The sequence below is a fragment of the Myodes glareolus genome, chromosome 6, assembly GCF_982192425.1.
Source record: "Myodes glareolus chromosome 6, mMyoGla1.1, whole genome shotgun sequence".
Taxonomy (NCBI): domain Eukaryota; kingdom Metazoa; phylum Chordata; class Mammalia; order Rodentia; family Cricetidae; genus Myodes; species Myodes glareolus.
Genome location: NC_142031.1, coordinates 30,267,823 through 30,339,911, shown reverse-complemented (window position 1 = coordinate 30,339,911; position 72,089 = coordinate 30,267,823).

The following is a 72,089-nucleotide window of genomic DNA, read 5'->3' as shown; positions in this document are numbered from 1 at the left end:
TTTATTCATTGTTTCTCTTATTGTCTGTGCTGCTGGGGTCCTACTTAGGAAGAGGGCTCCTGTGCCTATATCTTGTAGACTACTTCCCACTTTCTCTTCTATCAGGTTCAAAGTGGACGGATTAATGTTGATGTCTTTAATCCATTTGGACTTGATTTTTGTGCATGGTGATAGATATGGATCTACTTTCATTTTTTTACAGGTTGACATCCAGTTATGCCAGCACCATTTGTTAAAGATGCTTTCCTTCTTCCATTGTATACCTTTAGCTCCCTTGTCAAAAATTAGGTGCTCATAGGTTTGTGGGTTAATATCCGGGTCTTCTATTCGATTCCAAAGGTCGATTTCTCTGTTCTTATGCCAATACCAAGCTGTTTTCAATACTGTAGCTCTATAATAGAGTTTGAAGTCAGGGATGGTAATGCCTCCTGAAGTTCCTTTATTGTATAAGATTGTTTTGGCTATCCTGGGTTTTTTGTTTTGCCATATAAACTTGATTATTGTTCTCTCAAGGTCTGTGAAGAAGTTTGATGAGATTTTGATGGGGATTGCATTGAATCTATAGATTGCTTTTGGTAGAATTGCCATTTTTACTATGTTGATTCTCCCAATCCAAGAGCAGGGGAGGTCTTTCCATTTTCTGGTATCCTCCTCAATTTCTTTCTTCAAAGACTTAAAGTTTTTGTCAAATAGGTCTTTCACTTCCTTGGTTAGAGTAACCCCAAGATATTTTATGCTATTTGTGGCTATCATGAAAGGTGATGCTTCTCTGATTTCCCTCTCTGCTTCTTTATCCTTTGTGTATAGGAGGGCCACTGATTTTTTGGAGTTGATCTTGTATCCTGCCAAGTTACTAAAGGTGTTTATCAGCTGTAGGAGTTCTTTGGTAGAGTTTTTGGGGTCACTTATGTAAACTATCATATCGTCAGCAAATAACGAAAGTTTAACTTCATCCTTTCCAATTCGAATCCCCTTGATCTCCTTATGTTGTCTTATTGCTATTGCTAGAACTTCAAGCACTATATTGAAGAGGTATGGAGAGAGTGGACAGCCTTGTCGCGTTCCTGATTTTAGTGGAAAGGCTTTGAGTTTCTCTCCATTCAGTTTGATGTTAGCTGTCGGCTTGCTGTATATTGCTTTTATTATATTTAGGTATGATCCTTGTATCCCCAGTCTCTCCAACACCTTTATCATAAATGGGTGTTGAATTTTGTCAAATGCTTTTTCAGCATCTAGTGAGATGATCATATGGTTTTTTTCTTTCAGTTTATCTATATGATGGATTACATTGATAGATTTGCGTATGTTGAACCAGCCCTGCATCTCTGGAATGAAGCCGACTTGATCATAATGGATAATTTTTCTAATGTGCTCTTGGATTCGGTTTGCCAGTATTTTATTGAGAATTTTCACGTCGATGTTCATGAGTGAGATTGGCCTGTAATTCTCTTTCTTGGTTGTGTCTTTGTGTGGTTTTGGTATTAGGGTAACTGTAGCTTCATAAAAGGAGTTAGGCAATGACTCTTCTGTTTCTATATTGTGGAATACGTTAAGGAGTATAGGTATTAGCTCTTCCTGGAAGTTCTGGTAGAATTCTGCATTGAAACCATCTGGTCCTGGGCTTTTTTTGGTAGGGAGATTTTTGATAACAGCTTCTAATTCTTCGCGACTAACAGGTCTATTTAGATTGTTCACCTGTTCTTGGTTCAACTTTGGTATATGGTACTTATCTAAAAAAATGTCCATTTCTTTTACATTTTCCAACTTTGTGGCATATAAACTTTCATAGTAAGATCTAATGATTCTCTGAATTTCCTCTGTGTCTGTGGTTATGTCCCCCTTTTCATTTCTGATCCTATTAATTTGCACGTTCTCTCTCTGCCGTTTGATTAGTTTGGATAGGGGTTTGTCAATCTTGTTGATTTTCTCCAAGAACCAGCTTTTTGATTCATTGATTCTTTGGATTGTTTTCTCTGTTTCTATTTTGTTGATTTCAGCCCTCAGTTTGATTATTTCCAGTCTTCTAGACCTCCTGGGTGAATCAGCTTCTTTTTTTTCTAGAGCTTTCAAGTGTGCTGTTAGGTCTCCAATGTGTGCTTTCTCCGTTTTCTTTATTTGGGCACCTATTGCTATGAACTTTCCTCTTAGCACTGCTTTCATAGTGTCCCATAGGTTTGAGTATGTTGTGTCTTTGTTTTCATTAAATTCAAGGAAGTCTTTAATTTCTTTCTTAATTTCGTCCTTGACCCAGAGGTGATTTAGTAGTTGACTGTTCAACTTCCATGAGTTTGTTGACTTCCTGGGGTTAGCATTGTTGTTGAATTCTAATTTTAATCCATGGTGATCTGACAAGACACAGGTGGTTACTAATATTTTTTTGTATCTGTGGAAGTTTGCTTTGTTACCGAGTATGTGGTCAATCTTCGAGAAGGTTCCATGAACTGCAGAGAAGAAGGTATATTCTTTCCTATTTGGGTGGAGTGTTCTATAGATGTCTGTTAAGTCCATTTGATTCAATACCTCCAATAAATCTCTTAATTCTCTGTTTGGTTTCTGTCTGATTGACCTGTCCATTGGTGAGAGAGGAGTGTTGAAGTCTCCTACTATTAGCGTGTGTGGTTTGATGACTGCCTTGAGTTCTAGAAGAGTTTCTTTTACATAAGTGGGTGCCTTTATATTAGGGGCATAGATATTCAGGATTGAGACTTCTTCCTGATGAGTTGTTCCTGTTATGAGTATGAAATGTCCATCTCCATCTCTTCTGATTGATTTTAGTTTGAAGTCGATTTTGTTAGATATTAGAATGGCCACACCCGCTTGTTTCTTAGGTCCATTTGCTTGGAAAACCTTTTCCCAACCCTTTACTCTGAGTAGGTGTCTGTCTTTGTGGTTGAGGTGTGTTTCTTGTAAACAGCAGAATGTTGGATCCTGTTTTCGTATCCAATCTCTAAGTCTGTGCCTCTTTATAGGTGAATTGAGTCCATTGATATTAAGAGATATTAATGACCAGTGGTTGTTGACTCGAGTCATTTTTTTTTTTTTAGGTAGTAGAGTGTATGTGTTTTCCTTCTTTGAGTTGTGCTAGTGAAGGGTCGCTAGATGTCTGAGTTATTGTAGTCAGTGTTGGCAATGTTGGATTCCTTGGGATGTAATTTTCCTTCTAATACTCTCTGTAAGGCTGGATTAGTAGTTACGTATTGTTTAAATTTGTTTTTATCCTGGAATATTTTGTTTTCTCCGTTGATAGTGAATGAAAGCTTGGCTGGGTATATTAATCTGGGCTTGCATCCATGGTCCCTTAGTTTCTGCAGTACCTCTATCCAGGACCTTCTGGCTTTCATGGTTTCTATAGAGAAGTCTGGTGTAAGTCTGATAGGTTTACCTTTATAGGTTACTTGACCTTTTTCCTTTGCAGCTCTTAATATCCTTTCTTTAATCTGAATGCTTTTTGTTTTGATTATTATATGGCGAGGGGATGTTTTTTTCTGATCCAGTCTATTCGGTGTTCTGTATGCTTCTTGCACCTTCATAGGAATATCACTCTTTAGGATGGGAAAGTTTTCTTCTATAATTTTGTTGAATATATTTTCTGGACCTTTGGTCTGCAATTCTTCTCCTTCTTCTACTCCTATTATTCTTAGATTTGGTTTTTTTATTATGTCCCATATTTCCTGAATGTTTTGTGATGAGAATTTGTTGGATTTGCTGTTTTCTTTGGTCAGGGCATTTATTTTCTCTATGGTGTCTTCATAATCTGAGATTCGTTCTTCTATCTCTTGTATTCTATTGGTTATGCTTGTTCCTGAAGTCTCTGTTTGTTTACCTAGATTTTCCATATCCAGCCGGTCCTCGGTTTGTGTTTTCTTCACTGCCTCCATTTCAGTTTTCAATTCTTGAACTGATTCCATTACCTATTTGATTGTTTTTTCTTGGTTTCCCAGGGTATCATTTACGAATTTACTTATTTCTTCAAACTTTTTGTTATATTTGTCTTCTATTTCTTTACTCATTTCTTCCATCTTTTTGTTATATTTCTCTTCTATTTCTTTAAGTGAGTTATTCATACCCTGTTTAAGAGACTCTATTGCTTTTATAATGACACTGTTTTCCACTTCTTCTGGTATAGGGTGTTCAAGTCCTTCTGTCATAAGATCGCTGGGATCTGGTGTTTTCGTGTTGTTTTTCAGATTGTTGGAGGAATTCTTGCCTTGGCGCCTGCCCATCTCTTCCTTCAGATGCTCTCCAATGGCTCTTCCCTCCGCTGGGTCTTTTGCTACTGGATTAATGCCCCTTGCTATCCAGGAATCACTTTGCCTGCAGCCTTAGGTTGCTGCAGGCAGACTATTAGAACAAAGGGATTTCCGTCCCTTTGCACTCACCGCCTGTACATCCCGCGGTGCCCACCCCGGCTGAGATGGAGGAATTTAAGCCCCGAAAAAAGGAGAGGGGAGGGTATGGGTTCCAGGCAGAGAGCTGGGATGGCGTTGCAAGAGAGAGGGATTTGCTGGGGAAGCTGCCCCTTTGGAGTAGTCAGGGAGATAAGGGTGGCGGGAATATTGTGTGTTCCCTAACCGGCCTTGTGTGGCAGTCAGGAACAATACATTTACCCCTCCACAGGATTGGAGCCCCTCGCTGGTCAGAGGTGCCCCTGCCTGCAATCTTGGCTTGCTGCAGGCCGGCTATCGGAACAAAGGGACTCCAGTCCCTTTGCACTCACCGCCTAACCTGGCCCACGGTGCCCACCCTGGCTGAGATGGAGGAATTTAAGCCCCGAAAAAAGGAGAGGGGAGGGTATGGGTTCCAGGCAGAAAGCTGGGATGGCGTTGCAGGAGAGAGGGATTAGCTGGGGAAGCTGCCCCTTTGGAGTAGTCAGGGAGATAAGGGTGGCGGGAGTATTGTGTGTTCCCTAACCGGCCTTGTGTGGTGGTCAGGAACAATACACTTACCCCTCCACAGGATCAGAGCCCCTCGCTGGTCAGAGGTGCCCCTGCCTGCAGTCTTGGCTTGCTGCAGGCCGGCTTTGGAACAAAGGGACTCCAGTCCCTTTGCACTCACCGCCTAACCTGGCCCGCGGTGCCCACCCCGGCTGAGATGGAGGAATTTAAGCCCCGAAAAAAGGAGAGGGGAGGGTATGGGTTCCAGGCAGAAAGCTGGGATGGCGTTGCAGGAGAGAGGGATTAGCTGGGAAAGCTGCCCCTTTGGAGTAGTCAGGGAGATAAGGGTGGCGGGAGTATTGTGTGTTCCCTAACCGGCCTTGTGTGGCGGTCAGGAACAATACACTTACCCCTCCACAGGATCGGAGCCCCTCGCTGGTCAGAGGTGCCCCTGCCTGCAGTCTTGGCTTGCTGCAGGCCGGCTTTTGGACCAGTCATGATTTTCAAAAGCATATTTCTTCTCAGTTCTTTCCATCTGTAACAGAACTTTTCTGCTTGTTTTGTAATCCTTATGATTGTCATTTTCAGCCATCATTATGGATAATTACTTGAGCAATTTTAAACCCACTTTTTGTACTATTTCAGTGATTCCTATTCTGTCAATATATAACAACAGTATAAATCAGTACACCAATATTTCCAATTACACTTAAATAGTGACTCCTGCTTCATATTGGATTTTTTGAAATTTCACTTCTTATAAACATTGTGTAAATATTGCTATGATTTGGCTACCTAGGAAAATATTGTATGCAGTAATATAGTTAAAACCCAAGTATATATTGAGATTGGAGCTATGACTCATGGGTTAAGAGCATATCCTGCTTTGTGCCCAGCACCCAAGTCTGGTGTCTCATAACCCCTATAGCTAATTACAGGGATGCAGTTTCATCTTCTGGGCTCTGTGAGCACTACGTACACATGTGCACACGCACGCACGCACACACACACATGCAATTAAAATAAAATGAATCTTTAAAAATAATTAAAGTCAAAATATAGTGAAGTAAGAAAAGTATTAAAAGTTCAGAGGATGAAGCTGTAAGCAAGATTTTTAACTGTTTCAAGTTATCAAGTTAGCTTCCACGGGCTCTGTAGTCTTCTTTTCCAGCCATTTGTTTCTCTTTCCTGTCTTGTGCACCAGCATAATATGCATTGCCCCTAAATCTTCGCAAGATGTGAAAGAGAGCCTTTTCTTGAACTTTGGATCTTTGCAATTCCTACAATATTGAACAATTTTCAATTGTTAACCTCTTTTGAAAAATAGTATATTATATTCCTTGAGAATTTCATGCATGTATACAATGCATTTTGGTCATATCCACTACCTCATTTCTTAATAATTTTAAAAAGATTTTAATATTTTGCCATAATTTTTTACTCTTTTGAAGCAATATTTCCTGGGAGAAGTAATTTATTTCATTAAATGTTGAACTTTAAGAGAAACATAAGTATTTTGTATGAAATTAGTGAACATGTATTGTAGGACACCCTTTGCAGCAGGAGGATGACTGAAACAGTAGATTTTAAGACATATTTTGTCTTAATATTTTGCTTTACTTATTTATGATAGTGTTTAATTTATAGATGTAGTCATACAAAAAGATCAACAATAATAGTAATCAATAGTTATGGTAATACACTATGATAAAATGACCAAGTGATAACACCACAAGAGAGTCAGTGTTTTCCACCCAAACATGAATTAATGACATTCACAGTCCATATAAAAGTCAGGCAAGCATTGTACCCACCAGTATGTAATTCCAAGAGGTCCCCAGGAGCAAGCCAGTTAGTTATGAAAGCCAATTGTGACCTCTTGATTCATTGAGAGACCCTGCCTAAGTAAACAAGGTGTATGATGAGCAAGGAAGAAACCCAGCATCAATATTTGGGCCTAAATACACACACACACACACACACACACACCACCCTTACATAAGTACACTCATACACATAAGAATGAGCATAAACATGCATGTGCCAAAAATGGTGGGGTTGGAAAGATGTTTTAGTGGTTAAGAACACTTGCTGTCTTTACCAAGGATCAGAGTTTGGTTCCCAAAGTCCAAAACGGGCTGCTTTATATCTTTCTGTAAATCCAGTTCCAAGGGATCTGACTAGCCTTCCTGATCTTTATAGGCAACTGCACATGTGTGTACACACACATACAAAAATACAGAGGCACAAACATGCACACACATTCATGCACAAAATAAAAATAAAATACTTCCTTTACAAAATAGTTGTGGGACTGTGTTCTTTTCCCCTTTAAAAACACCTCATTACGTGACAATTATATTTTTTCTTGTGATGGTGTAGCTGGCACAACACGGCTGTGAACAGATGATACGAAGGGTATGGTTTAACTTCCCTGGCTTAGCATGAAATTAATCATATGTAAGGGTAACTTAGTTTCAAGCACCCCAGTACCTCAACAAGAGATCTGATGGCTGCAGAATACCTACCATACAGGTAGCACACACACAGCGTGGCTACACCAAAGAGATGAGCACACAGGGCAAGACAAAGCATAATATAGTGAGACTTCGTCAGGCTACTTAGAATTTAAGATGTATCATTTATTTAACATTTTCAGTGCAGAGTAAAAGATGATAGATGATAACTAAAACCAAAGGAGAAGCCCTAAATGCTGTAATACCAAAAGATGGTCGGGATGCAGAAGCTTCAACCTTGCAGATAAGTGCTCCTATATTTCCATTACAGAGAAATAATGTTCTTCAGAGAGTGAGTTGAGAAACTGGGATATAGGTCTGCCTGTAGCCTATATTCTCCATTCTATAGAAACATCAAAAAATTTTGTTTGTTTTGTTTTTTGTTTTTTAATTTTTTAAAAAGAAAACAAACTATCATTTTTCATTAGACATACCAATCCAAGTTCCCACATCCTCTCCTTCTCCCATTTCCTTCACTTATCCATCCCCCACTCCACCCCACATCCACTTCTCAGAAATGGTAAGGCACATTGCGTTAGGGAAGGTCCAAGGCCCTCCCTACTATATCTAGGCTGAACAAGGTTTCCATCCAAAGAGAATGGGTTCCCCAAAAGCCAATACAAGCAGTAGAGATAAACTCTGGTGCTGATGCCAGTGGCCTCTCAGTCTTCCCCAGCCATGCCATTGTAAACCACATTCAGAAGAACTAGTTTGGTCCTATGCTTACTCCTTCCCAGTCCGGTTGGCATTGGTGAGCACCCATTAGCTCAGGTAGACTGTTTCAGTGGGTATACCCATCATGGTCTTGACCTCTTTGCTCATCTTCTCTTTGCTCCCATTCTTCTACTGGACATTGGGAGCTCAGTCCAGTGCTCCAATGCAGGTCTCTGCCTCTGAGAAACACCAAAACTTTTAACACTACCATTTTTTTACATTTGCTTATTTTTGCATGGGTATGGGCCCATGCCATGGTGCACATGCACAAGGTCAAGGGACAACTTACTAGAGTTAGTTCTCACCTTCCACCTCAGTCATCGGGATTGACAACAAAAATCTTTATCTCCCTGGCCCCCATTGCTACAATCTTAGTTTCTAAATCAAATAAGAAGACACAGCTAATCCCTTGTTCTAATGCTTACTTTGTACTAGCCACCAAAATCAAATCAGAGCTTTAACAAAGTACCCTCAACTAGAGTCATGCCTCACTGGTCCTGACTCAACTCATCAGAGAAGAGTCTTGAGTACCAGTCTGTTGAGACTCGAGGGCAGTCAAAACTGAGAAGAGGCATTTCCTCTATTTCTGCGGTTATTGACGCAGCTGGATTTTGCTTTCTTCTCCACTGATTTCTAGTTCCCTTTTGTTACATTATGGTCTCTCTGGCATGGGTTCAGTAGTTATTCAGGCAGTGGTCTTGGAACAGTGCATCCAGGTTTATCTGAAAAAGTTTACAAGTGAATTGTTTTAGAGTCACCTCAAGCCTGCCAATTCAATCCCTTAGGTTAGGTCCTAGTCATTTGTGCAGACATGACCTTCCAGAGGTTCTGGTATGGACTGGAATTATCAGATTGCTACTCTACTCTGCATGGCAGGGAACCTGGTTGCTCCCATGATCTGTTTTCTTTGGGGTGTGTGTGTGTGTGTGTGTGTGTGTGTGTGTGTGTGTGCAGGTGCTACAAGCTAGGAGAGGGATCCCCCAGAGATAAAGTTACAGTGATTATGAGCCATCTGACATGTGTGCTAGGAACTAAAGATCTTCTACAACTGCAGCAAGAACTCTGAGCCACTGAGTCACCTCTTCAAGCTCCCTGTTCTGTTTTAAAAACAACAACAACTAATTCAGTCCAAGCAGATCTTGAGAATTTTAACTTTCCTCATCTAAATCCAAGGAACTCAAGTATTTTGCCTGTTTTCTGTATCATTATTTTATGCCTATTTTTCTTGATCCTTTAATTCTACTTTGTTGAGTCTTGAACTTTCTGAGTTGAGTGTTTATTAATTTCCCTTCTTACTACAGTAAATGCATATGTTTATGATTTTTTCCTGACCTGTGCTTCAATGATGCCCTATATATTTATTTATATGCTTCTTCTTGTTATTTTATAGATGAAAATTCAGGTTTGATTCCTCAAGAGGCATAGCCTGTTCAATCGACACATGCATTCTTTTACTTTAGTTTTCTTGAATGGTGTTCAAAGAACATAGTCTACATTATTTATGCTTTTGCAATTTGTTTGATCTTTCTCTGTAGTATAGAACAGAATCTATTTTCACTTTTGCAAATGTTTCCTCTGTACTTTAAAAAGCTATAATATCTGCTTTGGGAATATATGCATATATGCATGCTTTCATACCAATGTACATATGTTATACTTTATAAGCTATGAATTTGCATGCTATCTAGTTTGGTTCAAAAAGATTCTGAGTAGGCTTGTTATGAACTCTAAGCACATGAGGATCTTTATTGTTGAAAATTACTCTGCTTGAGTGTAATTTTCTAATTTTAGTTTTTGGCCCTTCTTTTTATCCCTTTGTATTAGTAGGTGTTCCTTGGCCCTTGTTTGTATGTATAAGGTGTCAAGACACTTTTATTTAGATAAATTTATTAGTCATTATTTTACTGACTTATTTTTATTTTACGTACATGGGTGTTTGCGTGCTTTAATGTTTGTGTACTGTGTGCATGCCTGATGTGGACAGAAGTCAGAATATAGAGTCAGATCCCCTGGAACTGGAGTTACAGATGTTGTGAGTCACCACATGGGTGCTGAGAACCAAACTTTGGTCCTCTGTATGGTAGCCAGCACTCTTAAGCACGGAGCCATCTTTGAAACTATAATGTTTTCTCTTGGTGACATAGGGGCTTTGCCATACTGTGCTCTTCAGGAGACTTTGATGACCTTGGATACTATATCCAAGTCATTATTTCTTGGTTTCCTGTCTTCACAATATCCCTTGGCTTTCTGCAATAAAATATAAGATTTTGCAATAAAATATAAGATATTGGTACACATACTTTCACCTCTTTCAAAAACTTCTGATTTTAGCTTAGTAGATTGTAATTTTTTCTTTCATCTTGATATTACTTATATATACACAAAACGGCCTTTCTGCTATTTGGAATTCATGGTTTATTTTTCCTAGAGGAAAATAGATTTGTACAAATGTTCTATGTGGTCTGAAAGAGAAAGTGTCATTTCTTTAGTATACAAAGTTTGGAATGCACTGAATTAATGAGCCTCTAAACTACATTATGAATATATTCCATATGTTCATTTTTGTCTATCTGATTTTTCAATTTAAATTTGAAAGTCATGCTTTGAAATGACCCTGCCACTATTATTTTTCATTCCTTCTTAATCTAATCATATAAAGTATAATAGAATTTTTATTTGTCTCTTGCGTTCTCCAGGGCTTTTCATGGCCCTTATTTCTTTTCTTTTGCCTACTAACAACCTGGTGCTCCCTTTTTCTAGAAGAATAATGTTTTCCCTTAAATGTTTAGTATTTACCTGCAGGTTTTAGAGTAAATTGGGACATTTGAGGATCAAGAATATTAATCTTTATTTTATAAGGGTGTAGAATAACAATTTCCTCTGGAGTTAAAACATTCTACCCTGAAAAGAAGTTCATTGAGGGGCAGGAAGTTATGAAAGGAGGCTCACTAGACCCAGGAAGTAAGCAACTGACAAGGCTCACAAAGTCCTCTAGGCTTAGCATGTTCACAAGCACTCCCAACCTCAAGTTTATATAAGTAATAAGGACTGCTAAGGAGAGGAAACGCTCTGCTCTGTTGATCTGCATGCTAGTCACGCAGAGAACAGCAGAGTTCCTGTACCCATGAGACTTCTTCCAACCTGGAGTGAACTTTTGGTGACACAGCTCTCTCTGCATTTTCCAGGCTTCTTTAAGTAACACCTAACCAGTACTCCTGTAAGAAAGCCCAGAAAAGTCATAGCTGCTCTAAGCTGGACTCTGGTGGTATTGTCACATTGATCTTTTGTTGGTTTTCTGTTTGGGTTTAGTAGATATGTGTTCGTGTGTTCCCAGGAGCAGTGTCACATAACAAATAATTGTGCATTTATTCACATTTCACGTATCATTTTGTGTGTTCCTTTCTCCTTCTCTTCCCATCCCACTTCATAAAATAAATGTTACTGTGAATTGACGAAGATCAGTAGAACAATAGCCTTTTGAATTGTTCCTTTAAGGATTCCTCCTTTATTCACTTCTGTTCCATGCAGCTTCTACATCTAGAACAGCCTATACTTGCATTCCACCAAGGAAGGAGCAGCTAATACACAGAATACATGCAATAAGCAGTGTGTGTGTGTGTGTGTGTGTGTGTGTGTGTGTGTGTCTGTGTAAGTGTGTTTTCCTATGTGCAGAAACTTTGGTGGTATTTTCACTTTGATCTTTTGTTGGTTTTCTATTTGAGTTAAGTAAATATGTGTTCACCAATTTGGTTAGTTTGGGCGGCTATCACATTATAGGGATCTACTGGTCTACTTCTTCTGGTCAGGCACACACTGCCACACTCAGCTTTTTGCAAGATGCTAGGGACCATAACTCAGTTCTTCATGTTTGCACAGCAAGCACACTAACCATTGAGCCATTCGCCCATTCTATGTTTTGTTTTACCTAAATATTTCATTTCATAAAATTTGATATGCAACTCACAATGGAGACGAGATGCAGAGTGGGGGATGGTTTGCTCCTGGTTCAGATTCCTCTGCAGCTTTGGCAAAGTTCTTTTATCAGTTTGAATTTCAGCTCAGGCACCATAAAAGGTTCCACTGAAATTCAGTCTACACCCTCATGAAGAATGACTTTTCCCTTTTAAGCTTCTATTATAGATCGACTATGGTTCTAGATAACTAAATAGAATGGCTGGAATGGCTCTTTGCCATCTCTTCTTGTATATCTAAACCCACAGGAAGGCATCATGGCAGAGGAGCATGGGAAGACAGAGGATTTCCTGAGTGTTATAGCAATTGCAACCAAAATCCATCACAAGTTTGCCTTAGCCTAAGTTAGACAACTGTCAAATTTCTTTGAATTTTACATCATTAGAGTCACTAATGATCACCAGAAACCATTTCACAAGAGGGACAGTATAAAAACTATACCATGGGCCAGTGAGATTGCTTAGCTGTAAAAGGAAAGGCGGCTGTGTCATGCCACCTGGCTCCCGGCTAGCTTTATCCGAAATAATTACAAGCAAACTGTATTCTTTTAAACACTCCTTGGCCCATTAGATTCAGCTTCTTATTGGCTAACTCTCACATCTTGATTAACCCATTTCTAATAATCTGTGTAGCACCACGAGGTGGTGACTTACCGGGAAGACTCTAACTGGCATCCGTCTCGGAGAGGAGAGTCATGGCGACTGACTGCCTCTGCTTTCTTTCTCCTGAAGGCGTAAGTCACAGACAATCCCACACCAGTTTGGAATTATGATTAATAGAATGGTTATTTATTCAAAGGGGAAAAAACTTACAGATTACCGTCCCAGACAACAGCCCCTCCGCGCGAACAGGAAAGGAGTCCAGGGGCCGGAAACGGAGCCGGAAGACAAAGACAGAATGGAGGACAGCCGTTGCTTTTTTTAAAGGGAGAGAGACCACGCCCCAATGGGCTGGTAACTCAGCGGCGATTGGCTGAAGGAGCTGAAGGAACTCCCACAATTCTGTTCTGTCTACTCCACCCACCTAAGGGCTGGCCTATCAAAAAGGCCAAGGCAGTTTCTTTATTAACCAATGAAAGTAACACATAGACAGTTAACCCTCCTCCACTTAGCTAAGAGAAGAGCTTGCTGCCAAGACTGATGACCTGAGTTATATGCCTGAGCCCATGTAATAGGGCATAAGAAATAACTGCATGTTGTCCTCTGATACCCACAAGCAATGTATAGCATGCAAACACACACACACACACACACACACACACACACCAGAAGAAATAAGAAAGGAAGGAAAGAAGGAAGGAAGGAAGAAAGAAAGGAGGAAGGAAAGAGAGAGAGAGAAAGAGAGAGAGAGAGAGAAAGAGAGAGAGAGAGAGAGAAAAGGAAAGATAAAGCTATAGTGGAGAGTTGAGAAAATTAGAAGATAAAATTTAAAAGAATATAAAGAACTCTCAAGATGTGATGTAAACTTGATAATATATATTCATCTCATCTCAGGCTTGTAACTAAAAGAACCTCATTTAGAAATTTAATATTTTGTACCTTTGAATTATATAAATATGTTATTAAAATTCTAAACGTTTCATGAATAATTTAAACAGAAATATCAATGTTAGATAATTTCTTCAAATATCTAGAATTCTTTGAAAGATATCGGTGAGAAAAGACAATTATAGCTTTTTATTTTTTATTTATGTTTATATAAAACACTGGCTCTTTATTTTACAGAGATGCCAAATAATACTAACAAATGAGTGGGGTTATTAAAAGTTGCCCTTGATGGTAGGTTGGTGGCTCTCGGTAACCTTTATTTTTATATTACTTCTTCAGGTGACATCAAAAATATCATCCAAATAAAATTTTATTTAATTCAGTATCAACGCATTATGTTTACTTCCACTGTTTATAAACAGACACTGCCTGCTGAGCCCTAGCAGATATGCATAATATCCACACTGAAGTCAACAGTCCATTGCACAAGAAACACGAGCTGTCAAAATTCCCAGGTGACAGAAAGGCAGTGTTCACAAGAGATTTATTCTCCCTCAAAAACTGGCAGAGCTGAACTCACACACTGTTGTGTGAGAGCCTCTTCCTTAGGAGAAACATCACCCAGGCATCTCCTCTACTCATCCCAGAAAGGGGAAAAGCAACAGACCAAAATAACAACCACACCAGAGTCCAGCTTGGTGAACTAACGAGACCTTATTGATATTACTAGCAGATATCAGTGAGGACTGTTTCACAGGAACAGGAACGAAGCTGCATCACCAAAAATTCAGCCCAACACAGGTGACATTTATCAAAGCTTCAACCCCGCAGCTCTCTGCACATCCTTGTGGGCAGCTCAACTGGTCTAAGGAATCTCCTCTCTCTCCAGGCAGCTAGGCTGGTCTGCATCTCACCCAGAGATTGTTTCCTGATTCTGAAACTCTGCTGAGTGCTGAGGATGTGGGACTGAATCTTGTCAGTTCCAGTTTTCCCAGCCGTTTGAGTGAGTCCTGTGAAGTTTGTTTAATTCTTGAGTTTGTTTATTCCCCCTTCCCTTATGGAGGAAATGTTTCCGTTCTGAAAAAACTGCTGAACAACACAATAGTCCCAGCCCAGGAAACATCTCCAGTCTTGAGTGCAGAGTTTTCTCTTTACTCTTCCTCATTCCTCATTTTTGTTTTTTTTTAGGGGGGGGGGTCGTTTTTTTGTTTGTTTCTTTGTTTTTGAGACAGGGTTTCTCTGTAGCTTTGGAGCTTGTCCTGAAACTAGCTCTTGTAGGCCAGGCTGGCCTCGAACTCACAGAGATCTGCCTGCCTCTGCCTCTTGAGTGCTGGGACTAAAGGCGTGAGCAAACATCTCTTGTCCTCTTAATCTCTTTTCTGTAGCTGGTACATATATGGGTACATGTGTGGATATGTGTATGTGACCACGTACAGGCCTGTTCATGTGCATCCATGCAGTGTAATATCTTACTCTATTCTTCTGTCTTTATTGGGTCAGTTCTGCGTGGAAGAAAAGTATCTTCAACTGTCAACTTGAAATAATCAAAAACCACTATTAAGAGAATCTCCAAGAAGGATTGTCTAGAACAGATCGGCCCGTGGGCAAGTGTGTATGTGGGGGGGGGGGGGTGTCTGAATTGCACTAAGTGATAAGGAAAGGCCCAGACCACACTGCATGGCAGCATCCCCTGGTTTGTAAGAGCAGAGGAGGTGAACTAAGTGGAAGCCTGTGTGCAATGTCTTCATTCATTCCCACTCTGCTCCTGATTGTGCTTGTGGCTGCCCGCTTCAGGTTCATCTAGCTCTCTGACTTAGGTCATCTGTCTCCAAACGAAAACTCTGAAGGGGTGGAGTTTTTAATCTCTCGGCTTTTTTCTCTGCTTAATTAATTTATTGACATTTGAGTTAGCCCTGAGGGATGATATTGGCCTCAAGTCTATTTCATTTTCAAAAAAGTTTTATTAAAGTGTTCAACATAATATAAAGCTACACAAGTAAGAGGAACTTTTAAAAATATAAACATGCAGATCCCAGGTGGTAGGACGATTTCAACCAGTCTTAATAACAAAAATCTGGAGTCAGATATTAAGGGGTGAAGGCTGAAAGATCAGAGACGTAGAGCATCCAGCCACTAGAGTGCTTTGTACCTTTGCTGACCCTTTAGACCAATGGGCACAAGATCCTGTCTCCACAAATCCTCAGACTGAATACGCTGCGCTCCTATCTCCTCCTGTCTTAGTCCTCTGCCCAGTAATACTCCTTCCTGTCTCCACCTTTCTACTTTGGGGATTGAAGGTGTATGTGAAAGACCCTAATTTCTAGGGTTCAGGAAGGATCCCCCAGACTCAATAAGCCATGCCAATGGATGCAAACAGCAAGAGGATTCTTTATGGTTGAAGGAGCCAACGAGAGACTCAGTACTCCAGTGTGGTGTGGGAGAATTATCTGTATTCTGTCAATCATGTATTTTTAATAAAACACTGATTGGCCAGGCAGAAAGTATAGGCAGGAATAACAGACAGGAAGTAGAGGTGATGCAATGAGAATAGGAGAATTCTGGGAAACAGGAAGCTTCCTCTGCCATTCCTGCCCAGACCACCGAAGAGGCAACATGTGAGCTGTCACACTGAGAAAGGTACTGAGTCGTGTGGCTAACATAGATCATGATAATGGATTAATATAAGTTACAAGGGCTAATAAGAAGCCTGAGCTAATGGGCCAATCAGTTTATAATCTTATGGAGTCTTGTGTGTGATTTTCTTTGGGGTTTGCCGACTTGTTGGGGTGCCGAGTGGGACAGAAACCCCAACAGGCCGGCCCCTCATGTTATACCAGAGACTGAGCCCCCCTTGTATTTTTCCAGCCAGTATTTATAGGGTCTAAGGATTACATAATGGGGAAGCATAGCAACAGCAACAGCAACATCATTGGTCAACTCAAATTAAATTAACACATGGGGTGGATGGGGTGGATCAATATCAGGACAAAAATAAGTCTACAAAAACAAGTCTAAATTAAGCTAGTTTCAACCAGTTTCTGCCCCCTTGGGTTTTAATACACAAAGGACTGGGTGTTTTTCTTAAGACTGCTTCTGCTGCCCACAGATATCCTGTTTCGCCCTGGCCAGTTTGATCAAAACATCTTAAGATGGAGACTAGGGCTGGGGTCTTTCATCTTAAGATGGAGACTAAGGTTGGGGTCTTTCATATGACTCCCAAGTACTGGAATTAAAGGTCTGAGCTATGAACACATGGCTTTGCTGTTCTTTTAGACTGGATCAATTTCATGTAATCCAGGGTGGCCTTGAAATCACAGAGACTCATCTGCCTCTGCTTCCCAAGGTTTGGGATTGATTACAGTGTGGGCCACCACTGACTGGCCTCTATGGCTAACTAGTAGCTTAGCTCTGCACTCTGATCTTCAGGCAAGCTCTGTTTGTTACAGCACAAACAAAATATCACCATACCAGGTAAATACTTCTATTGTCTTAGTAAATATAGTCTAAAAGTTCTCAATTTCTCCTTTTTTTTAAATTTCCCCCCTTGGGTTTCTCCACTCTTTTCCCCATCTCTTAAGTTATTAAACATGTGTATAAATTAATAAATATGGCATAATCATAGATTATAAATCTGACATACAAGGCTGAAAAGATGGCTCAGTGGAGAAAGGCACTTGCCACCAAGACTGCTGCTCTGAATTTGTTCCCCATAACCCACGTGGTGGAAGGAGAGAATCCACTCTTGGAAGTTGTCATCTGCCCTGCCTATGTGAGTTACACACACACACACACACACACACACACACACACACACACACACACGAATGTAATTTAAAAGAACTGTTATAAAAAGCATTGGACATTTGGGGAGTAGAAAAGGGTTTGCAGTGCCATTCTAGAGATGTAAGATGTGTCACCTCTAATACACAATAGCTAAGCTGAAAGTACAGCAGCAAAGAGCAAAGAGACAGCAGCATCAACAGTATTTATAACTGAACACATTGGCATATATTGTCAAAATGTCCTCCAAAAAGACATGCAATGTAAGTCTCTCCAGAGAACTCTTGAGAGGGTTGAACCACAGTACCAATAATACTAAGACATGTTCTAAGTAACAGGGGAAGGAAGAAAAGAGAATCTAACTTTCTATAATCTGAATTCCTTTGACTTTTAAGTGAGATGGAACTGTTTCTAAATTCTCCAATTAATTGTGTATATTGTGCTCCAAAGCCCTAAAGACTTCTAGACTGAAATTATCTTCTTCCCCATCATCTTGGTGCTCCTCAAAGATAATTGTTTCTTTGAAAATCCCCTCAAGTAAGTATTTCTCCTCTACCAAGCTCACATACGGCAGGTTGTGATGCTAGGGTGTGCTTTCTTCTGCCCTATTCACCTGCTCTTGGGCTCTTGTTCTTCCCCGCTTACCAAAGTCCTCTCTTCCTGAGGCGTGTTCTACTCAGTCATCACCTCTGAACTGATCCGATGCACAGGCAGTTGCACCACCCTCACCGCTGTGGCTTCCACCCCACATCCTTCCAGTCACACCTGGCCCTGCTATTACATCCAGTAACTCCAACGTTCTGCGGGCTATAGGAGTAGCCAAGCAGCAACCTTCTTATCTCATCTTCCTTCCCCATTTTTGCTTCCAATGCAGGGCCAGTCTTGCAATCTCACATTTCATAGATGGTTCATCTCAAAGACATGTGGAGTAGATGAGTCCTTAGACAGACCCTTTGCGAGTGCATGTGGCCTCTCCACAATCTTTTTCATAATAGTGGGCTAGTTGACCTTCGCATCAGCTGGGCAGAGGGGTTTGTATTTGTTTACATTTTCACTGTCAGTTTTTGTTATGTTTTCTTGATGGCTGTCATTCTGATTGGAATGGTATGGAATCTCAACGCTAATGAGGCAAATATCCTATTCTGGAGTATTCTGTGGATTCTAGACATTAAAGGCACATAGAATTACGAAAGTGCAGACAGCATGAAAGTAGAGGTGAGACTGTGTGGTAGAATAAACAGAACTAATGAAAGGGGGAGAAGGGAGAAAGTAAGGGGATGAGCAGGTAATATGCATTAAATACAGTTTATGTAGCACAGTATAAATAATATTAATAATAGTAATAATAATAATGACAAGTGGCTCTGTTCTAGTTTCCTTTATGTTCCTGGGATCAAACACTAACCAAAAGCTACTTAAAGGAAAAAAAAGATTTCTTTTTGGCTTGCATTTCCATGCTATAGTCTATCACTGAGGGAAGTCAGAACAGGAACTGAAGCAGAGGAATATTTCTTGCTGAATTATCAAGGACCATTAAAATCTAGCTTTAGCCATACAGTCCAGGATCATTTGCCAAGGGAACGGTGACACCCAGAGTAGACTTACATCAGTTGACACTCTGGACAATCCTCCACAGACAAGTCCACTGGCAAGTCTGACCTGCACAATCCCTCAATTGAGATTGTCTTCTCAAATGACTATAGGCTGTCAAGCTGACAGTTGAACTAACCAGAACATGATCTAAAACCAATATAGTGTTCTCCTATAAAAGCTCTGTTAGGAGTATTTTCTTTTGTTTTGTTGAGACAGGGTTCCACCATGTAGTTCCGGCTATCCTGGAACTCACTATGTAGACCAGGCTGGCCTCAAACTCACAGAGAGTCCCCCTACCTCTGCCCCCAACCCTGAGTGTTAGGATTAAAGGCATTCACGACTATGCCTATTTCAAAGCTTCCTTTGAATATCGTATTCCCAAGTCAAACCCTGAAGTCTCCAGTCCACAATACAATATCATTCCAAGAACATCAGCCACTGAATCTCTATTTTCCCTAATCTCCCCATCCCTGAATTTATCTCCTCACATACCACTTTCTGTCCTCGACCCTCTTAGCTTATTGGTCCATGTGCTTCTGTGAATATATATTGAATTATTAAATTACTAGTGGAGTTTTCCCATTGAAATGCTTTAAGTATTCCTGTGCCTACTGACATTCAGCTTTGGTGCTGCAAAACTGAGACATTTTATGCTTTGAGAGAAACAGCCTTTTCTCCCTTAAATTCCTTTTATTTTTAAAATCTAAATGTCTTTGTAATGAAATACCCATGCCTGGTTTCTCTCCATCCTGTCTGCCTAGAATAGATTTTCCTTTCTCAATCTTCATGTGCAAGTTTGCGCAATGGTTTTCATTTAAATTCATTTATTTTTTTCGGTTCTGTCTTTCTGGCATCGCTATTATTTATAGGCTGTTCTTCCCGTGTATGTTGTATTCTCCTCTCAGCTGTTTTATCTTTGTCTTTTCCCCCATTTCCTTGCCGGTTTTATTCTCCCCCACATGCCAGCCTTTTCTGCAGCCTCATAACAGAGTTTAATTCTGACATTGGTTATTTTCTCTGTGCCATTGAGCCAGGGTCGGTCATCAAGTTTTCTTCTGCTTCTGCTCCTTCTGTCCCCCCTTCACAATTTGCTGATAGATTCCTGGTTCTTTTTGAAAAGGCAGGATATACTTGAACTTTCCTAAAACACAACTTCTAGAAGGTTCAGTGTCTAGTTTACCAAAGGAAATCTTCTCAGTGTGATTCTCTTTGCTGTGGTTGGAGGACATTTTCTCCCTCTTGTCTGCTGCTATCTAGCTAATCTCCTTGAGTGAATCTATCCAGTAAACTCCCCACCCCTCTTCCACTTCCCACCCCAACTGCACTTGGCTTGGCTTATTTTTTTAGTATATTCCTTGGGTTTACACATGGCTGTTGAGATTAAGTTTGTTCCTCTCAATTCAGTCCATAATTTCTTTTTTTTTTTCTTATAGTAATTTTATTAAATTCTAAGTTTCCATTTACGCCCCTCCTCCCAACGCCCTCCCACTCCCCCCTCCCTCTCCTCCTCCCTTTTTGTCCCCAAGGGAAGTCAGGGTCTCCTGCCCTGTGGGAAGTCCAAGTTCCTCCCCCCTCACTCCAGGTCCAGGAAGGTGAGCATCCAAACAGACTGGATCCCAAAAATCCAGTATATGCAGAGGAAACCAGTCCCAGTGTCATTGTCAATGGCTTCTCGGAAAGACTGCAGGCCAGCCACATTCAGAAAATCCGGCCACATTCAGAGAATCTGGTTGGATCACATGCTCGTTCAGTCACGGTCCATCTGGCCTTGGTAAACTCTCATTAGATCCGACCCCTTGTATCAGTGGGTGATAGTATCCCTCGCAGTCCTTCGTCATTTTCTTCCTCCTTTTGCTCCTCGTTTGGATCTTGGGGGGCTCAGTTCGGTGCACCAACGCGGGCCTCCATCTGTATCGTCATCCAACGCCAGATGAGGGATCTATGATGATAAGCAAAACATTCATCAGTATGGTCACGGGCCAAGGCCGGTTCAGGCACCCCCTCCTCTGTCCAGAGAACAATCTGGGGATCTCTCCCTGGACCTGGGATCCCATATATAATCAAGTTTCCTGTAAACCCTAAAATGACTCCCTTAGTTGAAATATATTCTTCCCTGATCCCATACTCATCCTTCCTCCCTTCCCCCCATCCCGGTCAACCGAGCATTCCCCATTCCTCCCCTACTCCCTTCTCTCTAACCCTCTCCCCTTCCAACAACCCTCCCACCCCCCCCCCATGCACCCAAGGTTACCTGGGACTCTTGACTATTTCCTACCTCCTGGCGGATAGCTAAATAATCTTCATCAGGTTCGTCTTCTTATTTAGCTTCTGTAGGATCACGAATAATAGGCTCAAAGACCTTTAATTATGGTTAGAATCCACTTATGAGTGAATACATACCGTGTTCCTCTTTTTGGGTCTGGCTTACCTCACTCAGTAAAGCGTTTTCTATGTCCATCCATTTGCATGCAAAATTCAAGATGTCATTATTTTTTACCGCTGAGTAAAACTCTAATGTGTATATGTTCCCCACCTTTTTTAACCATTCTTCTATTGAGGGGCACCTAGGCTGTTTCCAGGTTCTGGCTATTACAAATAGTGCTGCTATGAACATAGTTGAACAAACGCTTTTGTAGTACGTTTGGGCATCTCTAGGGTATATTCCCAAGAGAGGAATTGCTGGGTCCTGAGGGAGGTTGACTCCCAGTTTCCTGAGAAACCGCCACACTGATTTCCAAAGTGGCTGCACAAGTTTGCATTCCCACCAACAATGGATGAGTGTTCCCCTCATTCCACATCCCCTCCAGCATAGGCTATCATTGGTGTTTTTAACTTTAGCTATTCTGACAGGTGTAAGATGGTATCTCAAAGTGGTTTTGATTTGCATTTCCCTGATCGCTAAGGAGGTTGAGCATGACCTTAAGTGTCTTCTGGCCATTCGAAGTTCATCTGTTGTGAATTCTCTGTTCAGATCAGTACCCCCATTTTTTAATTGGGTTAATTAGAGTTTTAGTGCCTAGTTTCTTGAGTTCTTTGTATATTCTGGAGATCAGACCTTTGTCTGATGAGGGGTTGGTGAAGATCTTCTCCCAGTCAGAAGGCAGCCTTTTTGTCTTACTGACAGTGTCCTTTGCTTTACAGAAGCTTCTCAGTTTCAGTAGATCCCATTTATTCATTGTTTCTCTTATTGTCTGTGCTGCTGGGGTCCTACTTAGGAAGAGGGCTCCTGTGCCTATATCTTGTAGACTACTTCCCACTTTCTCTTCTATCAGGTTCAAAGTGGACGGATTAATGTTGATGTCTTTAATCCATTTGGACTTGATTTTTGTGCATGGTGATAGATATGGATCTACTTTCATTTTTTTACAGGTTGACATCCAGTTATGCCAGCACCATTTGTTAAAGATGCTTTCCTTCTTCCATTGTATACCTTTAGCTCCCTTGTCAAAAATTAGGTGCTCATAGGTTTGTGGGTTAATATCCGGGTCTTCTATTCGATTCCAAAGGTCGATTTCTCTGTTCTTATGCCAATACCAAGCTGTTTTCAATACTGTAGCTCTATAATAGAGTTTGAAGTCAGGGATGGTAATGCCTCCTGAAGTTCCTTTATTGTATAAGATTGTTTTGGCTATCCTGGGTTTTTTGTTTTGCCATATAAACTTGATTATTGTTCTCTCAAGGTCTGTGAAGAAGTTTGATGGGATTTTGATGGGGATTGCATTGAATCTATAGATTGCTTCTGGTAGAATTGCCATTTTTACTATGTTGATTCTCCCAATCCAAGAGCAGGGGAGGTCTTTCCATTTTCTGGTATCCTCCTCAATTTCTTTCTTCAAAGACTTAAAGTTTTTGTCAAATAGGTCTTTCACTTCTTTGGTTAGAGTAACCCCAAGATATTTTATGCTATTTGTGGCTATCATGAAAGGTGATGTTTCTCTGATTTCCCTCTCTGCTTCTTTATCCTTTGTGTATAGGAAGGCCACTGATTTTTTGGAGTTGATCTTGTATCCTGCCACGTTACTAAAGGTGTTTATCAGCTGTAGGAGTTCTTTGGTAGAGTTTTTGGGGTCACTTATGTAAACTATCATATCGTCAGCAAATAACGAAAGTTTGACTTCATCCTTTCCAATACGAATCCCCTTGATCTCCTTATGTTGTCTTATTGCTATTGCTAGAACTTCAAGCACTATATTGAAGAGGTATGGAGAGAGTGGACAGCCTTGTCGCGTTCCTGACTTTAGTGGAAAGGCTTTGAGTTTCTCTCCATTCAGTTTGATGTTAGCTGTCGGCTTGCTGTATATTGCTTTTATTATATTTAGGTATGATCCTTGTATCCCCAGTCTCTCCAACACCTTTATCATAAATGGGTGTTGAATTTTGTCAAATGCTTTTTCAGCATCTAGTGAGATGATCATATGGTTTTTTTCTTTCAGTTTATTTATATGATGGATTACATTGATAGATTTGCGAATGTTGAACCAGCCCTGCATCTCTGGAATGAAGCCGACTTGATCATAATGGATAATTTTTCTAATGTGCTCTTGGATACGGTTTGCCAGTATTTTATTGAGAATTTTCGCGTCAATGTTCATGAGTGAGATTGGCCTGTAATTCTCTTTCTTGGTTGTGTCTTTGTGTGGTTTTGGTATTAGAGTAACTGTAGCTTCATAAAAGGAGTTAGGCAATGACTCTTCTGTTTCTATATTGTGGAATACGTCAAGGAGTATAGGTATTAGCTCTTCCTGGAAGTTCTGGTAGAATTCTGCATTGAAACCATCTGGTCCTGGGCTTTTTTTGGTAGGGAGATTTTTGATAACAGCTTCTAATTCTTCGCGACTAACAGGTCTATTTAGATTGTTCACCTGTTCTTGGTTCAACTTTGGTATATGGTACTTATCTAAAAAAATGTCCATTTCTTTTACATTTTCCAACTTTGTGGCATATAAACTTTCGTAGTAAGATCTAATGATTCTCTGAATTTCCTCTGTGTCTGTGGTTATGTCCCCCTTTATGTCGTTTCTGATCCTATTAATTTGCACGTTCTCTCTCTGCCGTTTGATTAGTTTGGATAGGGGTTTGTCAATCTTGTTGATTTTCTCCAAGAACCAGCTTTTTGATTCATTGATTCTTTGGATTGTTTTCTCTGTTTCTATTTTGTTGATTTCAGCCCTCAGTTTGATTATTTCCAGTCTTCTACTCCTCCTGGGTGAATCAGCTTCTTTTTTTTCTAGAGCTTTCAAGTGTGCTGTTAGGTCTCCAATGTGTGCTTTCTCCGTTTTCTTTATTTGGGCACCTATTGCTATGAACTTTCCTCTTAGCACTGCTTTCATAGTGTCCCATAGGTTTGAGTATGTTGTGTCTTTGTTTTCATTAAATTCAAGGAAGTCTTTAATTTCTTTCTTAATTTCGTCCTTGACCCAGGGGTGATTTAGTAGTTGACTGTTCAACTTCCATGAGTTTGTTGACTTCCTGGGGTTAGCATTGTTGTTGAATTCTAATTTTAATCCATGGTGATCTGACAAGACACATGTGGTTACTAATATTTTTTTGTATCTGTGGAAGTTTGCTTTGTTACCGAGTATGTGGTCAATCTTCGAGAAGGTTCCATGAACTGCAGAGAAGAAGGTATATTCTTTCCTATTTGGGTGGAGTGTTCTATAGATGTCTGTTAAGTCCATTTGATTCAATACCTCCAATAAATCTCTTAATTCTCTGTTTGGTTTCTGTCTGATTGACCTGTCCATTGGTGAGAGAGGAGTGTTGAAGTCTCCTACTATTAGCGTGTGTGGTTTGATGACTGCCTTGAGTTCTAGAAGAGTTTGTTTTACATAAGTGGGTGCCTTTATATTAGGGGCATAGATATTCAGGATTGAGACTTCTTCCTGATGAGTTGTTCCTGTTATGAGTATGAAATGTCCATCTCCATCTCTTCTGATTGATTTTAGTTTGAAGTCGATTTTGTTAGATATTAGAATGGCCACACCCGCTTGTTTCTTAGGTCCATTTGCTTGGGAAACCCTTTCCCAACCCTTTACTCTGAGTAGGTGTCTGTCTTTGTGGTTGAGGTGTGTTTCTTGTAAACAGCAGAATGTTGGATCCTGTTTTCGTATCCAATCTCTAAGTCTGTGCCTCTTTATAGGTGAATTGAGTCCATTGATATTAAGAGATATTAATGACCAGTGGTTGTTGACTCGAGTCATTTTTTTTTTTTAGGTAGTAGAGTGTATGTGTTTTCCTTCTTTGGGTTGTGCTAGAGAAGGGTCGCTAGATGTCTGAGTTATTGTAGTCAGTGTTGGCAATGTTGGATTCCTTGGGATGTAATTTTCCTTCTAATACTCTCTGTAAGGCTGGATTAGTAGTTACGTATTGTTTAAATTTGTTTTTATCCTGGAATATTTTGTTTTCTCCGTTGATAGTGAATGAAAGCTTGGCTGGGTATATTAATCTGGGCTTGCATCCATGGTCCCTTAGTTTCTGCAGTACCTCTATCCAGGACCTTCTGGCTTTCATGGTTTCTATAGAGAAGTCTGGTGTAAGTCTGATAGGTTTACCTTTATAGGTTACTTGACCTTTTTCCTTTGCAGCTCTTAATATCCTTTCTTTAATCTGAATGCTTTTTGTTTTGATTATTATATGGCGAGGGGATGTTTTTTTCTGATCCAGTCTATTCGGTGTTCTGTATGCTTCTTGCACCTTCATAGGAATATCACTCTTTAGGATGGGAAAGTTTTCTTCTATAATTTTGTTGAATATATTTTCTGGACCTTTGGTCTGCAATTCTTCTCCTTCTTCTACTCCTATTATTCTTAGATTTGGTTTTTTTATTATGTCCCATATTTCCTGAATGTTTTGTGATGAGAATTTGTTGGATTTGCTGTTTTCTTTGGTCAGGGCATTTATTTTCTCTATGGTGTCTTCATAATCTGAGATTCGTTCTTCTATCTCTTGTATTCTATTGGTTATGCTTGTTCCTGAAGTCTCTGTTTGTTTACCTAGATTTTCCATATCCAGCCGGTCCTCGGTTTGTGTTTTCTTCATTGCCTCCATTTCAGTTTTCAATTCTTGAACTGATTCCATTACCTGTTTGATTGTTTTTTCTTGGTTTCCCAGGGTATCATTTACGAATTTACTTATTTCTTCAAACTTTTTGTTATATTTGTCTTCCATTTCTTTACTCATTTCTTCCATCTTTTTGTTATATTTCTCTTCTATTTCTTTAAGTGAGTTATTCATACCCTGTTTAAGAGACTCTATTGCTTTTATAATGACACTGTTTTCCACTTCTTCCGGTATAGGGTGTTCAAGTCCTTCTGTCATAAGATCGCTGGGATCTGGTGTTTTCGTGTTGTTTTTCAGATTGTTGGAGGAATTCTTGCCTTGGCGCCTGCCCATCTCTTCCTTCAGATGCTCTCCAATGGCTCTTCCCTCCGCTGGGTCTTTTGCTACTGGATTAATGCCCCTTGCTATCCAGGAATCACTTTGCCTGCAGCCTTAGGTTGCTGCAGGCAGGCTTTAGAACAAAGGGATTTCCGTCCCTTTGCACTCACCGCCTGTACGTCCCGCGGTGCCCACCCCGGCTGAGATGGAGGAATTTAAGCCCCGAAAAAAGGAGAGGGGAGGGTATGGGTTCCAGGCAGAAAGCTGGGATGGCATTGCAGGAGAGAGGGATTAGCTGGGGAAGCTGCCCCTTTGGAGTAGTCAGGGAGATAAGGGTGGCGGGAGTATTGTGTGTTCCCTAACCGGCCTTGTGTGGCGGTCAGGAACAATACACTTACCCCTCCACAGGAACAGAGCCCCTCGCTGGTCAGAGGTGCCCCTGCCTGCAGTCTTGGCTTGCTGCCGGCCGGCTTTTGGAACAAAGGGACTCCAGTCCCCTTGCACTCACCGCCTAACCTGGCCCGTGGTGCCCACCCCGGCTGAGATGGAGGAATTTAAGCCCCGAAAAAAGGAGAGGGGAGGGTATGGGTTCCAGGCAGAAAGCTGGGATGGCGTTGCAGGAGAGAGGGATTAGCTGGGGAAGCTGCCCCTTTGGAGTAGTCAGGGAGATAAGGGTGGCGGGAGTATTGTGTGTTCCCTAACCGGCCTTGTGTGGTGGTCAGGAACAATACACTTACCCCTCCACAGGAACAGAGCCCCTCGCTGGTCAGAGGTGCCCCTGCCTGCAGTCTTGGCTTGCTGCAGGCCGGCTTTTGGAACAAAGGGACTCCAGTCCCTTTGCACTCACCGCCTAACCTGGCCCGTGGTGCCCACCCCGGCTGAGATGGAGGAATTTAAGCCCCGAAAAAAGGAGAGGGGAGGGGATGGGTTCCAGGCAGAAAGCTGGGATGGCGTTGCAGGAGAGAGGGATCCAGTCCATAATTTCTAGCTGACTTTGGTTCAATGAACAGTGAGAAGCCATAGAGCTCTGAAAAGGAGATCACAGTCACAGCATGAACTGTGAGCAAATCCTCCCCGTCTCCAGTTCTCAACTGTGCACAGAATGTTTCTCATTTGGGGACAGAGAGAAGAAGAGTTTCCATCTCCTAGGACAGAGTCCCCAACTCTCTCGCCTGTATTTCCACAGCAGTCACCACCTCTTTTTTAAATGATTATTTTACTAATTATTACAATTATCACGCATTCAGATGTGTGAAGGTCAGGGGCGACTCCCAGGAACCAACTCTCTCCTGTCTCTGTGGGTCCTGGGGATGGAATTCGGGTGATCAGACTGGCAAGGAAAGCATTTTTACCAACTGGAACTGTCTTACCAACCCAGTGGTTGCTATGAGTTAAAGAACCTCAGAAACGAGACTCCTTTAAATATGTGCGATTCCATCGATCTTCACACGTTGCATGAACATGGACGTTGCTTCCCTAGACTCTGGGCTCTCCAGCTTTTATTGCTTCCTCAAATATGTTAAAAGCCATCCGTTTTCTGTCTAGAAAGAAACAGGCACACTTCCTTTTTTCTCTTGAAAATAATGTGTTGCATGCCTCAGAGGAAGGAAAAGCTGTAGTATCCATGTCCTCACAGAAACACTTCCTTATTGTATAAACAACGATATTAAAGATGAGCTCACCGTCCTCTTTCCATAACTTCCTGACAGCTAAGTTTGTGGAAAGTTCTTGTCTTTAAGATTCAAAGAAGCCTGTTTCTAGCTGCTCTGCACTAATTCTGCAAATGAGGAAACAGATACCAAAAATAAAAATTAAATTAAACCTTAAGTTTCTAAACTGCCTTCAAAATCCGCCCAAACGCACACTTTTTTTGTTTTAGAACACCAGTACAAGCTCCATCCTGTGAAGCCATCATAAGTCTGACAGGCCTGTTACTAAGTGGGTAGAGCTTCCCTTACCTGGAAGAAGAGACCACGAGTGTCTCCAAAGACAAAGCCCACACAAGTGATGCCTGGAAGTGCTCTGTAACGTCATCTCGCCCTTCAGCTCCTTGCTCTGTAGACTGCTGCCTGCAGCTTTGAAACACAAAAGCCTCTGTGCTGCCCACCTCCGCAGCGAGCCAGCTTTCCTCACATACACAGAGCAGGAAAAGTTAAGTGTTCATGGAATTTGTCCCAAGAAATTGGTCAGCGTTTCTTCCCCTTCTTTTGTCTCTAACACTATACTGACCAATACTTGAAACATATGCTTTCTATCTAGGAATTATTCATTCTTCATTTGAGGCTGAGGAGTAAAAACAGCAGCTAAAATTATTTATGAAGGGGTGGAGAGATGACTTGGTAATTAAGAGCACATACTGCTCTTCCAGAGGACCTGAGTTCAGTTCCCAGCACCCACACTGTGACTCACAATCACCCTTAATGCCCGCTCCAGGGGATATGATGCCCTCTTCTGACCTCTTCAGACACCTGCACACATGTCACACCTTCACACAGACTTACATGCACAGACACACAATTAAAATTCTAAAAAAGAAAATGAAATAAACAAATAATAAAATATGTATGAGTTGATGGATATTATATGCAAATACCAATATTATTAAATGAATTAAAATTGTAAGTTTGAAACAACAGACATAATTAATGATCTCAAATAATAGTGGAGAACTTAATATACAGAAACGAAGACTTGGAGAATACAGGTGAGCCTTAACGCTTTTCTGGGTTCCTAGAGTGATGTGGGAGTCCCCTCTGCATGCTGTGATTACCATTAATGAATAAAAAATGGCTTTGGACCTATAGCAGGGCAGAAGTTAGCTGGGCGGGGAAAACTAAACTGAATGCTAGGAGAAAGAAGAGCAGAGTCAGAGAGAAGCCATGTAGCCCAGCCGGAGACAGACATGAGATGGAACTTTACCCGGTAAGCCACAGCCATGTGGCAATACACAGATTAATGGAGATAGGTTAATTTGGGATATTAGTTAGCCAGAAATATCCTAGAGTCATTGGACAAGCAGTGTTTTAAATAATAAAGTTTCTGTGTGATTATTTTGAGGCTGAGCAGTCAGGAACCAACAAGCGGCCTCCTTCAACGTTAGGGATAAAGTAGACCCTTGTGAGCTTTTTGTCTAAAAGCTGAGTGTTTCTGTGAGGACTTGTCATACCTCACTCCTCTTCTACCTCCGCTTTCCTCCATAATTGAGTGGAAAGAGGTACACCTGCAGTCAACAGACATGAACATAAACCTATTGCTCACAGCCGCAGCCCTCTGTAGGAGCCACCTGAACCTTTGGCTGCGACTCCCATCTATGAATGGGAGCAAACAGTGGACCCTAAAGGCTCCATGATTTCTGATATCTTCCTGCATCCATGGTTCAGCTCTCAGTATAAGAGATGGAGCCAAATGAGAGGTGCTTAGCACATTGGGGCAGTGCACTCACAAATAGTTGATGTTGCTCTTATGGTACCTTGGTTAATTCCTTTAAGGGGGTTGTTATAACAGAATGAACCCTAATCCCCAAATGTTTTCGAGCTTCCATTCTCACTAAATGACCACTCTTACACATTTTCTCACTGTGATGTCCTCTTCCGTGAAGCCAGCACATACTGATGCTACCATGCCCCTGACCCTCCAGAATAGTGATTTTATTTGCTTCATAAAGAAATCTCTTTTATTTTTTAAACATCCACCCTCAGGTGCTTCATTATAGGAACAATGAACTAATACAATCGCTGTGCTTATGAAATCAAACTAGGTGTTATAAATCAAACTAGGCAAAGCTCCTAGGCCCATCCAATACTCTGAGCATGTAACAAGTATCCTGTGTTCCTGTCTGGAGGGGCCACAGAAGAACAATCACAGGCAGCAAACACTGAGTATGCCCTTTGCATCAGTTTTCTTGGAATTGAAAGCAGCCCCTCTGGGAAAGAGGGGAAAGCTCATGAGACTCAAGAAGGTTTTAAACAAGCCTCACATGTCTGAGAACGCTTAAAGTTGCAGGAGTCAGCAGCCCCACACAGAAGCACAAACGAGCTGCTGAAGGAGCAGACTCCAGTCAGCCAAGCTGCACAGAGGATGATTTTAGGGCACACTGAGATGCTGGAAAGCTGTGCAGAGAACTCCAGACATGCCTATGCAGAAGCAGGGGTGGGCTATATGGTGCATATTTTGGGTCATCCCTGCTCCTGCAATCAAGCCCTCACCTACTCTTGTTAGTAGCTCCAATAAAAACTCTTTGAGCCACCAAGTTGAACTTTGGTGCATTCATTGTGGAATATTGCTTGAAGAGGTGGTGTATTTGTGTACGCTGTGGAACATTTGTTTAATGATACCAAGATGTGTTGTATTCTTTTACATTGCATTTGTTTAACTGTATAGCTGTGTTACTGTGCCTGACTAAGACACCTGATGGTTCTAATGAAGAGCTGAATGGCCAATAGCTAGGCAGGAAAAAGGATAGGTGTAGAAAGATCGGTAGGCCGCTTCCTGCCGCCCGGCTAGCTTTACCGGAAATAATTACATGGAAACTATATTCTTTTAAACATTGCCTGGCCCATTAGCTGTAGCCTCTTATTGGCTAACTCTCTCATATTGATTCAACCCATTTCTAATAATCTGTGTCTCACCACGAGGTCGTGGTTTACCGGGAGAGATTCAGTAAGTCTGACCTGGCAGCTTCATGGCGGGTGGTTCTCTGACTCTGCTTTCTTCCTCCCAGAATTCAGTTCTGTCTTCCCTGCCTACCTATGTTCTGACCTATCAGGCCAGGCAGTTTTCTTTATTAATTAACCAATGAAAGCAGCAAATAGAAATAAGACCCACCTACATCAGATAGGCGGGACTGTCAAACAGAATAAATAGGAGGAGAAATCTAGAAGAGAGGATTGAGGAACAAGAAAAAGGAAAGAGGAAGACTCCAGGGGTCGACCGCCCAGCTACTCAGTAAGCCATGGAGTAAGAAGTAAGACTTGATTCTTAGCATCTTATGATGCAACCATTTATTCATTCAACAAGTTTTGAAATCTCTATTATATATTGGAACTGTTCTGGGCGGGCACATCCTCTCCTCAATGAAGAAAATAGACAGAAAAGATGCCTAAGCTGTCTGTATATATGCAGACAAAGTCTCTGAGAAAGTATTCTTTCAGTTAAGAGCAGACTTCAGATCAGGCCTCATTTGGAAGAGGAAAGGGAAGGATCCCTACAGACTTCTGAGGTGAGGTGTTCCCAATGTGGACACCCACAGTGACGGCATGAGGGAGTCACAGGAGAAGAAGGGCAGTGGGATAGCAAAGCTAGTGCTGAGATGAGATTATCTGTTCCTTGCTTATGGCATAGCAAGGGAAGGCTGAGATGTGGTAAGAAGACGAATCTATCGATTTAGCGTCTGGTTGTCTCATTTCCTCCTTAGGAGAGCTAGGCCAAATCACATTTCTCTCAGCTCCCTCCCACAAGGGTGCTAGATGAATGGATCAACAATTCTAAAACCACTCAGTCTGGGCAAGTCTAGAAAATTTAAAATCTCTAAAGAAGTGAACACGAAAAGGAGCGAATATTCTCAGTAGGTGGCAAAGAGTGTGAAGCCAGATTTTTCTTGCATTTTTCTGTCTTTTCTCCTTTATCAATCTTGCTTTGCCACCCAAAAGTGTGAATAAGAAATGCTCGAGCTTTATTGATTCCAATTTAAAGGCCGTGTCTTTTTTGGAAAAGGCAGTGTAATTGTCACTTTTGATGTTTTCTTTCTGTTTATCACAACTCAAAGGCTCTTGGAAAAGTTAAAAAAGCATGAAGAGCCCTGTGGTTTCAGTCATAATCTTTAGCATCATTTATGGGTGAAAAGTGAAGAGAAACACAGAAGGCCAATTTGTTATTTCCTGATATTTTTTTTAATCTCAAAAAATATTTTTTTAGGGGTGTGTTGTAGATAAAACACTCTGACCAAAAGCAAATTGAGGGGAGGGAGAGATTTATTGGCTTATGGATCCAAGTCATGATTTATCACTGAGAGGAAACAAGAACCATGGAGGAATGCTACTTGCTTGCCTGCACAATGGGTCATACTCCAAAAAATCCCCTGGATACATGACCCAAGACAATTGATTAAGGTAATCTTTCAATTGAAATTCCCTTTTCAGTTTGCCTGAGAAAGAAGGGTAAGATCTTTTATTCTGTACTTCTTCTGAAAACTCAACTCTCAGATACAATCTGGCATCTATTCCAAGTACAGTACAAGCTCTTCTGAACACATAACTCCAGAGGTTTAACAATAGCAAACAGGTACTACGGGCATAGCTCCATAGTAGAGTGCTCAACTTGTAAGGTCAAATACCTGGGTTTAGTCTCCAGAACTCACATAAAATGCTGTGCCTTATGGCTTGTAATTGTTGTCTCATCACTGGGCAGGGAGAGAAAAGGAGATTCCTGGGGCGTTCTGGCCAACCAGCCTAGCCTACTTGGCATTTCCAGGTCAGTGAGAGACCCTATTTCAAAATCAAATGAATAGCACTGGAGGAAGATCTGTGGTTGTCTTGTGACCTGCATACACACATGTGTACGCACGCACACACACACACACATACACACAGGTAACATTCCACGTCTGCCTTCTACTTAAAAGATAGATTATTTTGAGTATGCCTTTGTATTGTTTTAATAGCCCTTTTGAGAAAAATACTTTCTTTGGTTTGATGTGAGTAAGTACAAACAAGGTTACACTCCAGTACCCAATGTCCCAAACCTACATGGTTTAACTCAGATGTTAGCAAACACCCTGCATAGCTTCCAGGCCACTGGTACAGTAGCATAAATTTATTTTTATCCATACAAATGGGCAGTGAGGACCTTTCATAAAAATTAAGGGGTTCTTTGGTTTGTTTTTGTAATGAATGACCCTAAAGGTACCAAGGAAGAGAACGTGATGATAAATATTTCTGGTCAATGTGACAGAATCAAGAATTATCTAGATACAAGCCTCTGGGCATGCCTGTGAGGGATTGTATAATTTCAATTAACTGCAGTGGGAAAACCTACCTCAACTATGAACTGCAGCATTCCACAGGCTGGGGTCCTAGAATAAATAAAAAGGAGAACATGATAGAAAGTAAATTCCTATTCCTGAAGACATCTTATACGTCAGGCTCAGGGACCAGAGGCCCCTGAGCTGGATCTGACCTGAATGCCCCCTCCTTGAGAAGTAGCATCCTTGTTACCAGAAGGCACCACAAAACCTTCTGAAAGACAGAGATCCTACCCAGCTATGATGCCTATAAACCACAGTTAGCAATGACCAGCATGGCAGGATAACCTAAGGGTGCAGTACTAGCATGCCTATTATAGGGGCAACCACTAGCCCTCTAACTGGACTTACAGCTCTCTGATTAGACTGTCCAACAAGAGGGATAGAATGCATCATACTGGAAAAGCAGTTAACTACCCAGAGCTAGTGAGCTCACGATCGTGGAGGAGAACCTACGACTACCACTTAACTAATCCATTATCACCCATCACCACACTCTGTATTTGTGCTTACATGCCGGTAAGTGTTATCCTCACCCTTTGCCAAGGAATCTTCTCTTTGACAGAGACCTTTACAGGAAACCAAGATCCAATCAAAATGCAGGGTTGTAGAGCCCAGCTCCAGTAGATGAATGTACAAAGCGGTTTCCTCACCGATGGCTTAGGGTTCATTGTGTACGAGGGGATGAAAAGACTGTGAGAGCCAGAGGCTCTGTCATGGTCTATCATATTGTGTCTTCTAGGAATGTCATACACGACACCCATAAAATTTCACCGACATGAACAGGAACTGAACAAGGACATCAGGAATGAACTTGCTGAAGCAGACAGGTGAAAGCCCGAGAGGCTTCAGCCCTACCCAGAGGACTACAGAAAACTCAGGGATGCTAGCAGCAGGAGAAATAGTCTTCCCAAGGAAAAACATACTAACTGGTTACTCAATACCAAATGATCAGCCTTAAAAATGTACGTGCAAGTAACATATACAGGCTGAGAAATTGAACTCATAGGTTTAGAAGTGTGTGTGTGCGTGTAAAACAATTAATCAAAAAAAGATGCCATTAATTTAAAAGAGAATGAAGAAGGACATGGGAGACTTTCTCCCATTTTCAAGGGAGAATAAGAGGTAAATGATGTGATTACATTATAATCTCAAAAAAATAATACTTTTTGGAATGAGAGAGCATGATTTGAGCAAAGGCACTCATACCTTTGCTTTCTGATCAGGGATGCAGTGTGACCAGCTGCCTCAAGGTCCTTCTGCCATGACTACCCCATCATAGTAGACTATGCCCAGGAATTGGAACCCAAACTAAACCATTTATCAAATTGTTTTTTTTCAGGGTATTTTATCAAACCAATAGGACAGACTGTGGTCGTACTCTGACTGTCATAGCTCCCCTTGAAAGTAGCTCCTGTCTCTTCCCACGTTTCACTGACAAAGCTTAATGTACACACATGGCTGCACTTCACATTCCAGTCTCTAAAACCTTGTGAGGGACAGGCTTCCAGTCTTTCCCAGGACTATGGAGAGCATTACTTGAATGCCTTTCTGCCATCTTTACCCTAGTTATCCATTCCTATATTCTGGGTTACTTGGCTTTTTCTTGGATTACATGACTTCAGAATATAAAGTTCCATTCAGCTTTACTATGAATTGAATTCAACTAGTCAAAGGGGCAATGGAGTCCCTGAGTGGCCAGAAATCACTGAGTAGAAAGCTGCTACCCAAATTTTCTCAAAGACCTGAAATATTATGGCAGGAAGTGTCCATAATTCCTATATATTTCCCATCAGTCTCATTGTCTCCACCTGTCTCAGAGAAAGCTGTACTCAGACTTTAAATCTTAGGAGGAACTTTACTACCAATTTTCATTGGTCCCCAAGTTCCAGTTGGGAAGAATAATAGCACACAAACAAGAGTTTGCAAAAAGTTCTCTGAGAAATAAAGTAAGCCACAAAATATATCAGCATACACTAATTTATGAGAAATAGACATATTTATCCTTAGAATATTATGTTTCCTTCTGTTGCCTAATTCTGTTAAAAGTTATTCATGGATTCTTGGCCAGCATGCCCATGTATCTTCCAGCCACCTCCTCACCACAGGTCATTGTCATCAAAGTCACCTGTACTTTCTTCCGCCCTGACTCCAGCTCCGAGGAGGACCTGAGTTAAATTAAGCCAGTCGATGTGTTGTGCCTTTTTCTCTGGCCACAGGGACACTCGGGAGGATGTGAGTCAGAATTTTCATCAGTGATTCAGTTGGAAACTCCTGATGGAGGTTTCAGGACAAAGACTCCCCATGGTTCTGTAAGAGCCATCCTGACCAATTAGCCCCTCCAGACAGTCTGAAGAGAGTGTGGGAGTTCTGGGAATCTTCTACCTCCCTGCTGCTTCCATGAGTCATCTTGATGGCAGTCCTGAGAGGAGGACAGGACTGAAGGCCTGCAGAGAGCTCACCTACAGCAAAGCCCCATACATTATATAAACCATATATTTCCATTTTATTGATTGTTTCATTTGAGTTTTCTTTTGTTTTGATTTGTCCAGTTTTTGTTTATCATTTGGAACCATTCTTTTTTCAAATACCATTATCACACACAAAATGGGCTGTACATCTGAAGACAATAATTGAACTTGGTACCAGGGAGTGGTACCAAGAGGCACATGAAGCTTTCTTAGCTGAGAGCTTAGCTAGCTATGAAAAGGAAAGCCAGAAGTAGCATGGGACCCAGGAGACCTAGGTTAGATTTCAGCTCTGTCAGATCTCCCTGCACAGACAAATAAAACTTTAGGGAAATTTTAATCTACAAAACAAGGGCATTACATTTGGTTAGTTTCACAGGTCTTGTGCTGGTTTTTCACTACATGAGTCTATTAATGGTATAATAATTCAAAAGAACCATTCAGAGTAAGGGTAAATATTCACTGAATATTTGTAATCTGCCCACAGCACATGCAACAAAACAAGAATTGTACTTGCTGTCGTCACAAACAAAGTTGAAATAATTCACAACTTCTGTTGGTTGTCATAATGTATTTTAGAAAGTCTTTCACATATGTAATTTAAAATTAAATGCTGAAACTAGAAGTAGCAGACACCTGTGCTTCACGAGAGCCATGATTGCTGTGATCCCCAAGAAGAGGAAGAGAATGTAAAATGTAAGGAAAAGCAGTCGAATGAGCTTGACCCTTTCCAAACTGTGGAAACAGATAGCAAGGAACCTGTGGCTGGCAGGGACTTCCAGGAGATGAAGAGAAAAGGGAGACCTGATCAATTTTGATGGGGGAGGTATGGGCTCTTGACTTGTTCAGGAGACAATCCATTCTGGCCACTATAAAGATTAATAGTCACCTTAACCAAGCAGGAACTCACATTTGTGGGAACTCTGTGTGTATGGGGTATGTTGTGTGTGTGTGTGTGTGTGTGTGTGTGTGTGTGTGTGTGTGTGTGTGTGTGTGTGCAGACTGTACATTCATGTGTGAGCAGTTGGGTGTGGAGTCCAGCAACTGACATCATTTGTCATCAATCAAATCAAGCTCCAGGTATCTTTTGAGACAAGACCTAACAGCCTTGAACAAGCCAATTCTGCTAGACTGACCACTGAACCCAAGGAATCTTCCTGTCTCTCCTCCCCCAGAGTTGGGGTATAAGCATATGCCACCACACCTAGCCTGGATAAAACCCGAGTGCCCATGCCTTCTTGGCAAGCATGGCCAGAGGCCTGGCCTTGATAGCTGAAATATATTTTAGTAGAAATGCTAAAATATTTCCTTTTTAATGAAGAAAATAATCTGGAATATATGAAGAATCATGAGGCCTGATGTTCAGATGATTTCCTCTGAAGGCTAATATGCAATGTCGTCTTATCTACAGTGGTGGTGGCGGGGAAGTGATGAAGGCTACAGGCCCCTGTCAATGGCTTGCTTATTTTCTCCAAGATCTGCCAGGAGAAGATGCCACAGAGCACCACTGAGATTCTTCCTTATGTGTAGTTACAGCCATTCTGGATGACTCTACAGATGAAGCAGAAGCTTAAATAATCTCTTTATATGTTCTTTTCTTCTACAAGTCTAGTGCAGTCCATGTTACATGGCAAGAAAAGAATGAGGAACAAGGCGATGAAAAGCACTCAGAAAAAATCCCTTCCCCTGATTATCAGCACTATGGAGATCATTGCAAAACCGGAGAATGGACCCTGAAAATGAACACAGCTACAACTATCCTGCCTAGGCTGTTCATTAGAACCCAAGAGGACAGGTCCGTGTCCAAAAGTGACCAAATAAGAACCACTGGAGCAAAACCCTAGAATTTTGCTGTTATTGTTAAACTCTAAATTAAATGACCTTCTGTAAAGTTCAGTCTGCTGCTGGAGACTCTCACCCAGGAACTCTGCACCCCAACAGCAAGAGATGTTCAAAAGGAGTGACCTTAGACCTTATTCTGAACAACTGGGACTAGAACAAAGGGATCAATAGTGTAACACTATTAAATTGTACTATTTCTACATACTTACATTTTAGGGGTGTGTGTGTGTGTGTGTGTGTGTGTGTGTGTGTGTGTGTGTGTGTGTGTACAGGTGCCCATGGAGGCCAGCAGAGTTGCAGGCAACCATTAGCTGCCTGCTGAGGATGCTGAAAGCCAAACTCTGGTCCTCTGCAAGAGCAGCAAGTCTCTTAATCATGGAGCCAGCCCCACTACATGATTTTAAGATGAGTTGGTGCTCCCAGTGAAACCCCCATTCTTAACAGTCTAACATTCTTCCAGTAAAGTCATGCTTCTAACAAATAAACCTCAGCTGCATTCACTTAACCCGATACACAGACTTACATGCTGGACTGTATTTAGCAACCACTCCAGGAAAGATGTTGTTTTGTAGGTGTGTCATTCATCTCCTTCTGTTCCCAACAGCTAGGTCTCCTCTACTTCCAGGTCCACTTTAAATCCATCTGTTTATAGATGGACTTTCCCATGCTCCCATGATGCTGAGGACAGACATGGGGCAGAAACCATACTTGCTGATTGACCTACACCACTTCCAGCTACTGACACCTGACCTCCACTGAGGCGTAGATGCCTTTTGAGAAGGTCATATTTGTTTAAAGGACCATGGATTAATATTAGAAACATAAGACCATTTTTACAAACAACAAGTTTTACAAGGGAAAATGTTAATTTTATGGGAGGTAGAACTCATCTAAATTTAAAATTACTTATCATACAGAAAAATACACTGGAAGAAAGCAGAGCAAATGTAAATCATAGCTATCTCTTGGCTGGCATATTAGAAGTGAGTTTAATCTTCTAAATCACACTTTCTTTAAACATTTATTTCCCAAGACTTTAAATAAAAATAATAAATTGATGCTTTATACAAGAGAACTAATACAGAGCACTGCTGCCTTTAGGTCATTCTCTAATGTATGTGATTTACTTGAGATCAAACACTCTATGCTGTCATTCACATATGGAGACGAAAATGTTGATTTCAAAGAAGTAAAGAAGTAATAATAGTTACCGAAGCCTTGGAAGAAAAAACGGGTAGAGAGACATGGAGAGTGTGGCTAGTAGGCTCAGGAGTAAAGTTGGATCTAGAAGTATCTCCGTATGTTTTAAGGAATAATAGAATAAATATTGTTGATAACAACTACTTAAGTATTTCAACACAGATGGTAAAAAGGATTTTTCATGTTCCTAATGCAAAGAAATGATAAGTGTAGGAGGGAACTTATTCTGACCTGAGGTTGCACATTACATACAAACTTTGAAAGGGGTTTTGTGTGTATGAGGGTTTTGCCTGCACGTGTACATGCACAGCATGTGAGAGCCTGGTGTCTGCAGAAGCCAAGAGACATCACTAGATCTCCTGAGACTTGGATTATGGAAGTTTGTAAGCAACAATATGGTGGCTAGGAACTGAACTTAGAACCTCTGCAAGTGCTTTAAGTTCGCTTAAGTTCTGAGCCATCTCTCTGTCCCCTATATACATGCTTTAAATACCATATTACATCTCCCAAGTACAGGTAATTACCATGGGTCTATTAAAAACAAAATGTATTCTTTTAAATCCTAATTTTAAATCTTCCCTCAATAACTCTGGTCTTCATAGACCCTATGGCTTCTGACATATTTTACTCTCCAAAATATTGTTTGGACTAGAGAGATGGCTCCATGGGTAAGAGTGCTTCCTGAGCAAGCAAGAATATCTGAGTTTAGGTGTCCAGACTCCACATTAAAGCCCACACATGGCCAATGCACCTGTAACTCCAGCGCCATAGATGGGGAAGACAGGAGGAAAGGAGGATGACTGGGGCTTGCTGGAAGTCAAACTAGGTTCAGATTCAATGAGAGACTGTGTCTAGAGAGCATAATGTAGAGTAGAGAGTGATTGTGCTCTTCTGGCCTCTGTACCTGTACTCTACTGGTGCACATTTACACACACACACACACACACACACACACACACACACACACACACACCTCTTATTCACCTGTCTGAGGCAGCACTCTTTTTTCTATAGCAAAGTATCAATTAAACCTATCAAAACAATCACTTTCCAAGTCCTACGCATTCTAAATAGTATTGCTGATCTACACCCAGGACAGATTGAACTAAGTTTTCCTGTTCTTAATAAGTCTGCAGCTACCAAGTTTTCTTGGATAAATTGCATCACATTTACACATGCTTCTGTATACTTTAAACCTTCTCCAGGCTACGAATAACACCAGACACAAAGGAAAAGCTAAGTAAATGGTCCATAAATGCTATTACTTAAAGAACAATGACAACAGTTTAAAAATATCTGTTCAGTTCAGTATGTTTTCTGAAATTTTTCAGCCCCTATCAATTGAACCAACAAATACGGAAGACTGGTGGTAGATAATTAACTGATTGAGTGTTTGTCCACTGGTCATGACCCTTTATGCTCCCCAGATAATGTATAAGAGAGAAGGCTGAGGGCATGGTTCAAAGGCAAAGAGTTTCCCTAGCATGAGCAAGCTCTGGCTTTAATGCTCAGAACCAAAATATATATTAAGGAGTAATTATTAGTCTAACAATAAAAACAAAATGAATTTCTCTAGTCTTGTTATTTCTTCTAGAATTATAGGAGTAACTAGTCTTGTGATTGCACGAAATTTGTTCCATCAATATTTCATCATGAGGGCTCAGTTGAATCACTCTTAAAGGACAGGTGTCACTTTCTTCAGTGGTGTAGCCACAGATAAGTTGTTCTTGCTCAAGTGAATAATGTTGCACCCTTGCTAAGGTGACAAATGAGTTAAACTCAGTGAACCACACACAAAAAGAAGACATGGAAACAAGAGAGAGGGAGACTTGTTGAGAAGAAGGTGCCACTGAGAGTGGGAAGGGATGTGAGAGCGGAAGGGGTAAAAGTTAGTGAAATTCATGATATCGTTGTATGAAATTGTCAACATTTTTAAAATGAAAGAAAAAAGAATTTATACTATATCTTACTTTCGAAAGACAGCAGGCATGTGGAATTTCAAAATGACGTCTGATTTAAAGAATATTCAGGATCATTCTCCCAAAGTTATGAAATTCTGATGTCAGCTGTGTTGAGTGTATCTGTGTCTCAATAACAAATGATTATCACATCTGTCAACCTTTTTTCCAAATGACACCCATCAGAGCAGTGCCAGCCTGTTCTTGTCAAGGACGCACCCATTCATACAAGAGGGAACACCACAGGCAAACTACATCCCCATCTTATAACAATTTGTTTATTCTATTTTTGTGCATATGTGTGTGTGTGCCTGTGTGAGTTTCTGGATATGATGTGCATACATTTCCCATTTGGCTGTGAGCCAACAATGTGGGTACTGGGACCAGAACCCCAGGCACCTGGAAGAGCAGGATGTACTCTTAACTGCTGAGCCATCTATCTAGCTCCTTCACCCCCTACTTGAGAGAACCCATTAACTTCACCTGTGAGATATCTATTTGCTTGTACAAGTCTTTGTTTCAAGACACAAAAGTCCAGAGATCTCAGTAAATATCCTCTGAACTCTGATCCCTGCCTATAGCACTACCTTGTTCAAAGATTTGGTAATAATTCTGTCTTGGTTGCTATAAAGAGACACCACAGCCAAGTTAGCTCTTATAAATGAAAGCATTTAATTTGGGAGCTCACTTACAGTTTTAGAGGGTCGGTCAATGATCATCATGGCAGGAAGCAGACAGGCATAGTGCTGGAGCAGTAACTGAGAACTTTACATCATGATCCACAAGCAGCAGGCAAAAGAAGAGAGATTGGGCATGGACTGGGATTTGAAATCTCAAAATTCATTCCCAGGGACACATCTACTCCAACAAGGCCACACCTCCCAATCCTCAAACAGTTTGACCCCCCAAGTGACTACACATTCAAACATGTGAACCTATGGGAGCCACTCTTTTTCAGATCACCACAGCTGCTTAGTAAGAGCCTTATTCTTTACCTAATTGGAGTGTTAGCCCTGAGAGTTAGAGATAGATTCCCTTATCATCACTCCATGCCTCCATCCTACTGAACCCTATAGCTCAGTGCCCTGCAGATCACAATGCTTTTATTTTCTCCATCTTCCAGTTACCAAAGAAGACACTACTGTTAAAACATTGTTTCTTCCTAACACTCACTCTTGTGCCTCTAGACATAAAGTTTTCTTGTTTTATACCTTATTTCGGAACTTCACCGACTAGTGACCACTGCCAATTCCCTTCTAGATTCTTTCATTTTTTGAGATAGGGTCTCTCTATAGAGAACTGTAATGAGTCCTATAATTTACTATGTAGACAATGCTGGCTTGAACTCAAAGATATCCTCCTGCCTCTGTCTCCTGAGTGATAGGATTAAGGCATGTGCCACCTCACCTGGCTATCTAATGTTTCTGTCTCATTTAAATTAGTATTACAAGGTTTTACATGTGTAAATGTGAACAAGCATCTGCTCACTCCAGATAGGGCAGCACAACACACCCAAAATCTGAGTCCATTCAAAATAAGCTGAAGAACCAATGAATTGATTGGAGTTTCTTAGCAGAGCATGTATGAGTCCATAGCAACTGCATTACAGAGAAATCTAGCCAGTATAAGTCAACATGCTAGAAAGCTCCTAATCTAACTTTTAAGGTAGCTTCAGTGGAAAGCCTCCTACCCTATCACACACACTGAGGAGGGACCTTGTAAGCTTCCTTTGCTTCCTAAACCTTGTGTATTTCTTTATCATTATGAGTCTGATGAGCTTCTCTCCTCCCTCCCTCTTCTTTTCCTCCTCCCAAAAATAAGTACTATTTTGGTTCAGAAGCAACATACATACACACACATAAGCACAAACACATGAAAAAATACATTGTCTCAGATGAAAGAGTTACCCCCACTGGCTTGAGACAACTGCTATGTAAACAATACCAAATATAGAGATGCATTTGCAAATCTAGTCCATCTTGCCCCATTTTGTCCCTTCTATCTGGAGACTTGAAAACTATACCTCATGATCTATACTGCCACCAGAAAATTAGTTATTTCTTCACCAAATAAAGCTTTGTGTCTTTCTTCTTCTTCCTCTGACCAGCAAATTATATGTAACTCCTGAGTTACACAGACATTTATAAAATGAATAAATAAAAATGTTGTGCCCTCCCCTTGTCAAACACAATAGCTGCCACCAGCCATAAGCTGAACCTTGATCATGAAGACATCTTCTTGGTGATGAAGAAGGTTTATCAGTCACTGTTCTATTGCTGTGAGAAGATACCATGAACATGACAACTCTTATAAAAAGGAAGCATTTAATTGAGGACTTGCTTTCAGCTTGGTCCATTATCATTATGGTGGAAAATACGGCAGGAGACAAGGCAGGCAAGGTGCTGGAGAAGTAGTTGATAGCTAAATCCAGATCCACAGGCCGCAGGAAGAGAGTGACACTAGGCCTGATTAGGGCTTTCCAAACCTCGAAGGCCACACTCAGTGACACACTTTCTCCAACAAGGCCACATCTACTCCAACAGAACCTCACCTGCTGATCTCCTAATGCTTTCGAATAGACCACTGACTGCTGACTACACATTCAAATATATGCGCCTGCACAGGGAATTCTTAATCTAATTCACAGATGACTATAGGATGTGAAGAGATTTTTACCAACGGGTAAAGGCCTTGACTAGTGAAACTGGGAGAGGCATGATGCACCTCAGAGAACGGGCATCATTTTATACTAATTCCTGACTGAAACCCCAGAAATGGGGAGTGGGAGAAGATTCTAGATCCCCGTGCCCTTTAGTCCAGCTCACTTTGATTATGTTTGAATTGGGTCACTATAGCATTGAGTTGCTGTCTCACTAATACTTATTAGCAGCTAACAGGGAGTTATTTTTAACTTCGGCTCATCTCAGGAATTTCTCATTCATACCAGACTTTGCAAAATGCAATTCCGAGGAAAGAACTGTGGATGCTGAGGGACAGGCAAATGTTAGCTAATGAATAAAGCTGCTGTTAAATTCTTTCTCATTACCAGTTGGATTCTTTTTCAACCGTCTAAAGAAATTTTCACCACGATTGAATCTAACCACAAATGAAAAAGCACTTCATTACGAATCATCTTTTTCAAAATTTTCCTTATACAAAAATTAATTTAAACAAATGTTTGTTGAAATATTATTATAGAAATTGTAAAGGAAAGCCACTTTTTACATTTACTCCAAAGCCGAATGCTCATCAGAATAGAGCAAAGTCGGAGTGACCCTGTTTCCTCTGAATCGCTGGCTCTCATCATAAACGAAATGCCAAGTGTAAATGTAAGCATTCTCTCCAACTTAGAATGATTCCGGGAAATTAAACCAATCATCTAAAGCCAAATCAGCTCAAACAGCACGACTTGCCTTACAAAGAATACTAATTTACAAGAACCAATCCTGAGAAAGGTCAGAAAACACTTCCTCCTTTATGCTGTAGAAGCTGTGCTGTTACTACTGTGAACTGAATGCCGTATCACTGTGAGGGATGTGTATGTGTGCGTGTGTCTATGTGTGCATATGTGTTCACACATATATGTGTTTGTGTCTATGTGTGCAAGAGTGTGTCTATGTGTGCATGTTGTGCATCTGTGTGTGTCTATGTGTGCATATGTGTTCACAATATGTGTGTTCGTGTCTATGTGTGCAAGAGTGTGTCTATGTGTGCATGTGTTCACAATATGTGTGTTCATGTCTATGTGTGCAAGAGTGTGTCTATGTGTGCATCTGTATGTGTCTATGTGTGCATGTGTATTCACAAATATTGTGTATATGTGTCTATGTGTGCGTGTATGTGTGTGCATGTGTGTATGTTGGCTAAGGGTCAACTTAGAGTGTTTTCCTTAATTGCTTTCTCTTACTTTTGGGGACAATCTTTCAGCAAACCTGGAGTTCACCATTTTGGCAAGATTAGCTGGTCAATGGACTACAAGGATCCTCCCATCTCTGCCTCTTCAGCATGAGAATTACAGGCATATGCCACCACATCTGGTTTTTATGTGGATACTAAGAATCTGAAGTCAGGTCCCTTTGCTTTCATCAAAAGTACTTTATGAACTGTGCCATCTCCCCAGCCCTCAGATGTCAATTTAATGTCTTTCATTTGGCTGACTTGTTCTTTTGTCCACACAATGAATCTGCATCTTTTTATCAGTTTGGGTTGATTCTATTTGTGACAATTTAAGCAACATGTGTTTTATTACAGCAGGATAATTACCTGTGATTATAGACTGGGGTGTAAATCACATGAATAACTTGGTAATGATTGTAATACTAAACTTGAATTCAATCCAACTGATTCCTGCCCAGGATATTTCGCCAGGAACCTGATAAAAATGGATAGATGGGTATCCATTGAGCACTCCTGTGAGTGTAGCAATGGACTTGATAAAGTCAGGGAAAGACAAATGTCAGGCAAGTAAATGTAGATGAATGCAAAGAACATGGTGAATTGGGTTAGAGATGCAATAGGACTTTTGTAAATGTGGGGAAATGAATAAGGCCAGTTTCGTAAAGATGATTTTGATATACAGCTCCTGGCCTTTGACAAGTTGGGGGACATACACAAAGAAACAGGACCCTGCAATAATAACAATGTGGCCTGAGTCAAAGAGTGCATTTGTCTGAAATGATATACCTGCTGTATAAGCTATTTACAGTCTAGTCAAATTTCAACAGCACATTTACAAAAGTAGATCACATAGTTCAACATCAACCTTCACTACATTCTGAAGTATCCAATCTACCCAACTTATGTTTATTGACCTCAATGCAGAAAAATATCCAAAAGTCACAAACACCCAAATCAAAATGGCAGAAAACATGGGCACCCTTGTAAATAAGGAGGCATTTGTTTTCCTAGAGTGCAACAGGCTCAATACCTATTACTGAATAACTGAACACAGTCAATATAGTCCATGACTTTAATAAGTTAAATAGAAAAGTTCAGTATTCCACTCAGTTTTTTATAGCTTCAAAAAATTACAAAATAAAGGTGCATCTTTGGTATGCTAAGTAACAACAGGACACAAAAAAGCAATTAAAGGTGTATTTCATGGTGACAGACATTACTTGCTTTTTTGAAGTCAAAAAGAAGTACAGAAGTTTACCTAAATGCAGCAGTAGAGTGTAACAATGTCCTAGAACTTAAGCAGAGTGTGTGTCTTATAGTAGGAGGAGCAGTGGGCTCCTTGTTCTGTCCTTCCCGGCTAATGTACAACCAAAATAACCAAACAGAAATTGTATTAATTAAACACTGCCTGGCCCATTAGTTCTAGCCTCTTATTGGCTAACTCTGACATCTTGATTCAACCCATTTCTAATAAACTGTATCGCCATTTGACACTTGATTGTGACTTACTGGAATGAGTCTAACCAGTGTCCATCTCAAGCAGGAGAAGCATGGCATCTGCCACACTTCCCTTCTTCCCAGCATTCTGTTCTGTCTACTCTGCCCACTTAAGGGCTGCCCTATCAAAGGCCAAGGCAGTCTCTTTACTCAACCAATGAAAGCAATACACAAAGAGAAGAAGGACCTTCTACACCAGTGTCTGTGTGCACAACACTCTGGATTCCATCCTAAGCATGACATAAATCAGGAAGGTGGTGCACACCTGCCAGCCCAGCACATCAGAGACAAAGGCCCTCCTCTGCTATAGAGTGAGTTCAAGGTCAGTCTGGGCAGCATGAAATCCTATCTCAAAATCAACAAGTATATTTGTTTACATTTGTTTAATTAAGTACAGAATTACCACGTTTGTTACCAAGCATCTGTCATCATCAAGAGTGGGGTCCCAAGACCAAGATAAGATCAGATGTAAATACCATAGTGATGGTGATTGACTAAATGTAAAAGCAGCAGTGTTTTAAATCTGTCTACCTTGATGACTCATTTGGTAATCACAGAACAAATCCTGAAATCGGTAAGTATTGTGAGGGAGGTATCTGCTTATAAAATAAAGACGGACAAATCAGCAAAAATCAGATGCACATAAATCAGCAATTTTAATTTCTAACCAACGTAGTTTCCAGTAAAATCAATATGCTTTAAGAAAAAAAATAGCCATTATTTGCAGCTGTGACAAATGAAGGCTGTGCCTTGTGTGTTTCAAGAGGGTAGCATGGGTATATACAAATGTAAGCCGTGTCTAAACATGCTTCTTAAATGGCATCTCATCACCTACATCTGATATAGACACATATGTGTGTGTGCAAGATTCGGTGCATCAATATAATCTAGAAATCACAATGTGATAAAGCACACATTTGTTTTCCCTGAGACTGGTTTAATTCACTTAATATGATTTAGGGCAAATATTCATAATGTAATCTTGTCAGAGTTATTTCTCTTCATTCCATACGGTTTCTTCCCCTGACCTACCCACTCTCCTTTTTGAAGAATGTTTTGTTTTTTTTTGATTTATTTTGTTTTGTTTTGATTTGATTTGTTTTGCTTTGCTTGTTTAAGACTGGTTTCTCTGTGTAGCTCTGACTCTACTCTGTAGACCAGGCTGTCCTCAAATTCAGAAATCCTCCTGTCTCTGCCTCCTGAGTGCTGATTAAAGGTGTGACACCTGTTCAGCCCTCTGTATCCCCATCTTGAGAAGACATCTGGATGCATGGAAGTTGGATGCACTGGGCCTTCCTATGAAGGGAGCAGGCTGGAGACAGTTTGCTCCTCTACAGATGCTGATGGACCTGTGTCGTATGATGTTGGCTCTGGTCTTTAATGGGCCACACTAGAAACTACTAGCACAGGTAACTTCTCCTACTTCTCACTTTACAGTGTTTCTCGTCATGCTTTCTAATCTTCATGGCACACCCTCGAAGACACATATATATGCCTCTTTCATCGTCCACAATGAATTTCCAAACAAGCCTAGAAGGCTTTCCTTGCAATGTTATAAAGCAAGATACTTGCAGCAACAGAAAGACTGAACCTGGGGTTTATCAAACATCTCCCCGTGAAGAAAAGCTTTATGTCAGAAGAGAAGTGTGCAATGCCTACCCTCCCAAACTCTCATCTTGTCGATCTGACTCCATAGAGGCTGATACCAATACAAAGTTACTTGGGTGTGTGCACATGTGTGTCAATCCTGTACCACCTAATGGAAAGGCAGTCAAGGCTGGCTCAGCCAGACATCTGTTTTCTATGAGGTCTTATCTGATATCTATCTCCTCCCAGTTAAAATATTTGCCTTAATTTTTCTAATAATAATAATAACTCAGGAGTCAGAAACTGAGATTAAAAACTTGATAAACCCAAAGAACATCAGAGGAAAGATTGGCTGACCTTACTCTCCATGTTTTCCCACCCTAAAGCCCTCGAATCTTTTCTAAACCTCTCCTTCTTCCTCTCTGTGTCTCTCTATCTCCCCTGAGTCCACCAGAAAACTCTACGGTCATTCCAGCCAGATGAACGTGGACTCTGCCCTCTGAACCAAGGTTCATCTCCATTGGTGGTCTCAGAGTGACAAGACAAACAAATCTCCTATAACACCCAGCCATTCATCTTGCAACATTCTCTAATGGGAAACTCAGATTTATCTCAATTTTCACATTCAGTCAATATTGCTGCCTTATAATTTCGTCTGTTCTTTGAATTCAGTTTTGAACAAGTTTTAGTACCATCTTAATTCCCTCATTAGGAATTGATTTATAACTCACTTAAAAAATTTTATGTGTAGTGTATATGTAGGTGTTTGGGTGACGGAGGGAATTGTCTATGAATGTGTGTGCACATGGGTGTGGAGTGCAGAAGGTGATGCCTGTTGTCTTTCTTGGTTATTCTGTACCCGATTCCTTGAGACAGAGTCTCTTACTCAGCCTAGAGCTTACCATCAGGGATAGGATGTTTGCCCAGCAACTTCAGGGATTCTGACTTTGCCCTCCCCCCAACCCTGGGTGATCCATGCATGCCACCGTATCTGGCTGCTGTATTAGGGCTCTGAACTCAGGTCCTCATGTTTGCACTGCAGGTACTTTCCAAACTAAGTCATCCCCCGGTGGCTCTACTCATTTTTATCTCTGTACAGGAGTGATTTTACAATGAGACTTTGGAAATTATCATTCAACACCATTTCAATATCATTTGCCATTCTCCCCTGTCCTCTCAGAGACAGGGCCACCAGCCCTGAATGCCTCCAACAACTGAATTCATCCTGCAGGGAAGATCTGTAAGACTCTGTGTCTTATCCTGACCTAAAAGATCTGTAGAGGGTTCATGGAAACAATTTCTCCCCTGAATTCAGAGTTAATATTAACTATGGTGACCAATACACCCAGTGATTGGATTTTGCTTATCTTAACAGAGTTCAATCTCTAGCAGATAAAGGAATTTGCAGGGCGCAGGGCCTTCACGGCAAACCTCAAAATAAATATTTTGACCAACAGGAGGTAGATGGCAAAAATTCCATGTCAGTGGCAATATGACGGATTAAATTATGCAATCAAGAGCACATTGGCTCCTCAACGCTGAGAGCTGTTGATGTCCTCAGGGCATTTACTCTTTCCTTGGCAGCACAGTGCATTATAAAAAAAGACTAGTATTTATTTTTCAAAGAAAGGTGATCGGAATTTCTGTCCAACCATCTGTCAAGAGAGAACTTCCTTATCAAATAGAACTCTGCCATGCCCTGACCCATGGTTACCAACAGAGAGGCCCTGAGGTAATAAATTAATACTTTTTAATCAGCTTAGAAAACTTAGTTCTACTTTGTCCGTTGGAAAAGTGGGTAGTAAGATATAAGTCTGCCTGTTGTAAAGTACTCTTTGCCTTCAGAGGTGATTTCCTGAACCAAATGATAGATCTATGTGGGTCCCCAAAGCCCCAATATCTGATGGATTTAGGTTGTGAAGAATCTATCATCCAAAGAACAATGGTCAGTGTATCTGGACACGTCATCAAGTCACTGACGACTTCAATGTGACACTGGAGCTGTATTGAGCGGAAGTAGAAGTGTCACTACCCACCCACTGTACTGAGTTAGTCTTCCCTGAGCTGATGTGGAGGGCTTAGAGCCCTACAAACCTGAGAAACGTTTCAAAGGCATTGTCAACATGTATCTGCGGCAGGCTCTGCACTAGCGTATGTTAGGGACTATTTGGAATGACAAACACTCAACAGGACCTAGCAGAACACTGGCAAAAATAAAGGTAAATGCCTTACAGGTTGGCACCCTGAAGACTGCCGCAGACTCGTAGGTAGAGACAAATCCTTAGAACCACACACCTGACACGGACAAATAACTAGAATTTATAAGGAGCATACATAATTCAAGAGAAAAAAAATAATTCCATTAAAATGGGAAACGCACCTAAATAGACATTGCTCAAAGAGAGACTGACAAACAGCAAATGAGTTCCAGAAAGCATCTTCAACACCAATCATCATCGGGAAATTATCACCCAAATGCACACTGAGCTATCACTTCCTCTGGCTAGAAAAGATATTATCAAACATAAAAAAGACAAAACAAACAAAGAACTTAACAAGGAGGAGAAGCAGAGGAAAGCTTAGTTGGGTCTGATGAGTGCTGGTTTAAACTGTGTTCTCTTTAACTTCTGTTTTCCTCATCTTAAAATTGACTCCATGTTTTTTATATTTTTTTAATTTATGTGTATATGTATGTGTTTGAGTATGAGCAGGTGCCCATGGAGGCTAGAGAGCATTAAGGAGATGCTAGGGAGCTAGTGTTGCATGTGGTTGTGAGCTATCTGACGTGGGTGCTGGGAACTGAGCTGAGAGGGTGTCGTGGTTTGAAAGAAAATGACCCCCAAGGCAGTGACACTCTCAGGAGATCTGGTCATGTTAGAGTACGTGTGGTGTTGTTGGAGGAAGTGTATCACTGTGGAGGCAGGCTTTGAAGTCTCATATATGCCCAAGCTACGCCCAATAAGACAAACTACTTCCTATTGTCTGCAAAATGCAGGACACTCAGCTACTTCCCCAGCACCGTGTCTGCCTACAGGGCCACCATGCTACACCATAATGATAATGGACTAAACCTCAGAAACTATAAACCACACCATTGTTCATTATTACAAAATAGAGTTGGGGAAATGGCTCATTGGTAAAAAGTGTTTGCTGCCTGAGCACAAGGACCCAAGTTCAGATCCCCAGCTCCCACATAAACACCTAGGCATGTCACAGGCACACTTGTGACCACAGTGCCATGGAGCGTGGATGTAAGAGGGCCAGTGAAGCTTGATGCCCACCAGTCTCACTCCTGGCCGCCTCAGGGGCAAAAGGGAAGAGTGACAGAGTAGGACGTTTGACATCCTTCTCTGGACTCAACATGCATGCCTGTGAGTATATATATACCTGCGTATGCATGCTTATACATCCCACCAGTGACCCCTACACACACACACACACACACACACACACACACACACACACTTTAAGAAAATAGAATTTGTTTGGTTCTGTGCTGAATTGAGACCTGAGTTAGACACCTGGGACCTATTTGGGGAAAGGATATAATCTTTTACCAAAAAGTTGTCCTCTGATCTCCACAAATATGTCATGGCATGTAAGCACCCAAGCATAAACACATGCATGCATATAAAAATAAACAAATAGATACCAATATATTTAAAAGTTTTAATAAAATCTAGGCTCAGATGAAGGGACAGGAAACAAGTTGTGCCTAGGTGGGCTCCAGGGGACCAGGATTGATATTATAGCTCATGAAGCCTTGGGTAGAAATTCAGCTCAGAGAAAATTGAAGCAAAGATTGCCTGCTGTTGACAAGTTCTCCAGGTTTCTTGTCGGAGAATCAGCCCAGCTGGGACAATGCTCCATGTCCACCTAGAGCCATGGTTCTCAACCTTCCTCATGCTGTGACACTTTAATACAGTTCTTCATGTTGTGGTGACCCCCCCAACCATAAAATTATTTTGTTGCTACTTCCTAACTGTAATTTTGCTACTGTTATGAATTCTAATATAAATATCTGATATGCAGGATATCTACTATGTGACCTCCAAAGGGACCACAACCTATGGTTTGAGGAGCTCTGATCTAAAGAATGGCTTACCTTCGTAGTAGTGTTAGATTTTCACTCCTCTGCTGTCTCCCCAATAAACCATGGCAAAGTCATCTAGTGGCCCACTGTCCAGTGTGCTTTTACTCATGTGCTCCACTGAACATTTCTCATAGTGTGCTATGACACGCTGTGTCTTGGGCATTCCCAGACACAGAGTGTGTCATTGATATTATATATGCCATGAAAAACAATGAAGAACACAGACATATCCAACAGCTTGACCTTCAGAACACAGGGCAATAAGGACAAGCCAGAGGCAATGAGGGGAAGCCACACAGTGGGGAACTACAGTACTTTACCATGGTCTTTGAAGCTGAATCTGGAGTCCCTCTTCTTTACCCCATCCATTCAATATGTGCTGTACGAAAGAATAACAAGAATTCAAGGAAAGGAACAAGAGGAAAGAAAACACATATCACAGCAAAAGATCACACAGTAAAAATCACTTTGTTGTGTTAAGCCAATCCCTGAGCCATAAAAATGGGTGTCTGGTGAGAGCAGAAGGCAGTATTAAACTGTGTTGTTGTAGAGAAGAAATTGTCAGAGCCTTAATTTTGTCTATTAAATGAGAAGGAATTGTTTCTTGAAAGGCTTTAGAGAAGCTTATAGGATTGTTAAAACGTCTGAAGGAGGGCTGGAGAGACGATCAGTAGTTGAGAGCACTTGCTGCTCTTCTACGGGACCAAGAACCCATGTGAAGCAGCTCACAACCACCAATAATTCCAATTCCAAGAGATCCAATGCCCTATTCTGGCCGCTTTGGCATTGCACTCATATCCACATATTCACACACACACACATACACACACACACACACACACACACACACACACACACACAAATCATTTTTAACATCTGAAAGAATATAAGCATAAAGAGAATGATCAGTAAAAAATATTCATTTATTTAGTAAACGCTTCTACACCCCTGAGCTAGGGCCCAAAATACAGTGATGAGGAAAGCCAAAATGACTTAAAGCTTGTGGTTTAGTGGAGGAAACAGACATGAAATAAGCATTCCTGCACATCACTCCTATAGAAACTATATTGTGTAAAACAAAAGAATGGCAATCCTGGTAGAGGAGTTGATTCAGGGGGTAAAGTAGCTTGCCACCAAGCCTGGCAATATGAGCTGAATCCCCAGAATTCACACAGTAGAAGGAGAGAACCAGCTCCTGCAAACTGTTTTCTCAGCTCCCATATACACTGTGGGACACACACACACCACACACACACACACACACACACACACACACGCGCATGCATGTATGCACGCACACAAACTCAATTTTGTCCCTACAGCCACCTTAACCAGTATTACTTTTATTCCACCTTTCACAGATAGAAAGCCTGAAATGCAGAGAGGTTAAGCACTTGACCCAGGGTCAAAAGGCTAATAAACTGTAAATCCAGCTTAAATCCACCCTGCACCCAGAGTTCATAAGGTTGGCCAGGGACTGATCTGACAGTGTGTGGCGGGAAGACTAACTCAGCAAGTGCGGGAAGCTTTAAGAAAGTGGCACTGGGCAGTGTCTTTTAAAGTTGAGACCAGAAGGAAGGGTGGAACTTCCGTAGGAGCAGCAGGGAGCCAGCAGGGAGCTAGCAGGGAGCCGCCCGTGTTCCAGGAAGAGGGAGGAGAGATGACTGCAGAACAGACTACAGCCTGCGACACAGGCCTCCTGGGAGACTGAGGCAGTGCGGTCACATGAGGCTGACACCGACACTGAACCCAGATGCAAAATATCCACAAGACCAGAGTTTTATTTTTTATCTTAAGGATAAATAATAGCAATGATAATAATAATAAGCAGAACAATTACCCTGGCCCTCTGAAACTCTAAGTTGCTCATTCCAGCCTGTTTAAAATCAAGAAATTACAGTTAAAACCCTTCATTGTAGGAGGCTGTCTCCTGTGCCAGTTCCAAGGCTATTTCCGACCTTTTCTTCTGTTGGATTCAGTGTGTCTAGTTTTATGTTGAGGTCTTTGATTCACTCGAACTTGAGTTTCATGTGGGGTGATAAATATGGATTTATTTACATTCTTCTACAGACATCCAGTTAGACCAACATCTTGTTATTGAAGATGCCTCCTTTTTTCCATTTGTATTCTTACTTTTTAATCAAAAATCAGATGTCCCTATGTGAATTTATGTCTACGTCTTCACTTGATTCCATTGATCAACATGTCTGTTTTATTTTGTTTTGTGGGGGTTTTGTTTCAGTTTGTTTGTTTTTTGCCAATACCATGTGGTTTTTATTTCTATTGCTCTGTAGTAGAGCTTGAAATCAGGGGTGGTGATACTTTCCAAAGTTATTTATTGTAGAAGATTGTTTTAACTAACATTTTTTATATGAGAGCTATAGTTTTCCTTAGTTATGATAGAAGATAAAGTAAATATAAATATTGTAACTGTAGCTCTTGCTTAATACCTGTTTTACTATATATAGTTTTGCTTAGTTAAAGTTAACGCCTTCCTTTTTGTTTAAACATAAAAGAGGAAATGGTGTAGGGCTAAGCTAGCCAGACAGCTGCGATGAAAAAGCGGACCCTCCTTGCAAGAATCATGTCAACTGCAAATAGTGATACTTTGATTTCTTCTTTTCCAATTTGTATCTCCTGATTACCTTTAGTTGTCTTATTGCTCTAACTAGAATTTCAAGTACTATATTCAATAGATATGGAGAATGTACAAGCTTGTCTTGTTCCTAATTTTAGTGGAATTCTTTAGTGGAGAAAATAGAGTTTTTCTCTATTTAACTTGATAGTGACTATCAGTTTGTTATAAGTTGCCTATATTATATTTAAGTATGTCCCTTTTATCCCTAATCTCGCCAAGATTTATATCATGAAGGAGTGTTGAATTTTTGTCAAAGGCTTTTTTGGCATCTAATAAGATGATCATGTGTGTGTTTGTTTTTCTTTCAGTGTATTTATGTGGTGGGTTACATTGGCTAATTTTCATATGCTGAACCATCTCTGCATCTCTGCATGATCAAGCTTACTTGATCATGATGGATGATATTTTTGATGAGTTCTTAGATTCAGATTGTGAGTACTTTGTTGATAAATTTTGCATCAGTGTTCATAAGTGAATTATAGGACTGGGACAACAACCCAGTCACTAAACCTTTGAGCCAAAACCTGTCTTGGCTGCTTTCAAAATGCTGCTAGGGCAATAGTGGCTCAAAGCTTGAGGGAATGGCCAACCAATGACTGATCTAACTTGAAATCATTCCTAAGAGAGGGAGCTCATGACAAACACTGCCTGGACAGCCAGGAACCTGAAGCTAGGTGACCCAAACTAAACAAATGAACAACAAACAAAAAAAAAACCAAAGTCAATGATTTCTGACAATATTCTGCTATAATGTATGAGAGAAGAATGAATAAAAAAAAAACGGCTTGACATCCTCCAAAAATGAAGAATGAAGAACTTTCCAACTCTCACAACACAGTTTCTTTAGCAATTAACATGAGTAGGTGTTAATGGGAGTCCTCAAAACTTACTTTCTAAACCTAAAACCTAATAGAAACCTCACATGCAAAGCACATACAGTAGACATGACTCAATTATCCAAACACATTTGAAAATCTAAAACTAGATTGTAAAAAATAACTGGGAAAGTTTATAGAGGAATATCACCAAGCTGGACTTGGAAATCTGTAAAACAGTTCGGTAAGTCTGGTTAATGGCAAATGAACAACCAAAATGAAATGCAGTTAACAATCACAAACATCTTATCAAAAAGAAAAGTACATATCAAGTACACAGAAAGCCATATCTATGGAGATGATTAAGAATTATCCAGTCCCAACAGAACAGCTTCATATAGGCAGAGGCTGCTTGCCCAGAACCAAAATAACCACACAGAAACTGTATTAGTTAAAACACTGGTTGGCCTATTAGTTTATGAATATTTCTAACTAGCTCTTATATCTTGAATTAACCCATTTCCATTACTTCATATTTTACCACAAGGTTCGTGGTTTATCTGTAAGATTCCAGGTAAGGCATCTCTCTCCTTGGGCAACTACATGGCTTCTCTTAACTCTGCCTTCTTTCCTCCTCTATCACTTGGAATTTCCACCTTGCCCTATTCTGCACTGCAATAGGCTCAAAGAAGAGTCTTTATTAACCAATGGTATTCACAACATACAGAGGGGAAGCCCACATCAGTTCTCTGAAGAAAGATATTTGTAGCCAACCCTGTGGACCAGAGTTTGATCACCAGTACCAACTCATATGGTGCAAGAAGCAAACAAACTTTCGAAAGTTGTCTTCTGATTTACATACACACACGAGAGAGAGAGAGAGAGAGAGAAACTAGGTAAATAAATTTAAATTTTTCCAAAAAATATTAACAATTATAATTCATTATATTGTTTTTAAATGACAAAAGATGTACAAAACAGCATGAGGTCATTTTGTTTTGTGTTCTTTATGTATTTCATAACATTATACAGGAATTTTAATAAGCAACATAAACTCACCCATTGATATTAACTAATCATTTGCATAAACTATCAATGCTAATTATGTTTGCATAATATCTTCCTTTTGTTAATTTCTGATTTCTAATATTCTTTCAGTGGCAAATTTATTTTATAATAGGAAAAGTGAACTTTAGCAACACACATGAATGTGAACTTTCTAATTCACAGTTGAAGAAAAGGCAGCTGCAGGAAAAAGGCTTTGGAAATTCAGGTAAATGCTAGTTTGTTTTAGAGCTTTAACTGGAAGTTAAAATTTTGTAGTTAAAAAATAAAATTCTTGTTTTTATCCCTCTTTATCTTCCCCTGTGTGTGTGTGTGTGTGTTGTCATTTAAATGTGAAATATCCCTGCCCCCCACATACACAGCAAGTAGCTCCCAGTGGGTGGCACACTCTGGGAATGTGGTGGAACCTTTAGGAGGAGGAGCCTCACTGGAGGAAGCAGATTCCTGGGGGAAGGCTTTATGGTTTTACTGTAGGACCCCACTTCCAGTTCTCTCTCTGCTTCATGAATGTAAATAAGATGTGATCTGTCTCCTGCTCCTGCCAGCATGTCTTCCACACTACTGTGGACCTTATCTTCTTGAAATCATAAACCAAAAGAAACCCTTTCTTTTTAAAACTGTTCATATTGGATTATTTTACCACAGCAACAGGAAGATAATGAAGACAGTGTTGAGAGTGAGGGTGCAGCTGCAGGCATGCACACACTCACAATCACATATGCACGCATGTACACACACATATAGACACATATGTACACACACTTACACACACAAACACACTTACACATACACACAATAAACACACACCACACACACACACACATACACATATACACACCTATACACACACACATACACATATACACACCTCTACACACATACATACAAACACACACACATACACACACACACAGTTGTGGATGCACGTTTAGAATTTTTGTGCTTCCCAAAAATTCATAAATTGAATTCTTTGACAGCTTGGTATTGCTAAAAACTCTCGTAAATGGTATTTGTGCCCTTATGAAACAGGCCCCTGAGAGAGTCTTTATGATGAAAATAAAACACCTGTGGAATATCTGTTGTGTGTAGCACATCCAGTCCGTTGATCTTCATATTACATCGCAAAAGGAACAGGACACAGATGCTTGCTGGTAAGTTCTGGGAAATGTCAGCTCTCTGACTGTTTAATTCACTGTCAAAAGTTGAGCTTTCAAACAGGATGCTTTGGAATTTTTGACACAGTTCAGCATTTCCCACACATTTTTCTCATCAGCACACCAGGTGGCTTAGCTGGGTGTGCTCTTTACCCAGAAATAGACTTCATTTGAGTATAAATATTGCACAAAGATGAAGCAAAAAGCTCATTGTTTCTGCTCTGGTCCTTTCTAGAAATTTCTGGCATCCTACGAAATAACCCCTGAGCAGCAGCACTGTGAGTATACATATTTTACTAACTGGATTGCAGTGGCAAGTGCTTGTGGCTAGTCTGCTTTCTCCACTTTCATACAGAAACACAATCCCAAAAACACATTTCCCCTCTGACTTCACGTGCCCTCAGGCAGTGGCTAACAGAGCTGGCTTTGTCCTTTATGTTGAGTTGAATAATGCATGGCAGTAAAACACGAGGCTGCCAGCACCGCCACTGAAGGCGGCCAATTGATCAGACTTGACTGATGGGCGCTTGATGCGAACACAGCTTGTGGAGAGATCCCTTGTCAGGGGCCGAGTCTACTGATGCATGGCACTGGGTTCTCGCTGCTTCCTAAATGCAAGTCAGAAGCAGGTCTGCCTGCATGGACTTTACCTCCTGTGTCCTGTGCAGAACAGCAACCTCCGTATGTGATGCACTTTTTATTCAGGGTAAAAGAAAGAAATGGTTTGTTTGCTCACAAGCTTGTATATTTGTTTAAGTAAGTAAATTAATTTTAACTAAGTGTTCTTATTATCTCATCCGTCAGTGTAAATTCAACTTCCTTTCTAAAAAATATCTTTAATTTTATTTATGTTTGTGTGGGGGAGGCACATATATGCAGGTGTCCTAAGAGATTAGAAAAAGGCATCAGATCCCCCTCGGCTGGAATTCCATGCTGAGAGTTACCCCTATGTGAATTCCAAAAACTGAACCCAGTCCTCTGTGAAAAAAGTGTGGTAGTTTAGATAGTAAATGTCCCCATAGTCTCAGGCATTTAAATACGTGGTTCCCATTTGGTGTCATTGTCTGGGGCTATTTAAGATTTGTGACCTTGCTAGAGGAAGTACATCATTTGCTGTAGTAGTGTCAAAGAGTTCCACAGTAACCTGAAATGGAGTATAGCATGAGTTTATTAATTTGGAGATAAACTCATAGTAAGCATAGCGATCTGCAGTCCTCTGTGTGTGCTGGGAACTGGAACAGAATCCAGCAGAAAAAAAGGAACCACACATGTTTTTAGTCTGCACTTTTAATATGTGACGCCATATTCAAGGTAGGCTGGTATTGTAAAGGCTGAAGACCACTCCCTTTGGTCTAAATAAGATAGTTTTTAGAATAATATAAAACTATATATAATAAGAACAAGTATCACGTATTGTCCAGGGGGAAAGAAGAGGCATACATAAGAATTAGAAACACAGCCATCATCAACAGCATCAAACAAGAAACATAAGCTAAATGTTTCCATAGTTGTCCTATTCTAAGGACTCTAAGTCTTATATAAAAATGTCTTGGCTAAGTCATGAGACGAAAGCACCTATCACTGTCTAGTCTTCAGCCCCATCAAAGACCTGAGAAGGGAAATAATATTGTCTGAGTAAGCAGGAAGTAAAATCACGCAGCGTCCAAAAGGTGTAAGAAATGACAGACAACTGGTTACCTGGACAATCACCCAAAGTCTCAATTGCAACATTGGGGCAATAAACTTGGGCTAAGATCTAGAGTACCTGACAGAGGCAGTATTTTAAGAGGTAGGAAAGTTTGAAAAACTGTCTTACACTGTCCTGGCAAGGTTTGGCAGTTATTTTTGCTTATATCCTACTTGTTCAGTTTTGACAGCATGCGTTTTATCAATGGTCAAGGCATGGGCATCTCCTTGCCCAAAGGCCAGTTATGCCAATAACAAAACAAACTCCAAGTGGAGCGTCTTTGATGCCCATCATTCTCTTGGGAAGAGATTGATTGGTGCTGCCAAGAGTGATTGTATCTCACATCAACAGAATCCTAAGTTATTTAAATGTCATATTCCATAGTTCTATGAAGTGTTTGTAAATCAATACAGAATAGAATCTCTATGCATCTAAAGAACCTGACTTGTCTAACTATAAGTATGACAAGCATGGGTGACTATTGATCTGTAATTCTTAACACATATATAGTTTAATGACTAAGGTTTCATATTAAAAAATTAAACTATCTGCACAGCGGTGGTGGCGCACACCTTTAATCCCAGCACTCAGGAGGTAGAGGCAGGTGCATCTTTGTAAGTTTGAGGCCAGCCTGGTCTGTAAAACTGTAGTTCTTGTAAGAACTAGTTCCAGGACAGGCCCCAAAGCTACAGAGAAACCCTATCTCAAAAAAAAAAGAAAGAAAAGAAATCAATCTTTGAACAAATGTGCAGCAAATGAGGACAATGACCTCAAAATGTAAGCAATATGTGTGTGTGTGTGTGTGTGTGTGTGTGTGTGTGTGTCTTGATCACAGGTAGAAATATACAGTGCAATACGATAAATATATCCTAAAATTTCATCAATATACAAATATCTTAAACAGAGGTAGAAACACGCATGCACACAATATGACAAAATAACTTTTCATAGAAGTACAAATATTGTAAACAGATAAAGGAGCATATTCAATATAATATGAATTTGTATCAATATACAAGAATCCATACCAATGTAAATGATCTATAAATAATAGCTCACAAGTAATACACTAATCTACCTACTATCCCATCCAATCCCATCCATTCCCTTTCTTTTTTTCTTAAAGAGATCCCTGAGCCTACTTCATTTTCACCCCTAACCTTATATCACTTATAACCAACCCTTAACAGATGTCCCTAACCAAGAGAACAAATTTTGTTGGAAAAGGGAGCATTGTTTTTTTAGAATTACTTTTTGTTGGGCCAGAATTATCTCAGAGCCTGTACCTCGAGACCTGTAGGACAGAGAAAAGCTCAGCTTAAGTCTGAAAGATAGTCATAGAGCTACCAAGGGGGTATGAGACAGAAAAATGTAGGTAGATGCCCCTCCAGTCAGAGGGAGGGCTTGACTGTCTCTCATTGTCTGGAAGAACCCCCATATCACACAATGTCATTTAACCTATGTAAGCTGATGCTCACAGTAATAAACTGAGTTTCTGCTTTGATCCGACTTCCTATTGCACCTGATTGCCCTGTATTATGGGGCTACAGAATGGGCACACTCATCTTTCCCTGGGGAATAAGGCTAAGGAGGCCTGGCAACTTCTAGCTGCCATGGGGGTGATATTATTTCTAAGGGATCCTATAAAACTAAAATGATGGTTAAGTTCAAGATTACTGTCTGGTACAATTGCAGTAGTCAGTAGGGTTTTTATGAAGTTATTATTTGAAGTTCTGGCCAAAATATTTTAAGAAGGTACACCATCTCGGCTAGTCAAGTTGGAATCATCTTCAGCAGTTTGTAACCCAAAACTGATCTTAAAGTGGTGCTATCAGCAAAATGTCATTATATCAACCAGGTGAAATCATTGTTGGGGGGTCCTTAAGATGTAAGCGCTAGTTAGAAATATGCCTAAGCTATTGGCCAAGCAGGATTGTAATTAATACAGTTTATGTGTGATTATTTTGGGTCAGGGCAGCTGGTAAATGAACAAGCAGCCTCCAACTACAGGGTTCCATCTTATTCCTGGAGACTTCAAAGATTACTGCAGGAAAATGGACTCTTCATCACGGAAAACATAAACATTATTTATATCAAAATGTAAAGTTTGACTTTCTATAGACATATATTCAATGAAAGGTATCATATAAACAAAAACAGCTATTGAGAGAAGTAAAATTTTTGAAAGCAGAGTTTTGATAGCAGTAATCCCTAGATTTTATTTTTCTTCTGTCCCATACCAGGTGGTTTCTGATATAAGACAGAAACTTTGAATTTTTTTATTTAAGAACAGACTTGGATGTAGAGAAGGAGAGCCACCATCCAACTCCAAATCCAGCTTTGATTTTTAATGAGTGGCAACTACTAAATATGTATATCTAGGTAGTGAGAGCTTACCCTGCAGAGGATATTGGTATCATAAGTCATATTTCTCTTTACTTGGTGATTCTTTCTATACAGCTATCTTTCCTTCCTTAAATGTGTGTGTGTGTGTGTGTGTGTGTGTGTGTGTGTGTGTGTGTGTCTTGGGAAGTAGAAAAAGACAAAATTTCCTGAGTAAATAGGGGAACATGGCTATCTTGGGGGAGGGCTGAAGGGGGGAGAGGAGAGGCAAGGAGGGGATCAGAGAAAAATGTAGAGTTCAATAAAATCAATAAAAAAGAAAACAAATCAATAAAAATATAGTATTTTCCCCTTTAAAAAATCTATATGTCCAAGGTCTTTTGACATTTTGATGATGGATATTTTCCTGCAAAGTAAAAAGCAGAAGCCTGCCTCAACCCTTATGAGGTTTCTTTACAACCTGTGGATTGTCATTTCTGTGGATGAGCTGTCATTTTTCTTTATCAAGAGGTTTCTCTTTTTCAAACCAAATTTTTATTAATTTTGATGATATCCATAGCTTTTCTTCTCCTGTGGAAACAAGAGCAAAATCCCTTTCCCAAAATAACACATCTCCTGGTTTCCATTCTGAGGTCAACATGTTCTTGAAATATACTGGCTGATTTAATTCAAAAGTTTTTTTCTATTAGTGTTTCTCTGCAGCCATTGTTCCTTTCTCATTAGCATTAAGAAAATTCAAAGTTAATTAAGCACTATGCAACTGATTTTTGGGGGTCTTCTTCATCTTTTTCTGTTTGTTTAACATATGCGTTAGAGTTCGATTTGATCTTTCTATAATTGCCAGACCTGTAGGATTGTGTGATATACTTGTAATATGTTTATAGTATAATAAGCAAATACTGTTTCATTTTCTTAGAGACATACGCTGGAGCATTGTCTGGTTTTATTTGTGCAGGTATATACATGATGGCTATAACTTCTAATAAATGTGTGATTGCTGAATCAGCTTTTTCTGGACTCAAAGCAGTTAGCCAATGAAATCTGAATAGGTATCAATGGTATGATGTACATATCTTAATTTTTCAAATTGTACAAAATCAAACACATCCATCTGCCAAATTCCTTTGAGTACCCTTTGGGTTACTTATTGCAGGTAGTGGTGTTTGGTCGTATAAAGAACAAGTAGGACATTTCCTTATAATTTCCTTGGCTTGTTGCCATGTAATGAAAAAGTCCTTTTTTAAACCTTTGCTATTGACATGATTTTTGTGAAATTCTGAGGCCTTCAGCACATTTCCAATCAATAGTTGATCAATTTCTGCATTACCTTGTGCTAGAGGACCTGGCAGACATGTATAGGACTGGACATGTGTCATGTATATGGGATGAATCCTATTTCTAATTATATATTTAACCTGAATAAATAATGAAGTCAATTATATATCATCTGGTGTAAATTCAGTGGTTTCAATATGCAAGACAACTCTTTTTGCATATTGCTAATCAGTATGTTGGGAGATTCTTAAAATTCCCTTAGTACCATAAGAATAGCATTTAATTCTGACTTTTGGACAAAATCATAAGGACTTTTCTCCACTTTACTTAAATCTTCTGATTTGTAACCTGCCTTCCTTACTAATTTGCATCAGTATAGAATGTAGGGGCTCCAGTTATTGGTGTGTTCTGTACAATACAAGGAGAGATCCAATTAGTTCTGTTTATAAATCAAATTCTCTTGTTTTGGGGATAGTTATTGTTAATCTCTCCCAAAAAAAATTACTGCAAGGTCTTTGCCATGGTTCACTGTCTTCCCATAATTTGTTAATTTCATCATTAATAAATGGTACCTTAGTAAAGAGAATTGATCTATTCCTGCTAATTGATGAACTCTCAATTTTTCTTTTATAGTTAATTCAGAAACTTTTTCCACTGAAGATTTTAAGTTTTTACTAGGTTTATATGGTAAAAAAAGATCCATTCTAAGACAATATCTTCCCTCTGAATTAAATTTTCTGTAGAGGAATATTTAAAGTATAATATGACCAGAATGCTGTTAAGATTTGGATCCACATGATCCACAAATGCCTCCTGTAATTTCTGTTCAATAAAAGTCAATTTTTCTCTAAGCTTCAACTGATAATTCACTGGAACTATTTAAGTCTTTGTCACCATCTAAGGTTTTGTTTGAATTAATCAAGTCATCATATTTTATCCCAGAAGTGGGCCATAGATTATAAATGTTTCATAGCAATCTTTGGAAATCATTAAGATTCTGCAATGAATCACTCCTAATTTGCACCTTTTGAGATCTAATTTTCTACAAACATATTTTGTAATCTAAATAACTGATAGAATCTTCATTTTTTAATTTTTTCAGGAGCAATTTTTAAACCCCAACAAGGCAAAACTTTCTTTACTTATTGAAACATTCTTTTTAAAATATCTGCACTTAAATCAGAAAGCAAAATGTTGTCCATGTAATGGTAAAGCACAAATTCAGTAAATTATGTATGCATCATTTCCAATAGTTGACTTAGAAAATATTGGCACTAGGTGGGGCTATTTAACATTCCTTGTGGGAGAATCTTCCATAGATGTCTTTTAGCAGGCTAAAAATTATTATCAGTAGGCACTGTGAAGGCAATTTTTTCTGTCATTTTCTTGTAAAGGTATATGAGGAAACAATCTTTTAAGTAAATAAGCATAAGAGTCCATTCTTTAGGGAATAGTGAAGGCAAAGGAATTACAGACTGTAGAAGGTAGAGGTTCCAATGATTGGATCACCTTATTAACAGCTCTTAGATCTGTTACTGTTCTCTATTTTCCAGAGTTCTTTTTAACAACAAATAGAGAATTCCAAGGGCTGGTTGATTATTTAGTATGCTGATCATCTAGTTCCTCCTGTATCAGCTGTTCTAAAGTCTGCAGTTTCTCTATCGTTAAAGGCCATTGTTTATCTCATATAAGTTTCTTAGTTAACCATTTTAAGGGTAGGGCTGTTGGTACTTCTGAGAGTTTGCTAGTTGTCATTCTCTGTTTTTGTAAAACCTGAATGGTGGGTGATTGTTTTTCATAGTACCTTATAATATCCTTCCCAGAAACATGAGTTGGTTTAAGTTTCATTTCTGAGACTGCAGGAAGGTTAATCTTGGTATTCCATTGCTATAACAGATTACAACCCCATAAATTCACTGTTATATTAGCCACATATGGCCTTAGCCTTTCTCTCTGTCCTTCTGGCCTTATGCATTCAACTCATCTATTGCTTTGGTTTACTTAAGATATGGTTCCAAATCCTAGGAATTGAACATCTGCTTCCTGAAGAGACCAATTCAGATGCCAAAACTCTGGAGTAGTCACATCTGTACCTATATCCAATAATCTTTTAATTATGAAGTTATTTATTTGTATTCTCACTTTGATCTTTCATCATTTTTAGAAGTCTGCCAAAACATACGCTTCCTACATTATACTGGAATTTTTAATTCATCTTCATGATTATTCTATCATCCAGAACCATATGGTTTTTTACAACAGGCAACAGAGTTTCTAATTTTCCTGGGGAGACATGTCTTCTACAATAACTGGAATGAATGGACCACATTTGACCTGGGGGCCTGTGAGAGACCCCTTAAGGAGTTTCCTAATGGCAATCAGTTGTCTTGTTTGTATTTTTCTTGTTTTCTTTGTTGTTGATACTTTTGTTTGTCTTGCTTGTTTGTTTTTTCAGTTCCTTTTTATTGAATTTTATTGAGCTCTACATTTTTCTCTGCTCACCTCCCTGCCACTCCCCTCCACCTTTCAGCCCTCCTCAAGGTCCCCATGTTCCCAATTTACTCAGGAGATCTTCTCTTTTTCTACTTCCTATGTAGATTAGATGTATGTAAATCTCTCTTAGTGTCCTCATTATTGACTAAGTTCTCTGAGATTGTGGTTTGCACACTGATTTTCTTTGCTTTATGTTTAAAAACCACCTATGAGTGAGTACATGTGATAATTGTCTTTTTGTGTCTGGGTTACCTCACTCAAAATAATGTTTTCTAGCTCTGTTCATTTTCCTGCAAAATTCAATATGTCATTATTTTTTTCTGCTGTCCAGTACTCCATTATGTAAATGTACCATATTTTCCTTATTCATTTTTAGGTCAAGGGGCATTTAGGTTGGTTCCAGTTTCTGGCTATGACAAACAAAGATGCTATGAACATAGTTTAGCACATGCCCTTGTGGCATGATTGAGTTTCCTTTGATTATGTACCCAAAAGTGGTATTAATGGGTCTTGAGGAAGGTTGTTTCCTAATTTTCTGAGAAATGGCCACCAAAGGGGTTGTACCAGCTTGCATTCCCACCAGCAGTTCAAGAGTATTTCCTTTTCCCCACAACCTCTCAAGCATTAGTTGTCATCAGTGTTTTTTATCTTGGCCATTTTTACAGATGTAAGATAGAATCTCAGAGTTGTTTTGATTTGCATTTCTCTGATGACTAAGGATGTTGAGCATTTCCTTAACTGTCTTTCAGTCACTTTAGATTCCTCTGTTGAAAGTTCTCTGTTTAGGTCTGTATTTCATTTTTATTGAATTATGTGTTCTTTTGATGACCAATTTCTTGAGTTCTTTGTATATTTTGGAGATCAGACCTCTGTCTGATGTGGAGTTAGTGAAGATCTTTTCCCATTCTGGAGGCCGTCGTTTTGTCTTATTGACTGTGTTCCTTGTTTTACAGAAGCTTTTCAGGTTTGTCTCTTGTTGAACTATATTTGTGGACCCAATGATGGCCTTTGCTGCATCTTCTACATAGTCCAGAAGATTTAGACCTTCTCTTTTTGTCATTCCCAGCAGAAATATTATTTCTAGGAATGCCCTGTCTACAATCCCTCCTCTGATGACCTATATACTACAATTAAAATATTTGGTATTGTAAAAACCACACAAAGACACAACCAAGAAAGAGAATTACAGGCCAATCTCACTCATGGACATTGACGCGAAAATTATAAAATCCTGGCAAACCAAATCCAGCTACACATTAGAAAAATTATCCATTATGATCAAGTAGGCTTCATCCCAGAGATGCAGGGCTGGTTCAACATACGCAAATCTATCAATGTAATCCATCATATAAATAAACTGAAAGAAAAAACCCATATGATCATTTCATTGGATGCTGAAAAAGCATTTGACAAAATTCAACACCCATTTATGATAAAGGTGTTGGAGAGACTGGGGATACAAGGATCATACCTAAATATAATAAAAGCAATATACAGCAAGCTGACAGCTAACATCAAATTGAATGAAGAGAAACTCAAAGCCTTTCCACTAAAATCAGGAATGCGACAAGGCTGTCCACTCTCTCCATACCTCTTCAATATAGTGCTTGAAGTTCTAGCAATAGCAATAAGACAACATAAGGAGATCAAGGGGATTCGAATTGGAAAGGATGAAGTTAAACTTTCGTTATTTGCTGACGATATGATAGTGTACATAAGTGACCCCAAAAACTCTACCAAAGAACTCCTACAGCTGATAAACACCTTTAGTAACGTGGCAGGATACAAGATCAACTCCAAAAAATCAGTGGCCCTCCTATACACGAAGGATAAAGAAGCTGAGAGGGAAATCAGAGAAAAATCACCTTTCACGATAGCCACAAATAGCATAAAATATCTTGGGGTTACTCTAACCAAGGAAGTGAAAGACCTATTTGACAAGAACTTTAAGTCTTTGAAGAAAGAAACTGAGGAGGATACCAGAAAATGGAAAGACCTCCCCTGCTCTTGGATTGGGAGAATCAACATTGTAAAAATGGCAATTCTACCAAAAGCAATCTATAGATTCAATGCAATCCCCATCAAAATCCCATCAAACTTCTTGACAGACCTTGAGAGAACAATAATCAAGTTTATATGGTAAAACAAAAAACCCAGGATAGCCAAAACAATCTTATACATAAAGGAACTTCAGGAGGCATTACCATCCTTGACTTCAAACTCTACTACAGAGCTACAGTATTGAAAACAGCTTGGTATTGGCATAAGAACAGAGAAGTCGACCTTTGGAATCGAATAGAAGACCCGGATATTAACCCACAAACCTATGAGCACCTAATTTTTGACAAGGGAGCTAAAGGTATACAATGGAAGAAGGAAAGCATCTTTAACAAATGGTGCTGGCATAACTGGATGTCAACCTGTAGAAGGATGAAAGTAGATCCATATCTATCACCATGCACAAAACTCAGGTTCAAATGGATTAAAGACATCAACATTAATCCATCCACTTTGAACCTGATAGAAGAGAAAGTGGGAAGTAGTCTACAAGATATAGGCACAGGAGGCCTCTTCCTAAGTAGGACCCCAGTAGCACAGACAATAAGAGAAACAATGAATAAATGGGATCTACTGAAACTGAGAAGCTTCTGTAAAGCAAAGGACACTGTCAGTAAGACAAAAAGGCTGCCTTCTGATTGGGAGAAGATCTTCACCAACCCCTCATCAGACAAAGGTCTGATCTCCAAAATATACAAAGAACTCAAGAAACTAGACACTAAAACTCTAATTAACCCAATTAAAAAATGGGGTATTGAACTGAACAGAGAATTCACAACAGATAAACTTCGAATGGCCAGAAGACACTTAAGGTCATGCTCAACCTCCTTAGCGATCAGGGAAATGCAAATCAAAACCACTTTGAGATACCATCTTACACCTGTCAGAATAGCTAAAGTCAAAAACACCAACGATAGCCTATGCTGGAGAGGATGTGGAGAGAGGGGAACTCTCATCCATTGTTGGTGGGAATGCAAACTTGTGCAGCCACTGTGGAAATAAGTGTGGCGGTTTCTCAGGAAACTGGGAGTCAACTTCCATCAGGACCCAGCAATTTCACTCTTGGGAATATACCCTAGAGATTCCCTAACATACTACAAAAGCATTTGTTCAACTATGTTCATAGCTGCACTATTTGTAATAGCCAGAACCTGGAAACAGCCTAGGTGCCCCTCAATAGAAGAATGGTTAAAAAAGGTGTGGAACATATACACATTAGAGATTTACTCAGCGGTAAAAAACAATGACATCTTGAATTTTGCATGCAAATGGATGAAAATAGAAAACACTTTACTGAGTGAGGTAAGCCAGACCCAAAAAGAGGAACACGGTATGTATTCACTCATGAGTGGATTCTAACCATAATTAAAGGTCTTTGAGCCTATTATTCGTGATCCTAGAGAAGCTAAATAAGAAGATGAACCTGATGAAGATTATTTAGCTATCCGCCAGGAGGTAGGAAATAGTCAAGAGTCCCAGGTAACCTCGGGTGCATGGGGGGGGGGGGTGGGAGGGTTGTTGGAAGGGGAGAGGGTTAGAGAGAAGGGAGTAGGGGAGGAATGGGGAAAGCTCAGTTGACCGGGATGGGGGGGGGATGGAGGAAGGATGAATATGGGATCAGGGAAGAATATATTTCAACTAAGGGAGTCATTTTAGGGTTTACAGGAGACTTGATTATATATGGGATCCCAGGTCCAAGGAGAGATCCCCAGATTGTTCTCTGGACAGAGGAGAGGGTGCCTGAACCAGCCTTGGCCCATAACCATACTGATGAATATTTTGCTTATCACCATAGATCCTTTCTCTGGCGATGGATGGCGATACAGACGGAGACCCACATTGGAGCACCGGACAGAGCCCCCCAAGGTCCAAATGAGGAGCAGAAGGACGAAGAAAATGAAAAAGGAAATAAGGACTGCGAGGGATGCTATCACCCACTGATACAAGGGGACGGATCTAATGAGAGTTTACCAAGGCCAGTTGGACTGCGACTGAATAAGGAAGTGATCCAACCAGATTCTCTGAATGTGGCTGGCCTGGTGTCTTTCTGAAAAGCCATTGACAATGACACTGGGACTTGTTTCCTCTGCATATACTGGATTTTGGGGATCCAGTCTGTTTGGATACTCACCTTCCTGGACCTGGAGGGAGGGGGGAGGAACTTGAACTTCCCACAGGGCAGGAAACCCTGACTGCCCTTAGGGACGAAGAGGGAGGAGAAGGAGTGGGGGGAGTGGGAGGGTGTTGGGAAGAGGGGCGTAAATGGAAACTTTTATAATTTAATAAAATTACTTTCAAAAAAAACACAAACAAAAACAAAAAAACAAAAAAAAATATTTGGTATTGTGACATCTCTTCATAACTTTGGAAATTGCTTCTCCTACTCAAGTCTCAGTATTATAGTCCAATGAGTCAAAATTGGCTGTGTACAGGATCCATTCATCTATTGATGCTGATCTAACCTTTAAAGGCCCAAGCATCTTTTTGCATTCTTAGTTGGCATTTTCAAAATCCAGAGATTCAGTAAATACTCATCTATCTTCTGGATCTGTTACCCTTATTTGTACAACTTTAGCTAATCTTTGCAAAAAGGAATTAAAGGGTTCTCTTGGGCCTTGTATGACCTTAGCATATGATTCAATTCTTCCCGATTCTTGAATCTTGTCCCAAGCATTCACGGTTCCAGTAAAGCACAGGTACAAGATGTGTTCATTGTATGTAGCTTGATGATATGCATCAGCATGACAGACCTTACCAAGAATTTGATCGTGGGAGCCCCCAAATCCTCTGGATCTACCTTTACGTTTCAGGGATTTAGCCTCCTCTCTCCAATAAAACTTCCATTGTAACTATAGCCAATCTTCTAGCACAACTGAGACTAATTGAAGCCAGTCCTGTGGCTTCAATTCATATGCCAATCACCTTATTTCTTGAAGCCCATGTCTTTATCAACTCCCTAACATATGGTGAATGCATGCCATACGAAACTAGTGCTTGCTTAATATCTGTTAGATCTTTTACACATATAGGTTTCATTTACATTCTGCATATCCATTTGGGTGTTGAGTATTTGTTGACTTTTCAGAAGTAGTAACAAGATAAGTAGCTACAACTCTTGGTTAGTCATCTCTGACTCTGAAAGGTACTGGCAATGCTAAATCTTTACTATTTTCCTTTGCCTCTTCCTTCTCCCCTTATCAGTTCTGACAAGTTCCTAAATTGATTCAAATATTTTTATTACTGTTTTGTGTAAAGTCTAAATCCCTAACCTGTGAATATTTCTAATGATTTCATCAAATCAATAACTTTCTGATTCTCATTCTGCACGTGATTCTAATTTTTTAAATTTTTCCTTTAATGACAGCTTCTCAACCTTGGAGATAATTTAGATAATGTATAGATTGCCTTCCAGGATGGATGTTCTATCTGCTAGTTTATCATAACTTTTGAACATATTTTGATTGTCAATTTCAACAATATAAATTCTGTCAGAAAATCTCTCATTGCCATTCTGTAAAGACTATATTATTTCTAAAAGTTTCTCATTCTTAACTCTGTTTTCAAACCATTTCCTTAAGGATATAATATAAATAACAAAACTAATAGCCACCATGGCCACAAAAAATATATGTACCAGGAGGGCATACAGCTCTTGCAGAAATCCATCCATAGTAGAAACAAAAAGGTTGTTAAAATTCCTGGATGGTGATATTGTCTGAATTGTTGGGGGTGGTTTACAATTTTCTATTTATTCATCTATGTATTTATTTATTTATTTACCAGTCAATCTAATATTTAGGTATCAATGACCTTACCTCCATTATAATTTTCAGAAAGTTGTTGTAAGTGTAATAATCTTGATTGGCCAGCAGATGTTGCAGTTGTGGCAGTAAGGCAGGTCCTAGATCAGGACATGAACTACCTGAGACTTGTTAACAAATTTGGTTAAATTCTTAAGAGCAGCACACCCGTATACAGAGAAAATTGAGTTAGGCCAAAGTTCAAGGAACCCAGAGCTTGCAGACACTCACAAACCAGGTGGTTACTGGATGGAACTTGGGCCAGTGGCACTCAAGGATCTGAACTGGGAAGGCAAACCTGTGTTCCAGGTGCAGTGTTAGAGCTCTCAGGATCAGAGCTTGGCCTGATCAGAGTAGGCCTGTCAGCAGCTGGACCTTAGAAGCAGATCCTAGCTTGGGTAGTAGCAGCGGGCCACATGGGCCAGGGGCATTGCAGCAAAAAGTCTTGGACAGGAGTAACTCAGTCACTTAGTAGGCGGATAATTAAACCAAGCAGTGCAGGCCACTGGGAAATTGCCAAGTAACCTTGATGGGCTAGCCGAAGCAAGCCACACACAGCTGTGCTGGAGGGGCAGTTCTGTTGTTGCAGGTCTTGGCAGGGCTGGGCAATGGTGTGAGCTCAGGCCTCATGGCGCCAGATTGAAGTAGTATCAAAGAGTTCCACAATAGCCTGGAATGGAATATAACAAAACTTTATTTATTTGGGGATAAACTCACAGTAAGGGTAGCAGTCTACACTCCTCTACTGGAAACTAAAACAAAATCCAGCAGGAAAAAAAAAGGGGGGGCATGCATGCTTTTTGTCTGCACTTATAGTAAGTACATGAGACCATGTCCAAAGTGGTCCAGTGTCTTAAAGGCTATTGACTGAAGGATTTCCCACAGCAA